The sequence below is a fragment of the Ischnura elegans genome, chromosome 4, assembly GCF_921293095.1.
Source record: "Ischnura elegans chromosome 4, ioIscEleg1.1, whole genome shotgun sequence".
In the NCBI taxonomy this organism is placed as follows: Eukaryota; Metazoa; Arthropoda; class Insecta; order Odonata; family Coenagrionidae; genus Ischnura; species Ischnura elegans.
Window position 1 is genome coordinate 132530009 of NC_060249.1, and position 72089 is coordinate 132602097.

Sequence of the window (72089 nt, forward strand, 5' to 3'; positions counted from 1 at the left end):
GAAATAGTGCCATTGGTATATTTCACGTAAAATCAGTCTATGATATCAGGAGGAAGGATTCCGAGCGCCAGAGCCGTGCATGGCGACAATGGATGATATTTCAATCCTGTCACGTTAACTGCAGTCAATGAAGGCTCTCAACTCGGTGCGGCTTCACGGATGTCCTTTTTCCCTCACGTTGGATTGAATGCAAGGGCTTAACAAATTTGGTGCCATGGGCCTCGGTGCAATTGCCATCGGACATCAAAGAACCGCGTATAGCGTGGTAGGTTGAGCAGTGGTCCGGGAAGGTCCATAGTTCGATTCCTGGCTGGGGGGCATATTTCTCATGGCAGTTCATGTTTATTTCACTGCCGTTCACGCAACAGGATTGAAATTTTACGAGAATATCAGATTGAAACTTTCTTGAGCCCAATGATTCCCATCGAGGTAGCATTTATTTCCTTATCAGGTTGAATGTAAAACGCTGCGCCCAGGTGATATTTTACCACCTCATCCCTGGAGAAAACAATCAATTTAAGGACGATAATCACACCTTTGGTCGCGTTCATAGGAAATGAAAATCACGGTAGGAACTCAGCGGGAGTTGTGCACCATAATTAACGAAATAATACTAAAGATGAGGACGAAAGTTTGTAGGTTTATCACATGGTTTCCATTGAAGGAAATGGTCACAATAAAGCGTAAAGAAAAACAAATCACACAAGATCTTTTCAACCGCTCAGCATAATCTTGCAACGTCGTCAAATTATCATGTAATGGGTCAAGGCTGCTGACTTTCCGCCGAATAGCCCGAAATAGTAATTAATGGACCAAGAAAAGAAAAGTACGGATGTCTTCATGTTTTTATGCTCCATCATAATCGACAACAAATGAAAAATGATAAAAATTGATTAATTATTGCAGAGATAGGGGCTCCAATTTGCAGCCAAAGAAAACTTCCAGTGGAAGAGTATTTGATCCCATACTCATAACAGATGTCGTGACCTCATAGCTTTAATACAATTATTATTCATCGATGATCCGCATAATATATTCTCCACGCTTTACTGGCAAATTTCCTTCATGATTAATTGGCAAGTTTTGCCTTTGGATGGATTTGGAGGTATAATTTGTTAGCATGCGTAATATTTTTATGTCCATGTGGTGTAAACCCCCTTGCATGTTGCATGCTGGTGATTATACTCGCAGTATCTACATGCAGATATGAATACATATATCTACACCTAAATAATACTCGCAGTGTATTAATTAGATGTAGATATAATCATAAGCGTTTTGACCTATATTTAAAAGCTTTCACTTCACTTAGTGATTCAATCCAAAGGTTGTTTAGGACAACTTGGGGTAGAGATCTATTTTGTCTATTTTTTACCTTTTATTTTAATATTACGCGAGTTGAAGTTTTAGAAAATAAACAGCTTCGTTCTGATACCATTAGAGTGTCAAATTGAATTGCATACATCAGCTGTTCATCTTATGGTAGACCTTGTGATCGATATGCTCGAGTTTCTAAACTTTGGCGACCCATTATCATGCAATGGATGCCTTCAAACCGGAAAAGCAAAATGGTAGGAAATGGAAGGGTGTAAAGGGAGAGGGAAATGAGGGGGAAGAGAGAGGAAGGGGAAGGTGGTGTCTTGGTGAAATGAAATGGCTGCGCTCACCTGCAACCCCTTCCGCGTGAACCATTCCCAATGTTTACCGCCGAGGGCGCCTTGACAGCCACGAACGAGAGGAAGGGTGGTGGTTTGGGTGGAGGTGACGTCATGTGTGAAAAAGCAAAGCACAGCGGAGAGGGGGATGGACTCCCTTTTTCCCAAATGCACCCTTTCTCCATCCCCTCCTCGTTTCCATTTCCGCGGATCAACATATTCCGCGGCGCCACAGTCGCAACACGGAACGAGTGTGTGAGTCCTCCTTACGTACGCAACTCCTTACGGAGGAGTACCGGGAGAGAGGTATGCGAGTGAAATTGATGCTGTCTGAGTTGCACATAGAGTAAAATCCCTCACTCCGCTTCGATCCAGATTAGGTTTTGCCATTAGGTCGATCCAGGTTAGGTTTTAGATTAGGTCAATGTAGAAAGACAGAGACGATAATACTTGATATTCACTACATCCATGCATATCTTCACTTGCTCAATATTTAAAGGTACGATTCAGAAGAAAAGGCTTCGATTACGAAGGCTATTTTTTCTAACAGCCAGCATCAATGCTAGCATAGATAGTAAATAAAATAAATAAAATTTAATAAAATGATCCAAGTATCGTCAATAGGTTGTTAAAGTCTGGGGTAATACTGCAAATGTTCATAAAAACCCTCTTATTAATTCCCAAAATAGAATAGTCAAAACAATCTACAGATGTAAACATAATTTAGAAAACTATACAGAGGTACCTGATATTAAACTGGTGTATAGGGACATAGGTGTTCTACCCTTAAATCAACTTTATGAGTACATACTAATTACAGCAAATTACTTTAGTAATAAATATAAAATTAAGAAAGTAAACAAATTTGAAATGATTCTGAGAGGTAAAGAGCTGTATGAAATTCCTAAATCCTACACCAACTATGGAATGAGAATGTTAAAAGTAAAAGTACCAACACTGATCAATTATGTAAACCACAAAATACAAAATATAACAACTTATTCCCAATTAAAACGAAATTGTAAGAAAATGTTACTTGAAAAATAATACAAAAAACTATTGTAAAATCATTATTTTTTACTTAAAAATTTTGAAAATATGAATAATTAGTGTAAAATAATGTCTTAGTTATTTTTATAGATATAAGTTTAATGATCAATCGTCATGATGAGTTTAATTTGCCCTCTATATGTTTGTTTACATAAGCACCTCCTGACGAGCCAGTGGCTCAGGAGGACTTAAAATGTAATTATTCATTTGATATATGAATATGTATACAAGATTGTATTTTTGTTCGGATTATTTTTCCACTTATGTATTTATGATTTAATTGTAAAAAACAAAAGATAGGATCATGTAATGATTTTCATACAAGACATTGTATCATATTTTCTTTTTGCTGTATATTGCAAATAAAGTTTCTTTTTGCTGTATATTGCAAATAAAGTATTTACGTACAACATAATTTTCTACTGAAAATGCATTGAATTAAATAACAATTATGTTTTTTCTAAAGGATTCTCATCCTTAAAGCGAATTACGTTCGGACCAAGTTGCCTATATTCAATGCAATATGGCTCGGGGTGATGATTGGCAAACGCCAGCTGGAGTTTTTTCGGATAACAAATCAACATTCTAGCCGAGTTAACGTCCAATAGTTAATTCAATATTTTTATAAACGACTTTGATATGCGCCCTTTTTTTATTTTGCCATTTTACAGGTGGCAGGTTGCAATAATGATGTGATTAATGAAGAGCAGGATCCAAATGACATATTTGTCACTCGTTACAAAATCGCTAACTGCTTTCAGCTTTATGAAGGAGAATATGTAATGAGGTGATATGATTTATGTACGTTAAAAAATATTTCTGTGTCATTTGTGATTGTTGAAAATTGTGAATCGGAGACCCCTTTGAGGCAGGCTCTGCGGATTGGAAAACTCGACTTAGGGGGCGGGGATGGGTGTGCAATGGGATGCTGCAATTAGATGCTGCAGTTTGGAAGGCATCACCGCACCTGTTCCACCCTCGCCTGCCTCTTCTCCCTCGCCGAACAAAGCCTTCGATTCTTCGCCGCTTCACTCCCTTACACGCTTACCCTCGTCATACTCGCGCATTTTCCCTGCGTGTCGCTATTTTCAGTGTCATCCGTCTAGGGCCATCTTTGGAGCTAGTTGCTTGTGTAATGCCCTTCACTGGCTGCCGTTACATATTTTTATATTATCCCAGCTCAATTTTTGGATAAATATTTGAAAACTTATAAATACTATGTACTTCAAAGAACATACATTTTTATTAATCTGATATTCAATTTTTTTCTCAATCAATTCACACTAAACCAAAAATTCCGAAAAATAAGAGTATCCAAGGTAATACAAGGGCTGCTTGTTTCAACCCCCGATCGTTCAGCAAAGTGTCCATGCAAGCGATAGGCGTCCTCCGTACTGCACGCTCACTCGAAGGCGAGCATCAGTCAGGGGTGAGTAGTGGTGTCATTATCGAGGTCCCATCAATTGATTCTCCCTTGAAGTGTGAACTGCGAGGCGACCACCTTAAAACTCAATGACCTTCAGTAACAATCAATGACCTTTACGCCGCATTACCATATACCATGCGCGTGATATTCCTTTCATAACATAAGAGACGCAAAAGGACGTAGTGACCAACTCAAGGGGTATAGTCTTCGGAAGAGGCCAGGAACATATTAAATGATAAGAATAATGTTGTATTCTTCCAACAAAACAATTGAACTAGTACAATATTTACAAGCATATTTGGAAGTTAGGTGCCATCCTGAGCAAAAGGCCTGTTTTGAGGGTACCAATTGGGTTTAAACATGAATAGCTCGAATGGTGCATGGACTTTTAATTACACGTAAGAATATTAAATCTATTAAATGTAAGATGGTTTTAACAAACATATTTTCTCAAGCATAAAAATTCTCTATGGAAACAAATGAAAAGAAATGAAAATATTTAGGAAGCACATGTTTAATGGTTATGCTAGAGATAAACCATTTCTAATCTAAGAAAAGTTACACAAAATATCTCCTCTCTAATTTTTTGTAGTTTATCATATAATTTATGTCCTATGACGAAAAATGATCTTTTTAAAAGCGTGAGGCTCACTTTAGGCATACGGACCGCGTAGCTTCCACTACGATTGCCCACGAAATTTCCGTCTATAGCTATGGCCATTTGTATGTATGCGAAGTATTTTCACATGGAATTACAGATATACTGAAGTTCAGAGAAGGAATCATTACCGCTCAGTCACTATTGTTTCGCGACCAATCACGCGTATAAAGCTTACGCTTTCATTTTAAAATGTCACTATATGCAGAAAAAACCCTTCTCAACGTATGCTCTTATCTTAATTTTGAATTTGGTTTAGTACTTAATTATTTTTTCAGGTGTAAACCTTTGACCCGTAAGATGTAAAGTAAATCTCGATAAGTCTATTTTAAATAGGTATTCTGAAAATTCCAGGGTGATGAACTTAGTTTCCGAAGATCAAATCAATGCAAAAAAAGGCAGAATACGGCCATAAGAGAGCAATTGGCGGGAAAATTCCTTAGGAAACGTAACGGATGAGGGAAATTCAGTCGTCAGTGGGCGAATTATGGAAAATAGTGTCATCGAAAACAATAAATGATACCAGTTCCAGAAGAATATTTTTAAATACATCGTTCACTCAACCGAAGAGTGCAAATATGAGCATTAAGGAATGAAGACACCAATATCCTGATCAGTCTAATGTCCACTAACAACTTTAAATAAAATGAAACATATCAATGAAATGCTGGAGTTAGGTAACAAGAAAATGAAAAGTTTGAGACATTACAATAAAGGCACTTTCTGGAATTGTCGACTCAGTCAACCACATAGCTTCCCAGCGGCAGTCCAGGCCAAACTTTATTCCCCATCTCCCATTTTGTAACATTGTTCCATTCCCATTTCGAATGCCTGACGATGTCGCACAGCGACGAAACTGGTCGTTTGTAAAATCGCCTGCGAAATTTACAAAGTTTTAACAAAAAAAGAAACAAGGAAGCTGTGAAATATTTGGAAAACAGCCCGCTGATTCTTATTGTGATGACTTCATTAAAAAATCATAAAATTAGCCGTTTAACCTAAAAATTCTCAGGGTTTATAGTGCAATTCTAAAGAAAGTAAAGGGTGTCGTGTAATTAGTCGCACATTAGTACTTAAGCGGAGGATGAAGAAGTAGAGTTTTCAGAAATTTTCTCTCAATCGACGCGTCATAGGATGTTTTTAGAAGCTATCAGCGTGAAAATGTAGGTATTCTCCCCATACGGTTACGTCAGTTACACTCTGACTGAATGAGGACATAAAAAAGGCTTAGCATTGGCTTGGGACTGAGTGTTTGTCAGCAGCACTTCCCGCTCGTCTTGCTTGCGATTCCCTTCCCTCAAATGACCGACCCATTATGGAGCGTGTTCGCGTCTGTCTCCTTACTTGAGACTGCTTATATTACTTTTTTAAACCCTGCTCCAACGGAATACATCCTCCAAGAAATGAAAACACTCATAAGGGAATAATATAATGAAGTTAATTATGAAAATGACGACGACTAGCGCAAAAATCTTCAATATGTGTGTCTAAATAATTTAAGATCAAATTAATGCAAATTCTTGCTGAAAATTTGATGATAAAAGCATGGTGATTGAGCTCACGTTTATAAGTATTGTGGACACTTTTCAAATCCTTTTTATTCAAAGGTCGTCCTTTCGCCGGACTCGGTGGCTTCGGGGTGAAGTCCTCGCCTGCCAAGCCGAAGGTCGTGGGATTGATACCTGCCTAGGTAGGTTGCCCCTATCTAGGAATGGGTGTCTGTGACCGCCCTAAATAGTTTTATCCCACTGTTTTCGGGGCAGCGAAGGTAGATGATAACTGAATATTAAAATTTTCATTATAGGTCATCGCTTAGTTTGTATATTAAAGAACTTTGGGCAATGAAGCCTAAGAAAGTGTATTTATAATTTTTTGTATTTATAAGGTTTTGGACCATGCAACTGCCATTAGTATTTCCATCCCAATTATCATCTGATAGATTAAGATTCTGTAGAGTCTAAGAGATTTCGCAGATGAGAACTTTTTGAAATTAAAGACCTTTTCTTTTTCCTGGGTGCTTTATTTACTCTAAGCATTTTAAAAACGGCCCAATATTTCCTTTTGTGATCGCGTTACCATTAGGCATTCTCTCGGTTTCTATGCAGCTGACGACTCCTCCATGACGACAACACTCTCCCACGGCTGTCCGTGTTCTGCTTGAACCGAATAAATGCATTCTCTTCTTCTGGTGAAAAATGAAATGGTCGGGGAAATTCATCATCGTTTTACCATCTGTGGCGCACTTTATACAGATTTAATTTTATACTATAAAGAATGAAATTTATCGGCTGAAATAACAAATGTGAGGCAGTTGGCCAGTAAATATCTGTATCAGTTTCCCGCTCTGCACTTACGGGTAAAAAGGATTCTCTCCTTCCTGTAGGAAACCAAATACTTAATTGAAAATATTCATCCTTGTTTTTCCTTCTATAGCAAGAAAATAAATATATTCCGCTTGAACTTGAAACACTGATTGCCTTTCGTGGAGATGGATGGTAAGGTTCTGCGTTTGCGTGATGAGTTTCCAGGCAGCGAGCGCCCGCTCTTGAGCCGATGGCTCCTTCCGCCGCCGCCGCGATAACCAATGGCTCTTCCTCCCGCCCGTAGCGAATAAGTGGTTACCTGCCCTCTCTATCTCTCAGAAGATTACCTCCAAGGCTACTTTTCCTTTTACTATCCCGTCCGCGCAAGGCTTTATGGGAATGACCTAGATAGGCGCTGCTATTACGCCCCTTACCTTACCGCCGTTTCGGAGGTCTGAATAGCTCTTCGCTGGCAGAAATTATCGTGCGGTTGCAAAACGGTCCTCTTTAAAGGAGGCTCAGCCTCTTCGCTAACGGCTCCTTCGCTCTTTTGATTCCTGCCCGTGTGCTGCCTTAATGGGCTCTGACGTTCTGCACAACTAGCGAGACGGGACCACCGCGCTATCCACCCCACTCATAAAAGTGGAACTCTTCACTGAACACCGTGCTTGTGGCAAAAACTTATTTCCCTTCCGTATACATGTGAATCTTCTCCATCCATTCCCTCTTACGTTTAGACAGAAATTTCTTCTTAAAGTCCTCTTCTATAGTCAATTTGAGCATACATCAATGTGGAAAACTCATGATTGTGATTGCACTGCTGCACTGTAAGCCTAGGAACTGGATATAACTAATTATTAAGAAGGAGTTAACCGGAGAATTTTGATTCGAAAGATCACTGGAGATGAAGGAAATTACGGAAATATTTACTTTACACTGAAAGATAAAAAGGTGGGAAAACTAGAAAGTAAATTTCATAGACAAATTTTTTTATCGTGGTGAGTGCCGGGTGAAACATCTGGACGAACATAATTCCAATCTTCTCTATAGATGTGGCTAAGTGAAGGAAATAACTTCCCTTTTCAACATTTTGGGGTTTTACAGCGTCTGGCTTAGTTTGGGGTGAGCTCTTCCCTCACTTATCCATAATCACCTTCTTTTTGAATCATTGGCAGAGAATGAAGCTAATTTTCCTGTTGAGTAAATTTAAATCACTCAAATAGACGGAAATGGTAGCGTCTAAATAGTTCATCTAAATAACCTCTGCTTACTAATGGTGTTGACAGCAATTTCAAACTCAACTCTTAAGAAATAATAAATTCCGAAATAGTAGATTTTCAGATACCTAAATGGCACCTTAAAGTACATCAAGATTAAAGTAATTTTTTATCATTTTACTGCTCTGAGTCATTCTTCTCCTAAATTGTTCTCATTTTTGAGTGCGTAAAATATTCACAGGTTTAGTGTAACTTAGAAATTAGGTCCGTATTCCATTAACTAATTTATGAATTTGGTATTCTTTGAAACGAAGAAATATTGGCTAAACAACTTTAAAATTTAAGAGCATAATGGAGTTAGCGTTGCATCGATTGTTTTGAAATCTTAACGCTTGTTTGAAGGTTAAATACAGGATCGCCAATTAAAGGGTTTCCGTCAACATAATTTACCTTTGAAAGTTTGAATTCCAATCCTGAGCATTTCTCTTCTGGTTGACTTCGATTGGTTGTAGAAATTTCGAAGGCAAAATGAAAGTGAAGGCATTTTTAATTGAAAACATAATTTTTTAGCTCGAGATGTGATTGCTTAGTTTGAATTTTTCTTCATTCTTTACATCGATGCCAATAACTTTTAGCCGGCTATAATGTGGTTAACTCAATAATATGTTGAAAAATTCAGCAATTATTTTATTACGGTGAATTATTTCTTTATGTTTGCTTTCCGCAATGATCTGCCGACATTGTCTTAATAAAATATGATTACTTTCTGATTTCAATGTGTTGAAAATTGTGTATTCTGTATAAAGCCGCCTCAGCTATGGGTATACTCAACTCCTGGAGTATTACCTGATGTAAATGAACCCTATAATATAAAAGGGAGGTCGATGCTCGCACATTTACGGGCGCGCGTGCCAATCAGCGCCTCGTTACCTGCCGCGTGGGATTGGCGACCGTGGAGGCTTGATCAAATGCAGATGCGCCACGTAAATCGATATGCATCACAGATTGAGTTGGGGCCCTTGTTTTTGTTTGCTATGCTCTCCCTCGCGCTGGTTGCATTGTAAATGGAATGATATCCTGCGCCGTATGCAGCTGTGATATTCGTACGCTATCGGTGGGTGACCTCATGCCATGAGCAATGAGACCGCCGGTTTCACAGAATCCTGGTGTGGATGGTAGAAATCGTTTTAATGTGTAGTACTGGGTCTTGATGTGTAGACGCTTTCCTATTTACCTCATTTAATACAGTGATGCGATGGACTAAAAGACGCTGCCTTATTTTTCATGGGCCCTCTCCTGCTGAGGATATTGCAGTGATTGGAAAGATGTTATTCAGCAGAAAAGGTGTAAAATAAATTGAAAATGCCTTTCTTACACTGATAATAATAAAAGGATTTTATGGCTTCTATAAAATAGTATTTCAAATTGTTATTAAAAAATTTCCAGCATAATTTAATATTAATTGTAGGTACGTATTTAAAAAGACTGTACTGACTGTCATATTGTAGGACGTACTTGTCTATTCTTCAAGAAAAAAGATTCACATTATAATAGTTGGCTCCTATAATAGAATGTCATTCAATGTACTAGCGCTGAAATTAGATTTCGGAGATAATCTTTCGTTACTTTCATTACATAGGCATTTTAACCCTCCCTTCGACTCTAAAATTCAATCCTATTTCACTTTATCCAATACAAAAGGACAGGATTATATTTTATGGAATTTGTTACGCATCTCAACGTGATATTTTATAAGCATGTAGGTTTTGTGAGGTATCCTGGAAAAAGAAAAAAAAATGCAAGCGAATTAAAGGAATTAACATTTCCAAAAATCGGCATGGAACATGCAGCTTTGTTGGCAGATCTGCATACGGGTTCAACGTTATGAATACGAAGGATGAAATCTGCCATGGAAAATCGTTTGTCATATCCTAAATTCGAACCCGGTTCTCCCGATTGTCGGTCAGCTATGCTGCCAGTTACACAACCAAGCAGACATCTTCCTCCTTGGATGACGAATCCCAGATTGGGTTTACCGAACAAGGTGTAAACGTTTCAAGTCCACAAATTGACTTAGAAGATTGAGGCCGTACTTACCAAGCCACTGTCGAAGAATTAAGCCTACTTCGTCGCCATCCCCATGATTTTATATTATATTTGAGCCTTGCAGTTTTATTTTTTAATGCAATTGTTTTCCGCCGTTTAGTATTATTTATCTTCATCAGGGATTTTCTTGAAAACGAATGCATAACTTCGATACATAAAAGGTACGCGTTACACCAATTCGTGGAGATTTTGTGAGATCCAATCTTGAAGGACTGCTGTAGTAAGACGCCACAATGCGGAAAATCCCATATCGGCGAGACATGCAGGTCCCTGAAGATCCGCCTGCAGGGACACAAGGGGACAGCACGGAATGAGAAATTCAGCCAATCAGCAGTCGCCGCACATGCTTGGAGCGACCCCGGACACGACATACAATTTGATGAAGCAAAAGCCATCGCCAAGGAAAGAAGATATTTTCCCATGATGATAAGGTAGATCAACACGACTCTAAAGAAATTTCAGTAGGATAGACTAATTACAACTCGTAGCTCATCTGAGCGGCAATCGGAATATTCGGGTTCGAATCCCGGCTAGTCTAAATTATTTTTCATGTCGACTACCATCCTAGGTGTAAATAATTTAAAATATATCCCACTAGTATTTTCTCCCTATGAAGTTAATGACAGGAAAAAATTAATCACTTTTATTTTAAGCCCATGTAAAATAAGGCAAATATTTTCTGCCCAAGTTAGCACTAGGTCATCAAGGCTTGCGAAAGGCAACTATAGTGAGTGGGAAGAGATATTGTAGCAAATCCACGGTAAATTTTGAAGACCCTAAGGTATTACGTATAGGTACACATATTTGTTAGACGTTATTAATCGTTATATTGTGTGCACCTACCAAATATCTGTTCGCTTTGGACCTTCGTGAGTGATTCACTCAAAGGCAATCGTGTGTTTTATGTGTATCGACGTAAACATGCAGTCTCCGAAAAGCTTACGTGCTGCCGTAGATGCGCAAATAAGGGAATGAGATTGAGTGGTTATAGAAATGAAAGGAGTGGGCAAGGGGCAGTCGCAATGATGAGCACAGCGCCGCAGCGGAATTCGACTCGTGGATCAGCATGCACGCAGCCATCAGTCACGGAACGCTACTGGCATGACTCAAACGAGCCAATAGATAGGGGTATTCGCATGAATTGAAAGCATCTAAAATAATTTAATGTTTCCCGTGAAAGTCGCACTCATTATCCTGCCTTACTCTTACACCCACTCGCAGCAAATGCGCTCTTCCACTCACAAATAATTTAATGCAGAATTCAAAATTATTTCCCTAGGATCATTTGATTGACACCTCGAAGGACGAAATTGTTGGACTCGAACTAATATAAATGAAAAAATCAATGAAGACCGAATATTCTCGAAAGAGCAAATCGTTAGCCTTGATCTGGACCTGGGAGCAGTTAATCCATCAGAGATATCGAAATCAAAGCAATTTATGTGGGTATTGGGAATCGCTGATGGAGCAAAGTTGTATAACGTATAACCCCTGGACTATACATTTCACTATTTTTGTAATTGTTCATGGGCAATGTCTATTGGGCATGCTTGCCTTTATCGCTTCGAAAATTCATCTAAAATAAAGAAAAATGCAAACTATGAAGTTTACCTCTAAGCTGTTTATTTTCTAAAACTTTTACTCGCGTAGCATTAAAATAAAAGGTAAAAACTTGACAAAATTGAAATACGCCAAATGTACCCTAAAATTTGGTACATTTTTTTTTAAATTTTAATTTGGTTTTCCGGAGACTTCGTTCGAAATCGATGGTTCTGATCACTTAAGCTATGCAATAACTTGCTAAAGTATGCATGTATAGCTCTTCATACAATAAATGTGGTTGTTAATCATAGCCTAAATTAAATAATAATCATTTTCACAAATTAGCCTCAGTACTTCAAATTTTAACCGTAACATAGCATAGAGGAAAGAGTTATAGAGGTTAGTGAGCCCTGTTAAGACCAAGAGTGCTGAACGCTATCCATGTAGCATGATTGCTACAACGTTTTCAATTGTAGCGGTGGGAGGGAGGGAGGCAAGTATTCCCAGATTGAACCAATAATGAAAATCTAAATTGTTGGAGGGGGCGTGGGTAGGAACAGGATGCGATGCAGATGGGGAGGAAGGATTACACGAGGGACGATGGCTATTAACTCGGAGGTTCAGTGAAGTGGTGATTAGACTGATGCATAAGGTGTGGCAAGAGTTGCATTAGTAGCGGTACAGGTGGGGTTGGAGTTAAAGGGATTGGAAAAGTGAAAATTTCGTTAGAAAGTGATTGGATAGTGAGGATCGGATAGGTTTTGCAATGGGATCGTAGGCATGGAGTAGATAAAGTGTTAGTTAGGGTTGTTGACCTTGGTAGTGGTTTGGAATATGGAAGACAGATTTTGTGGCCAACGGAAGGCCAAAAAAGGGCAACCATAGAGCGTTCCACATTTGGTTGACAGTATGGGCTCCTATGGAGAATCGTTTCACATGTTAATCTCCACAAGGCCGGGAGCGCAGTGTTGTCAATAACAGCACGAAAATTAATTTTGCGCAATGCACAGATTAACAATTGTGTTATAATGTAGAAAGAGGTACTGCATTCATTGGTGGCAATAGTTTTTCGATAAAAATTATAACAAAATCTATAAAAATATATCCTTAAATTTCCGTTAGAAACGCGTATTTTTTAAATTTATCTTCTTCTCGCAATTGTTGCCGGACCGTCATCTGTATTGAATTGAATCTTCTGCACGAAATTCTTTCTATTCTTTTCTCTTTGATAGTCTTCACCTATTTTATAATGATTGAGTTAAAATGTTGTTATGCCGACATAAACCCTTTAGGACAAGAAAACTTTGATTTTTGCAAGGTAAAAAGTAGTCGCTTACTAACTTACGTTTTTTACGTCGTAGGTCCCCATATGATGCATATCAAACTAGAAGAAAACTAAACAGTTACTTTTAGTGAAAAAATCATTAACTTACATCAATTCTGAAGGGAGCTACAAGGTTTTGATCTCAAGAAAAAATATTACGGTGCCGTTGGGCCGGGCTTCTTGCTTTTTCTTGATCGCAGAGGGAAAATTCTCGGGCGGAATAAGAGCTTTTTGTCAATGCATACTATGAAATATATATCTATTCGTTTGATATCCTGAACAGAGAATACTCATACGTCGTAACAGCAGTGTTTTTATTTCAATACATTGATACACGAATGCAAGCAAATTTTAACGGCTTGGAAATAAGACGCAAATTTCGCCTTGGGTGTTTCGGCCCCGCCGCAGAAACCAAGAAAGAGATATTTCATAATCTGTGCAAAACATTACCCCTCTAGTGCATGCCTTTTACAAAAGGGTGATTGGGTTTAGCCTCAAGTTTCATTCTTAGGGTACCTTAAACATCGGCACCGGAAGTGACCCTAGCGGAAGGAGGTAAGGGAAGAATTTACGGAGGCGTTCAGTTTGTCATTGCATTTTTTGGAGTGAACAATTGTTGTGTGGTCTGCTGAATTTGAGAGCTGTGACGTGTGTTTTACACTTATATCTGGTGTCACACCCCCAATCACTATATCCGATACAAAGAAGGGAAGAAAAGGTGAGAAGCTCAGAGGACGCGAAAGGCAGTTGGTGCTCAAAGTCTTCTCGTACTTCAGGAAATCTCTCAGCATTTGTGAGGGCTGCCAAAAAACTTCGAAGGCTACTGGGTGCTCGGAGTCCACAGTTTACAGAGTGATAAAGGAAAGCTACCGTGGTGCATTGGTAACTCCTTCAAAAAATAAAGAAATTAGACCGCCTTACAAAAATTCGAGAGCAGTGATTTTCGACGATTTTGTGAGGTCGGGAATTAGAAGGAAGGTACATGAATTCTTCGTGAAAAATATTCCTCTGGCTTTAAAATCCATCTTAAACTCGGTAAATATGGATAGTGATCTCCCAGATTACAAAAGGACTACACTATATCGTCATCTTTTGGACATAGGTTTCGTTTACGAACGAAGGGGAAAAAGAACCATCATTGTTGAAAGTGGTGATATTATTCGTTGGCGGCGTAATTATTTAAGGCAGTTTAATCTATAAAATTTCGTCGCGAACTCACGAACGAGGACGATTGTATTCACAGACGAAACTTGGATTAATGATAGTCAAACATTGAACATGACTTGGCGAGACAAACAAATAGAAACTCCGCGTCAAGCTTTCCTTGCTGGACTAAATACAGGGCTTAAGGCCCCCACATCTCGAGGAGGATGATTTGCAATTACACATGCAGGGACGGAAAAAGGGTTCATAAAAGGAGCATCGCAAGTGTTTCTGTGCAAAAAGAACTCAATGAATGAGCATAACGAAGTGGATGGCGAGTGTTACGAGAGATGGTTTGAGCACTCACTTCTTGCAAACCTACCCGAAAGATCAATTATAGTGGTAGATAATGCCTCTTATCACTCAAGGAAATTAGAATCCTTGCATTGCAAGCTGGAGGAAAGAAAACATTAAGGAATGGTTGGCTGGTAAAGAAATTAGCTTTGATGATGACAGCTTGAGAAGAGATCTTTTATTTACAGTAAACCAAGAACGGGAAAATTTTGAAAAATTTAAGATTGATGAATTAGCAAAGGAATACGGCTGTACAGTTCTAAGATTGCCACCATATCATTGCGAATTAAATCCAATTGAGATGGTTTGGGCTCAAGTGAAACATTAAGTCGGTATGAAGAATTCAACGTTCAAGAAGACTGAAGTGGAAAAACTGATAGCAGAAAGCTTTGATACTATTACTTCGGAGAACTATAGAAACTATGTTGAGCATGTCAAGAAAGTGGGAGAAGACATGTGGCATGCAGACAATTTTCAGGATGATATAGAGGAGTTGATTGTTCGTCTGACATTGTCTTCATCATCTCAGTCGACATCGTCTTCAACGGAGGAGCCAGGGTCACAGCCGAGCACATTCCGCTACATGGAGGGAGTGGAAAATCTGTCGGACTCCTAAGCGAGAAGACATGGAGGGACTATTACCATTTATTACAATTTTATTTTTCTGCTGATTGCGACGCTCATGTACTATTAATCCACGGGCAAGTAATATTTATTGAGATTTGAAAGATTATTGCTATTCATAATTTATCTGCGTCACAAATTGTATCATAACGATGGCAAAACGATTGCCAATAAATTGAAGAAGAGAACAAAGCTTAAAAAACATGAGCACTAACCTTAAAAGGTGCGAGTGTATCTCTCGTATCAAATGTTGTCAGTAATGTTCTTTACTTACCTCGTCCTAAAATTTTGCTGGGTGAAAATAATTCTGGTGGTAGTGAATTATTTTACTAACATAATTACGCATACATTTATTATCGTTTCGTTTTCATCGAGGCTATTGCGATTTATCTCCTTGCATAAGTCGATAATGTTTGGATCTGCACTGATATGAGAGAAAATTTCAAATACATTATGGATGATTTTTCAAGTTGGACGTTCCATGGTAAACCATTGGAGTAAAGGAGAAGAGTAGTAATAAGAATCGGCTACTACTTATTCCTGACGGTCTATTCGATTTATCCTAGAGTTTGCATTGACGCTCTCCGAAAATGAATGCATGAATGAATGCTTAGAAGCAAGGAATCAATAAGGCCATCTTTCTTAAGACACACATCTTACAGACTACGTCAGTAGAAATAGACGTTTTGCTTGCAGTAAATTTTCATAATAACATGGAAAGCTAATTATCCGTCTGATATAACCATCTTTTGAATTATACAAAATCGCCTTTTATGTGATACTAGCCAGAGCCAAAAGTATTGCATAATATGGAAGGAATAGAAATTTTGTCGCATCCAGAATTGGCGATAAATTTTATTATCCTTTACTTTATTGTTATTTTTTGCATTACAGATTATTCATTATTCAGCATGTGCATTGAATAAGTACAACGTACATAAAATAACAAAAGACTTTTCCTTTTATATTGCAGCAAAGGTATTTTAGTTATGCTTAAAAATTTCTTAATTTACGCCGTTTTTCGTGCGATCCCAAACTCCTTTTGCGTGCGACTGCCAAACTACACCATTTTGGCGCTCTATTATGTGCGGTATTTAAAAAATATATTTTCAGTGCTAAAATAGAGGACAAAAATTGTTATGCATACAAATTCTCGATTTTTGTGTCCAAAGGGATTGTGGAGGATTTTCTTATGCAGAATTCCGTCAGGATATCCTCGGCAAAGAAGGTATTATTTGAGAAAAATGTCCAGGGAGTCAGGGTAGTTGTCAATCCTATGGCTTAGAATTGAGAGAGAGGGTTTGCTATGCCTGTGACGGGTGTCAGTGCAAGTGCTGCTGTTTATTGGCGGGTTAAATATGGACTGAAATATTTATGACCATCTCCCTATCCTTCCAATGTTTAATCTCCTCAGACTGCAGTCATCCTATCAGTGCCCACTTGTATCTCTCCAGAAGAAGCGCCAAGTGCTATAGTAAGTATGAATTCACATCCTCAGATAAACCTCTGCAATTAGATCCAGGATAAATTTGGCAAAGAAGTCACATGAAAACGAAATACATCAGATACATCAATATAAGGGCATACGGAGGAAGAAATTATGAAACATACTTGTAAACATTTGTGCGGAACACAATTTTGAGAATTTGGGAGCTGGTCACTAGGGAAATTGCGTCCACGCATTGTCAAACCTTATCATATCTCATTTCTTTCTCTTTCCACATCCCTTTCACTTCCTATCACTTTCACTTTATTTTTGTCAATTTCTAAACACTCACTGCTATTCAACTTCCACTTTCTCTCTCACTGAACTCTCAAAATATGAGACACAGTAACGTTTGTATTTAAAATGTGCAATATTTATGCATTTTCCATAAAATAATTTTAGTCTCTTGATACCAAGCACTAATAAATTAATTAAAGTTACTAAAACTACTGCTTCTCTGCTGACACCTAGGTCAGTTTCCAAATTAAATTGAGGATTTTAACGAAGTTATTTTTCTTCGTGATTATGTAAAGATTTCATAAAGTGGAGACCAAAACCATTACTTTTAATCCTATTTCCTCACTTCTCCATGCCTCTTAACGGGGGAGAAAATGAAAGTGTGTGAGAGAGAGAGAAAGAAATCCCATTCGCGTGTGAGAAGCACGAGCACGCCATTTCCCTCCTTTCTTCTTTCCTTTTCTTTCTTTCCGCCTTATCGCCGTGCCATTCGCATTCCCTCCCCTCCCTCACTCTCATTCATTCACTTATAGGTGGCTCACTCATGGATGGCTCGATGCGCGCATCTCACACCTTCCCCCACAGAAATCTTTCAAACCGAGGCCATCACATACTATTGGATGAATCGCAATAAAAAAATAGTAGACCAAGTAATTTATTTTAACTGGGATAACTATGAATTTATGATGTTTAACCTGCACACATGAACCTCTTGAATGAAAATCATGATAGCTTTGGAAAAGAAGTAAATTAAAAATTGAGTAATTGTTCCAATAAAGTAAAAAATATTTGACATGTCTCACAGCCATCTCTTGAACCAGAGGCTTACTTAAATGAAAAAGAGTGCAAAAATAGGACCTGAAGATGTTTTTAACATATAAATGAATATACTTACTTAGACATGCATCAGAAATATGATTCAGGAAAATTTGGCAAAGGTGTCATATTGAAAAAAAATACATGAGCAAGGGAAGGGCCACACGGCGGAAGAAATAGGCAAATATTATAATAATTAATATTAAACCGATAATTTACTATATTGATGCAATGAATATTTATGAATATTTGCATACACGAAATATATACGACGTTTGCATGGAGCATTATGCTCTGCGCATGCGGAAGCTGGATGCTGGTGAAATAACGGTTGGAAGATACGGATATCCATTGAGGATTGCCCACCCTTTTCCTGCCTCCCTCCCCTCTATCCTCACTTTCTCCCACATTCTCCTTATTCCCGACAATTTCGCTTAGACACTAATTCTTTAGACTATCACAATGAGACCTTGCTCACTAAATGTATAGCACAAATGAGATATTTTTTAATTTTTGATGAAATGTTGTGAGTCCCTGGGAAAGAAATACAAATTATAGGGCATTAATTACGCGTAAAAGTTTCTACTCAAATTGAAAATTCCTCAAAGACAAATTAAATCTACTTCTCTTCGGGTAGTGTTAGATAGATTTGAAAAAATAATGTTATTAGACCCATAAGGATTCCAATAATTTATGGCTATTTACAATCACATTTGATTACACGAGTTGATAACTATTACATTGTGCTTTCTTTCTCAAAGATCAAACCATATTGATATTCATGATTCCATATAGGTATTTGGACTGAATACAATTCAATTACCCGCACTTGAATGTTATTGTTATTAACTAAACTTTTGCCACCGTCCATTAGAGCAAGTAAAATAAACCTACAAATGTTTTTTCAGAATGATTTGATGCATGTAATTTGAAATTCTCCTCGAATACTAAAATTGAAGTAAAAACACATTGGTGCCTTTTTATGATTCCTATTCAACCACTTATTCCCAGCCCTAGCCTCAGGGTTTTTAGTTCCGTTTAAGTAGCTACCATCAATGTCTCTGAGTCTCTATTCTTAGCTGAGACATAGATCAATGTTCAATAGTCCTCTCTAGTTATCTCTATCATATGGACGATTTTCTTCCTTGCATCGTCCGTCACGTAAGGTAGCAATTAAAAAAGAATAATTTCTAATAAATAATAAAGCTTTATTGGCCACATTATTATGTGTGTTTTGTAAGCCAAACGTTTACCGAATTTTCGTGACATTGTCTTCCTATTTTCTCAGAGATACAAACCAAAACTCTTTATTTCCTCTTTGCACGTCGAGTTACTACAAAGTTTCCCTTGAGACTTGATAGTTTCAAGTTTACATATATATGACCGAGAAATATACGAAAAAAACTGGTTTTCTAAATAACTTTCTTTTTTAAATGACCATCATACAATTTCAAAGAATGTAAAGTAAAAGTAATTATATTTTTAAATAAAGTGCTACAGTAAACAAAATAACAGTGTTAATACAGGATTACACCATTAAGAACTATAACAAAATTGAGAAATTGAATGATACTGACAAATTTCTTAAGAATTTCATATTTTATTTTTCCTGGAGATATTCCTGATTTTTTCATTAAAAAATTAATATAAATATTTGAAAAACATTAATTTTTCCGATAATTTAACTCCCGATATGGTTCAAGATCCCGATTCACTTGCCAAATCACAAATCTAATATTCCCTTCTCCATTCAAACCTGTTACAAGGAATTTACACAGGTCTATGTTTACTGAGAATTTGAGAATGTCATATCATATGTCTCTCTTTGCCTGCATTCAATTTTGAAGGTATCAATAAAGCAACGACACTTCCAGAGAAATTATTCATACCGTTCTCCTATTACCAATGCAAAATTAATGGACTATGGCAACAGTTTACTCGTGACTATAGTCTAACATTGGCTATCACAGTCGCAAAACCCTAGGTCATCGTATCAAAAGTCAAACTCTCCTCCCATTTTCCCTGCTCCCTCCGCCGGCAACAATCGATCCACCAACATCTCCAACCTTCTCGCAATCTTTTCCCGCCTCAAAAACATATATGTAGAAAATAATGGGGGGAGGTGTTTCGTAAGCCAACCACGTCTCGCCTTCGCCTCCGAAGCCATTCCCACCTTCCTCATCCTTCCCATCCAAACCTCTTCTCATTCATCGCTCGCCCACGCCTCCTCTCATTCGTCAACGGAAATCCTCGCCTCATGCCGAAAGAGGGCAAACCCGCAGCCACAGACCATAGCGCAAGGTCGTGCAGCTCAGAAATGTTAGCAATATTTAGTCAAATCTCTATTTAACCGTCATAACGTATTCTCATTCGGTTAATCAGAGCTCCGATTTTATGTGGTACTGTATATTCTGCGTAATACCAATAATTTATCAGAATTAGAAGCTTTAAAAACTTCAAACTGATATTGTAGCACTTTCGGCATCGCTTGTGTAAATGACTTGAACCCATGTTTACGCCTGGTTACTATAGTTAATTTTTATTGTTTAAACGGAAAAGATTTAATTAATTCGGATACGAAAAATTATAAAAATACAATTATCGGAAGAGAATGAAGCGTATGGTTAAAGTTAGGCAAAATAATTACATACAGTATTTTCGTGTCATCGAAATGCTATAATTGCGCTCAATAGGTACTCAAGATTGAAAGCAACTCAATAAAGCAGAAAAAAGGCCAGCATGAAATTGAAATATTTTACTGATGGGAGGCAAAAGTTAAAGTAAATGGGCATAAACTGGCCCGATTATTGTATATTCTGCAATCCTTTCCTAATATGACTATAAATAGCTCAAGGAATATATTTTCCTCGAAAATTCCATGCAAAATATGCTGAGTAGATTGGCTGTGAGTTAATAGGGCAGTGAGAGCATGAATCAGTCTGAATGGAAGGACACGCAAGCTTTATGTGAGAAACGACCAATAGTCTTGTGTACTTAAGTCGTAAGGCATGCACATAAAGATGGAGAGGCTATAGTTCCGAGTGTAATTCGGCTGGAAGTAATGTGCCTTACACACGTAAAAATTTGGAGTAATTTCAATAGGGCGTCCAATTTGATTAGAATTATAAGCAGTTTTTTTTTCGTTTTATAAAGGTGTAGCCAAGCTTAGTGATTCTTCATCCACGGGGAGTAACCTCATCAAAACAACGGACTAGACCACTCCCTGATTGATTTACGTGAAAGTACTCGACACAAGGAAATTAGCAGGCGCTACTTTAAAAAGTCTTGAATTTAAGAGTTTGTTTAAATTCATCTAGTCTACCATATAGAAGAGTAATTTTTTGTTTTCCTGTATCTTTAAATAAAAACATCGTAAGGCTTATACGTAAAACTGTATTGAGAGAAGATTTTTGGCTTCGCTAAATGCGTTGCACATACGAAATTAAGGACACTCAGAAATGGGACGATCATTAAAATACTGAAAACAATTTAAAAATCTATGTTTACTGCTTGCATATGTTTGCCGGCCTCGGTGGCGCCGGGGTAAAGTCCTCGACTGCCAACCTAGAAGTCGCGGGTTCGAATCCCGCCTGGGTGGCTTAACTACCATCCAGGGCATGTATGTTTGTGAATGTCTAACAAGTTAATTTTAAGAGAGGACAACTTTGTCCTAAATTCGCTTGTATAATAAAGACAAATTATTATTATCATAAGCTAGAGAACTTGAAGGTGGAGATGCGAAGAATGAACCTCGACGTATTAGGCATCAGCGAAATGAAGTGGCCCAGGAAGGAGACTTTTGGAGTGGAAGCTACAGAATGATACACACGGGATCGCTAAATGGAAATGCTGGAGTAGGCATAATGCTTAGAAAGAGCGCCGGGATGCGTATTAAAAGCTACCTGCAGTTTAATGAAAGGATAGTAATGGTGAAGATAGATACTAAACCTGTAGCTACTGTAGTGGTACAGGTTTACATGCCTACGTCAGATTATGAAGACGAAGAAGTAGAAGATGTCTACCAAGATATAGCGGAAGTTATCAAGCAGGTAAGAGGGGAAGAAAATCTTATTATTTTAGGGGACTGGAACGCTGTCGTCGGCGAAGGTCAAGACGGAATAATAACTGGGAAATATGGGTTGGGTAACCGAAATGAAAGAGGAGAAAGGCTACTTGAATTCTGCACGGAGCACAGGCTAGTGGTTGCCAACACTTTATTCAAAAATCCCCTGCGAAGAAGATACACGTGGAAGATGCCAGGAGACCGTAGGAGATTCCAAATCGACTACATTCTAGTGAAACAAAGATTCAGGAACCAGGTGAAGGACTGCAAAAGCTATCCAGGAGCAGATATCGATAGTGACCATAATTTAGTTATGATGAAATGCCACCTTAAATTTAAAAAGTTGAAGAAAGCCGTGAAAAACATATGGCAGGTTAAAAAATTGAAGGAGGTTCAGCATCAACTGGCTTTTAAAGAGGCTGTAGAAAATAAAATAGGGGAGGATCCGACCAACAAACCAATGGAAGACAGTTGGAAAACCATTAGAAGTGGTCTGCAGGCGGCAGCTGAGGAAGTTCTTGGTAAAAGAAGAGTTGTTATGAAAAAACCATGGATCATGCAGGAAGTATTAGATCTCATTGAAGAAAGAAGAAAATACAAGGCTGCGAAAACGGAGGAAGGACAGAATCGTTACAAGAGGATAACGAACGAAATATGTCGTAAAGCGCGGAAGGCTAGAGAAACGTGGATGAAAAGCATTTGCGAAGACGTGCAAAACAATCTTAAACATGGAAAAGTAGAGGCCGCTTATAGGATAGTGAGGAACCACTTTAAGGAAAGGGGCGTAAGATGTAATACCCTTAGGGACAAAAACGGAGAACTATTGATTGAAAACGAAGAAAAAGGGAAGAGATGGAAGGAATATCTGGAAGGTTTGTACAAAGGAAGTCGCCTCAGAACGAATGCTATCGAAAACGAGAGGGAAGTGGATGCCGCTGACATGGGAGCCCCAATTTTAAGATCGGAATTTGATGCGGCTGTAAGAGACCTCAGGATAAATAAAGCGTCTGGCATTGATGACATTCCTGCAGAACTAATCAAAAATTCAGGAGAGAAGACGTTGAGCCAGCTATACAAAATCATTAGTGAAATGTATACGACAGGTGAGATACCAAAGGATTTCGAGAGGAACATTATAATCCCTATTCCTAAGAAGAAACGAGCGGAGAAGTGCGAAGATTTTAGGACCATAAGCCTTACTACACATGCATCAAAGATACTGACAAGGATCATCTATAGAAGAATAGAACGAAAAGCAGAAGAGTACTTGGATGAGGACCAATTTGGATTCAGGAAACACAAAGGCACAAGGGAAGCAATATTGGCCCTAAGACTGCTCATAGAAAAGAGAATGGAAAAGAACAAGCCAACATTCGTTGAGTTTGTGGACTTAGAGAAAGCATTTGATAACGTTGATTGGAGCACAATGCTTCGAATCCTAAAGGAAATTGGGGTTCTTTATAATGACAGAAGAATCATCCACAGCTTATACAAAAACCAAATAGCCGTGATAAAATCAGGGCCCAGCTGTGAAGAAGCAAGAATTAAGAAAGGAGTGCGACAAGGCTGTACATTGTCACCCGTAATTTTCAACGTTTACATCGAAAAAGCCATTAAGGAAATCAAAGAAAGGCATTGGGAGTGAATATCCATGGAGAAAAAATAAGCATGCTAGGATTTGCCGATGACATAGCCGTTATAGCAGAAACAGAGAAGGATTTGAAAAATATTCTGTTTAACATGGGTAGGGTAATGAGTAGATATCAACTGAAAATAAGCACGAAGAAAACCAAGATCTTAGTACGCAGCAGAAGAGAAGAAGTCAAGACCAACATTAAAATAGGGAGGCAAAAACTGATAGAAGTGGACGAATTCTGTTATTTGGGAAGCAAGATAACTAGTGACGGGAGAATCAAGAAATAAATTATCAGCAGAATAGCCCAGGCGAAGAGAGCATTCCACCAAAAGAGAGACCTGCTAACAGCGGGAAACTTAAATATGTATGTAAAGAAACAATTTATAAGAACCTACATCTGGAGTATGCTCCTATACGGAAGTGAGGCATGGACAATGACCGCAGCGGAGAAAGCAAGGATAGAGGCCTTTGAAATGTGGTGCTACAGAAGAATGATGAAAATCAAATGGATCGACCGAGTTAGTAACGAGGAAGTCCTAAGAAGGGTAGGAGAGAAGAGAAGCCTCATGAAAACCTAAATAAGAAGACGGAACAACCTTATAGGTCACATCTTGAGACATGATGGCCTGTTGAAGACAATCGTCGAAGGACAAGTGGAAGGCAAGAATGGAAAAGGAATACCTCGAACAAAATATATGGAACAAGTGAAGAGAGATGTGAAAGAGAAGAAATACGTAGGTGTGAAAAGATTAACTGATAGGAGAACTGAGTGGAGAGCTGCGTCAAACCAATCCAATGATTGTTGACCAGTGATGATGATTATTATTATTATTATTACGACCCAACTTACCGAATACTTCTCAATCAGATTATGCTGCTGTGAAAAAAATCTCATACCTTTAGTTATAGTAAGAATGTTACATATTTGCGAGGTATTGGAAAGGAAACATTGGATTTCAAAATCCTTTGATGAATTGCCATTCAAAGAAAAGCAGTATTTTCCCCTGTATTTTTTTAATGAAGAACTGAATGAAATATGAATTGAATTAAAGAACGACAACATGAAACTTTAGATAAAATTATTGATCGATAGACTTTTTATCCCGGAAAAATAGATATCACGTGTCAATCGATAAAAAAATTATGGTTCAGGAGACAGAAAAAAAACTATTCATAAAGAAAACAATGTAAAGATAGTTTAAGGAACTTGAGACCAGGATAATCACCGCAGCCAAAAAAGATATGGTAATTCTGATCGAAATATATCAGAGGGGATGATTAAAGCACACTGACCACGCATATGATCGTTAGCCATATCGTGAAATCGTTATAGTAAATGGCTGCTGTGAATTTAACTTATTTTGCAACAGAAAGACGTCGTTAATCTAGTTCACTCTAACCAAAATTTCCTTTCGAGTGCATATTTTGTGGATTATCTTCGTAGGGTCGACGGAAAAACATATTAAGAAAAAATAGAAAACTGTTAGCAAATACGAATAACGACGTGGTTTTTCATCGTCCAAATTTCAGTGATTTAGAATTATAAAAAGAAGGTCAGTCTCCAAATATAATATGCGCCAGATGGCCTCTGCTAATAATGAACCAAACACTGAATTTCCAATCAACTGGTGCGTTTATCAATAAATGTGGCCCGATTTTCTTCATTTGACCGGTGATAAAAAAGCGGACTTTGTCAATTAATAAAAACGCCATAAAAACAAATGACCGACACCATGCGTGATGAATATACTACAAGGTCCACTCTAATGAGGCCTGAGCTCAAGGGTATTAATTATGTGGTTATTGATTTAACGAAAGCAGGAGAAAGCATTAATTTGGAGCATTTTCCAATATGTTTGATTGGTTTTTTGGAGGAAATTTAATTAAAATGAAAAATTCCAACAGCACGGTCATTTTGCCTGGGAAAAAATAGATAAAGGAGTAATGTTTGAGATTGGATCCTGAACAGATATATGACCGTTGATAATGCTTAACTTAAATCACGTTTCACATACATAAACATCCGTTAACCAATCGGTTAGATTTAACAGATCACCTATATTTGGCTAAGGGCGCCTGATAACTTATCAACTATACCTAATTTCCTCAAATTCTCTCTAAGAATTTAATGCAATTAAATTCCATCGCAATATCGTATAGAAGAGGGCAAGAGCATCAAAAAACTACATGCCGAAGGCTTTCGGGAGGAAGTATCAATTTAGGGTTACCAACTGAGACGGGATTTATAGTGATGTGAGGAAGACATGTCTGACGCGAGCCCTCATGAGATGGCAAAAATGTTACTTTGATCCAGTTAACTTAAGATTTCAAGCGACTAGGGAAGGCTTGGTAATAAAACATAGGGACACATTGTAAGTTGGAAAACTCGAAATGGCGAGGTACAACCCGAATCTTTCTATTTGACTAATATCCTTTAAGAGGGAATTCCTCCATAATATTTCACATAACATTTATAGCCCGGTCAAATTAGCCCAAAAAATAGGGGTACCCTTGCATAAATTGCCAACAAGCTGAAAATTTGCATGAACCTTAAGGATACCACTTTCATGAAATCCTGAAAAGTCCACATTGATCCCGTGTGTGCAAAAAATTTTATTCAAGGTCAAAGGTCACATTAATGAGTTTTTTGCTTTTTTTGGCCAAACAATTAGTTTTATGATAAAATTGCTCAGACCAAAATTGTAGATCAAAAAATTATCCACATAATTGTTACTTCTTTTTTTTCTCTAAGATATACCGTTTCTGAGAAAAAGCCATTCGAATGTAGGCTGGAGCTGTATTCTTTGTAGTATGCAAGACTATATTGATGCACTCTCCGAACATTATTGGACGCGTAACTCGCGTATTAGCAACTACCTCTCACCTGTCCATCCGCCAACAATCGGGACAGAGGGTTTAGTTCTAAACATTCCCTCTTAGCGAAAATATGTGGTCATTGCCGGAATTGTAGCATAAAATTTGTGCTAAATTTAGTAATTAGCAACTTTCGGGCATGGCTTCATCTGTAAAATAACCTTTGCCTGCAAGTGAAATTGCTACTGTTGATCGTGGCTCAAAGACATTGATTGATGCAAATGCTGAAAGAAGTAATAAATTCATTAACTAACAAAAAAAGCCAAACATCAGTGGCAAAACATTTGCAATGTTGTAAAAACTACACTTGGAGTAGTACTATTGCTTCAGTGGAAAGACATCATGAAGCGGATGAAGCCAGTATATCGAAAGTAAGTCCTCCTCGTACAACAGTACACGTAAATGACTCAGCTTTTTGTTTTAAAAATCATTCCTTCTTTTGCGGCGATGAACGGAATGAAGAATAGAAAGGAAACGAGGTGTAAGGTAATGGCTTAGAATTTTTAAAGTTACTACACTTTCATTCAAAGAATCTGTTCTGTATATAGCTCACAATAATTCGCTCTGATAATAATTAAAAATATATTATCGCTCGCATAAGGTTTAAACATAATTTAGTGGCTGCTGAAGCTAGTTATCATCATGGTTGCAGCATTTCTTTTATAAACCACCCATCGGAAGTAAAACTGGTCGTCCCCGAGATGAAGCATTGAATCTGGCCATGGAAGAAATATTTGCCTACATCGAGAGTAATGACGAGTAGTGAGTAGTCCCTCCGTGGATATATTGCAATGTGTCATTTTCGTAATATTGGGTATTGCAGTTTTTTTCATCGGCAGTTTACCTCAAAACAACTCATACAAATTTTATGTACTCCAATCGCTTACAGAAATCGCTTTCTTCTTTCAGTCTATGGATCTCCAACAAAAATCATGTGCACTTATCCTTTGCTAAACAATCACGTGTGCAATTTGCTTGCCTTCCATTAACCTCAGCTTCTGCTCAGCGATATTTCTATCGATTATATCAATAGGCTCAAGTGTGACTTGGCAATAAACTCGATCCACAAGCATGGGCGTAACCAGCAAGGGGCAGGAGGGAGCAGCTGCCCGCCCTAGAATCAAAAATCGAACATTTCTTTGAGGAAAATAACATTTTTTCAAGCAAATAATTTTTAAAGATAATAAAGAGATGTTACAGTTTCCATAAAATGTTGATTTCATTCATCCTTTCCTTGCTTAAATCTTACCTACAACATGAACCTCGCGGCTGAGCTTTAAGCCACCGAGTGCGTCCACCGGGTTGCGGATGGTGGGTCAACCTCTAGATATAGAGGTTAGCTGCGATATAAGCAAGTTTACTTGTCGAATAAGCAGTCGTGGACAAAAAGCGGCGGTTATCCGAGGTGGTATGGGCCTATCCCTGGGTGAGATAGGCGATCTAAATGATACACTAAACCTGTGAAGATACCGTGACTTGGCGATGAGAGGCCGCCAACAATTATGCCTCACATCACCCGGAGGAGAGGGCAGCAGCTCTTCTTCATATGAGTGAAGGTGGAGATCACGATGGTCAGTACAGCGACACTCATTGCATTTCAGGCGTGGTAACATTTACTTTAACGGCTGTAGTACTGCGATGTGGAAGGCAAGGGGAAACCACCACATTATTATCCCGAGGAGGCGCAGCTACTCCAACTTTAAATTGTCTGACATGATGGAATTCTCTCAGGTAAAAAATTCCGGAGGTAAACTAGTTCGGATCTCCGGGCGGGGACTACCAGAGAGGGTACATCGGTCAATTGTGATAAAGTTATGAGGATAGGTACATGGAACGTGAGATCACTCAGGACTTGCGGTAAGCTAGAAAACCTTAAAGTGGAAATGGAAAGATTGAATATCGACGTGCTAGGAATCAGCGAAATGAAACGGCCTGAGGAGGGAGAATTTTGGAGTGGAAGCTATAATGTTATACACACAGGATCCCTGAACGGTAATTCTGGGGTTGGGATAATGCTCAGAAAGAGCGCCGGAATGCGTGTGAAAAGCTTCCTCTAGTACAATGAAAGGATAGTTATGGTGAAGATAGAGACTAAGCCGGTAGATACCGTAGTGGTACAAGTCTACATGCCCACGACAGACTACGAGGATGAAGAAGTTGAAGACGTCTACGATGATATAAAGGAAGTAATCAAAAAGTTAAGGGGTGGAGAAAACCTAATTGTTTTATGTGATTGGAACGCTGTCGTCGGCGAAGGCCAGGATGGAAGAATAACCGGAAAATATGGATTAGGAAATAGAAATGAAAGAGGAGAAAGGCTGTTAGAGTTCTGCACAGAACACAAATTAGTGGTTGCCAACACTCTATTTAAGAATCACATGCGAAGAAGATACAGATGGAAAATGCCAGGAGACAAAAGAAGATTTCAACTAGACTATATTTTAGTGAAGCTGAGGTTTAGAAACCAGATAAAGGACTGTAAAAGCTACCCGGGGGCAGATATCGACAGTGATCATAATCTAGTGATAATGAAATGCCATCTGAAATTCAAGAAATTGGAGAAATCAGCAAAGAACACCTGGCAATTAGAGAAACTTAAGGAGCCAAAAAATCAACAGGCCTTTCAAGAAATAGTGGAGCGCAAGATAGGACTAGATCAGTCGGAAAACTCAGTTGAGAATAATTGGACTACCTTAAGAAGTGGATTTCAGGAGGCCGCTAGAGAAGTTCTAGGGATAAGATAATGTGTTAAGAAAAAGCCATGGATCACGGATGAAATCCTAGACCTCATTGAAGAAAGGAGAAAGTATAAGAATACGAATACTGAGGAAGGACAGGCTTGCTACAAGAGAATAAGGAACGAGATTTGCCGCCAAGCGAGGAAATCCAGAGAAGCGTGGATGAGGAACATATGTGAGGACGTACAAAATAACCTCGTAAAAGGGAAAGTGGAAGCGGCCTATAGAATAGTGAGAAACCATTTCAAGGAACGAAACACAAAATGCAATAGCATAAGGGACAGGAATGGAAACATTCTAATTGAAAACGAAGACAAAGCCGAGAGATGGAAGGGATACCTGGAGAAATTATACAACGGGAGCAAACTTAGCTCAAAAGTTCTCGAAGAGGAAAGTGAAGTTGAAAAGGATGACATTGGAGCAAGCATCTTAATATCGGAATTTGACGCTGCAGTAAGAGACCTGCGAAAGAATAAGGCCCCAGGAATAGATGACATTCCAGCAGAGTTAATAAAAAATGCAGGAGAAAAGGTCTTAACTCAACTGCATAAAACTATCTGCAATATGTACTCAACAGGAGATTTACCTAGTGACTTCGAGAAGAACATCATCATTCCCATACCCAAAAAGAAGAGAGCTGAGAAGTGCGAAGAATTTAGGACCATAAGCCTGACGACACATGCGTCGAAGATTCTGACAAGAATCATTTACAGGAGAATTGAACTAAGAGCAGAAGAATTCCTGGATGAGGACCAATTCGGATTTAGGAAAAGCAGGGGCACAAGAGAAGCAATTTTGGCACTTAGGATGCTCATAGAGAAGAGATTGGAGAAAAACAAACCGACTTTCATAGCATTCGTCGATTTAGAGAAGGCATTTGATAACGTGGAATGGAATTCAATGCTTAGATTTCTGAAAGAAATCGGCGTACTCTACAATGACCGTAGAATTATTCATAGTTTGTATAAAAACCAAGTAGCTGTGATCAAATGTGGACCAAACGGTGCAGAAGCGAGAATAAGAAAAGGGGTGAGACAAGGTTGTGTGCTTTCCCCCTTAATTTTTAATGTTTACATAGAGAAAGCCATCAATGAAATCAAGGAGAAAGCTTCGGGTGTCAATATCCACGGAGAAAAAATTAGCATGCTGCGATTTGCTGACAAATTAGCAGTCATAGCCGAGACAGAGAAGGATTTAAAGAGGACGTTGACAAAGATGGAAAGGACAATGGCCAGATATCAGCTGAAAATCAACAAAAAGAAGACTAAGATATTAGTTTGCAGCAAAAGAGAGAAGACTAAAACAAACATCAACCTAGGAAAGCATAAACTTGAAGAGGTGAACGAGTTTTCTTACCTGGGAAGCCGAATTACCAGCGATGGACGGAGCAAGAAAGAAATACACAGTAGAATAGCGCAGGCGAAGAGGGCTTTCTACAAAAAGAAAAATCTTCTTTCAGCTGAAAATACCAGCATAGAAGTAAGGAAACAATTCATCAGATGCTACATATGGAGTATGTTTCTCTATAGAAGCGAGGCTTGGACGTTGACAGCAGCAGAGAAGTCAAGAGTGGAAGCATTCGAAATGTGGTGCTACCGAAGAATGATGAAGATAAAATGGATTGACCGTGTGAGTAACCATGAAGTGCTACGGAGAGTAGGAGAAAAGAGAAGCCTCCTAAAAACATTAAGCAGAAGAAGGGACAACTTAGTTGGCCACATTTTGAGGCACGATGGTCTGATGAAGACAATCGTTGAAGGACAAGTGGAAGGGAAAAAGGGCAAGGGACGGCCCCGAATGAGTTATATCGGACAGGTTATAAAGGATGTAAAAAGAATAAATATGTAGCTATGAAGAGATTAGCGGATAGGAGAGAGAAATGGAGAGCTGCGTCAAACCAATCTTAGGATTTTTGACTAATGATAATGATGACAACTTGAACAACCATGGCTTGCCCCCCACCCCTAGTTTTGATCCTGGGTACACTCTTGTCCAGAAGAATGGGGTTGGAAGTTAATGCACAATGCACATTGCCAATCAATACTCTACGCCCGTCTCCTTAACGCCCTTATTAATTTTTTTGCAACTGCAAGGAAGGGTGCAGTTCAAAATTTAGTAGCAAAAATGGGCTTATTTTTTTTTAACGGCAAGTATCAGTCGTCAATCCCAGTCGTTTCAAACGTTGAACTTCCAACAGAAGAAGTACCGACATCCACGACGAAACAGATAATGTATCGCTGTTACAACAAGTTACATTGACTCACGGGAATGTAGAGGAAGAAGAAGATAAGGGTGGAAGAAGAAATAAATGAGGAGAAGGTCAATAAGACCTTATTTACGAGTAAAACAGATCGTGAAGTAGACCAACTGGGGAAACTTTGCTTAAAAAAGGCGCCTCGTGCACTACCACATAGGCGGCGAGGAAACGTGTGCATATTATGGAGAATACAAAACCCTCTGTCCCGATTTTTGGCGGATGGACAGGTGAGAGCTAGAAGCCAATGTGTAAGTTACGCGTCCAATATTGTTCGGAGAGCGCAAAAATATAGTCATGCATACTACGAAGAATACAGCTCCAGCCTGTAATGAAAATAAAAATAAGATGAAAGAACTAGCTTTCTCAAATTGCCGAGTGACGGAATGACAGACGCATAGGGGGAGGGGGAGAGTCCACCCCCAACAACCAGCCCTCCCCTCCCCCGACATATTCTCCAGCCATTGTATGAACCACATTCAGAAACGAACCATTCTATGCTACGTGAGTTTCAAAGTGAACATTCAGAGCTTATTAGATGGGAAAATTTAGCATTCATTGCTTTGGGAAACGAGAATAGAAGGTTGCATTTGATAGATTAGGTGAAGGAAGAAGGATAATCACTCACTCACGCACTCATCGCGTTCTTTACGAAGGTGCATGTAATGTGAAGTGCCAAAAAGTCACATTCGATAGCAAAAGAGGGCAAGGTCATTCGATGAAATTAAGGTAATTAATTGTCATTCGATTTTACCCATGATTTATGGGTAAAATTGTAAGACATACGTCTCAATTAGATGGTTAAATCTTTCCATATTAAAATGCGAACCTAACTTTGTGTTTCCTACTGCCATATTACAAAATTCTCCTCCCCGTTTCAGTTGCCACATCACCATACATATTACGTACCTGATGACGGTGTAGCAACCAGAAGTGGTAGAAGACATTTGCAATAAAGCAACGGAAAACACAAAGTTTTGCTTACATTTTAATGTAATTTATAGGGCTAGATAGGAGGAAAAAGGTTTGGATTATACGTCAGCTAAATAATTACTCGGCAACGACAAATATCAAATCTATGTTATTGAAATAAAATGGCAAAAATAGAAACAAAGGCAATTTATGATATGCAAATAAAATTCGTAGGTGTATTATTTAACAAGCTCGAAAAATTCACACACAAGTCAAATCTTTAGACTAAGGCGTCCATCAGTCTAAAGATTTGAAATGGGTGTTGAACGCTCAATATACTACTAAGAAAGCCTTCAAGAAACTGCATTGGGTGATGAGAAATCTAAAGGGAAGCAAGTTTCGCACGAAGGAAATGGCGTATAAAACACTGGTCAGGCCTATTCTAGAGTATGCCTTTATGGAGTGGGATACTTATGAGGTGGGACATATAAAGAAATTGGAGAGAGTTCAAAGAAAAGCGGCTCGATACGTTTTGGATAGGCATCGGAGGACAGAGAGCGTATCGGAAATGTTAAAAATACTGGGTTGGGAATCTTTGGAAAGTAGGAGAAAAAGAATCCGACTCTGCGGTATGTATAAAATATACAAAGGGGATGAAGCATGGAGGAAACTAAGCAATAAAGTGGGAAAATCTAATTTCATTGGTAGGAACGATCATCAGTTCAAAATTTAATGCTGGGTGCAGAGTGCTAATGTTAAAAAAATTTCCTACCTCTATAAAACAATTGTAGATTGGAACAGATTGCCTGCAGAGTTATTTGAGCCCTTTCCTGGTAATGTAAAAATATTTACGAAAAAGCTGAAAAGGCGACTTATATTTTTTTTAGAAGTTTTAATTGAATTTTTAAAATTTGTACACTGTCTAGTTTATATGTGACTTTGTGGATATTTTGTGTTTTCTTTTTTGGATCTACATGTCACCACCTGGCCAGTTGCCAAATTGTAACTGATTACGATAATAATAATAAATCATATTTCCCCGTAAAAAAGTAAGGACTAACTGTACCAGCTATTCCCTGGCAAGGCTAATGGTACTCAATTACTTGATCGTAACAGTGGCAATTCGTAGGCGCAGCTTCCAGGTTGTCCTCCTCGTCGATTCACTTTCGTTGCGACAGTTTCGCCGACGATGCAGCAGGCAGCTTTAGGTTTGAAGTTGCTACACCACCATGTACTATAGTACCTATCGATGGTAGCAATCAGAAGTGGTAATAAACTTTTCTTCTATTACTAGTGCTATTTTTCTGATGACGCCTCTGCAATGACATGGTAGTCCATACTTTCTTTTTAATATTAGAAAGTAGACTATACGTAGCAACAGGCGACTTCAAACCTCATGACACCTGCTGTAACGCCGGCGAACCTGTCGTCACGAGTATTAATCGACGCGGAGGACAACCCGAAGGTTAGCTGCACCACTCCGTGGAAGCCTCCATTAACAGTGACAATTCGTATTCGACGGGATATTGCATCTCCAAGGTCCACTGGAGAAATACTTATAAGACAGTTTGACTACAGTTTATAAAACTAACAACAGTTTTGAAAACAGCCAATCGTATTGAGCCAAGAAAAACTGAAAAATTGTACCCAAAGGAACTGCTGTTGGATTCTTTTAGAGGAATGTACCTGTGCCTTGATTTTTAGCCCAGATAAAAGAATGGTAAACTTATTTTTCTGATGACGTCTCTGCAATGATATAAGAAGCAGTCCATTGTTTCTCTTTAACATTAGAAAGAAGGCTAGCCACAGCGCTTTTCATGAATTCATCAATAATGCTTTTGTTACATGATATTTAAAATGTTTTTCCATCATATAATATATAAATTGGGGTAAAAAATTTGGATAAAATTATGGCGGATAACTAAATGCTTACATTTTTTAATGTTAATCTTTACCAGCTAACAGCAGCCCACCCTCTGGAGAGATAATACCCAGAGAAGGGGGGAACTTGGATTTTTATAGTCAGATGGCAGGACCTATTGGTAAAGGAGAAAAGCAGGTATGATGATGGCATGCATACATGTGTAAGAGCAAACAATGTAAAAGACAAACTCTGTCCACCGTGCACGGAATTCCACAACATTGATCATTTAGTGTGTGTCCGTGCGGGCGTAGACCAAAAACGTCGTGTGAACGCATATCCCAAAAAAGTGTTTGCACGGAGAGGAATTATGGTTAATCCTTTGAGTTATGTTTTCTCATTGATCGTGTCAAAAGGTGTGTCTACTTGACCACATCTACTCAACGGGATGTCCAACCTCAGAAGTTGTATGTAATGAACGGCAATAAAAAAAACGCAAAGGATAAGTCAAAAATAACCAGAAGTATCTCTAAGGGCTGTGGAAGCCATAGATACAAATACGTACCAACTTTGGCCTCAATCTGTGCAGCAGAATGGGAATGCATTGTGGACAGGCAAACAGACCTCCTCTTTTATATATGCAGATCCTTATATCCTTATCGTCCAGAGCCTTTCCCTTTCGCTTCAACCTTGCTGCGGTGGAAAGAATTGCGTTTTTCTATTAGCCCAACCACACTCCAGCGTCATTTATGTTTAATTTTAGTTATATTTTTATGGAATTGGGAGCAATATATCAGCCTTTTTTCAAAATATGTATTTGATAAATATTCTCCATACGCTTACTTATTTATCGCCAAATGAACCTCTGTTATAATTACATTATCATAAATTATAGGTGAGAAAGACAATTTTTAATGTAGTTCATCGATTAAGTGCAAATAGATTAGATTTTATTCTAAAAAGTTTTGTGAAAGGTACATCGTTTCTTAATCCCATGTCCTCGCCAAATGCCTACACTGGCGATACAGATGAGGAAATAGAAGAAAGCGAAGAGGAACTTCCACCAATTTCTTGGGATAAAATCACCAATTATACACTCCAGCTTCCTGGGTATACGCCGCGATGGATGCGCTGGTTTGGCTGAATATTGGATCTCCTCCTGCCACAAGCCCATCTTCCTCTTCCATTCATTCACTCCTCTTCCGATGGGACTATCCTTACCTATGCCCTCCTCTAAAGAAAGTTAACTCAGAGGACGTCGGAAAACAAAAAAGCACGCGCACCGGGCACGCCCTTTGCGCATCCTGAGTGTCGCATTTCCTCCGCCAACGAGAGCTTAGAGACGACAAAGGGAGGGATGGGCGCCGTCCAATATTCAATTTTCGGGGGTAGAGGTAGGTTAGGAAAAACTCCGGGTTATTCCACACTATTTATTTAGCAACCAAATATTTTTCCTTGCCGGAATATTTCAAAAAGATGGATTTACTTGTCGGAATTTCCAAATCATAATTTCCATTCTGCAGCCAATAGCCTGATGCGTGCAGAAAAGATATCCATGAGCAGGAAAATATTTTAACTTGAGGTTCGTACTTATTTAGGTGAGGAACTTTCAAAAAATCATCACTACGAATCGTAAGCCGTTGGTCATTAGATTGGGATTATTAGAACATTACTCCTCCAGCCCTGGGCATAAAATAATGTTTAACGCTACCCGGGTATTGGCGAAGACGGAAGCATATCATCCGCGTCTTATACGTGAATCCGTCGAGATGGCGTAAAGGCCAAACAACTTTAATGGGGAGGATGGATATAACCTCAGCCGCATATGGAGAGGGTTCCTGGCCCAATCTAATGACCAACGGATATCGCCTTCCGTGGAAATTCAAAATCGGGTCAACAATGGGTTAACGAAACCTATATAAGCTCGGGACGAGAACGTTTTCCCTCCCATTCTCTTGAAAAGGCTCCCGGTAGGAGGAGTGAAACGTCCAGTAAGAAAATGTTACTTACACAGCATTTCCCGAAAGAACCACCAGCATTGACAACAGAAGCTGTTAAAATCTTCGTACAAAAAAAACTAGCAAATTAAAAACACATCGCCAGTTTATTTTCAAAAACCTTGACCCTCGCACCTTTTTTGCCGAATAAAATCATATATTTATTTTATTATTATTTACCTTCAGCTTTTGTTTCACTTCCTTCAAGCTCACCCTGGCCGCTGATAAATAAACTCTAAGTGAAGTGGAGAAAAATATCCTTTTCTCTTCTTCCATACACAGATTACGAATGAGAAAATAGAATAAATCTACAATATCTTGAGAATTATCGCCTTGCTCAGACTACTCAGAGAGTCATTAAGTTTGCCCAGTTCCCTCTACCAAACGCTTGATCAAAACCCACAAAGCAAGCATGCACGTCCAGATCATATTCTAGGTTCCTCTCCACCTTCGACTTAATTACCACTACAGCATCTCGAGTTGACTTTCATTTTCTGAAACTAAACTGATATTCGCCCAAATACCCGTTTGCCCCAGCCTCCATTCCTCTGTATTACATTCTCAGCACCACTTCCGCCGCGTGCGATATTAGGCTAATAATCCTATGATCTCTGCATTCTACAGCTTCCGCTTTTTTTGGTAGTAGAATTATAACCGTTTTCACGAGATCCTCCAGCCAACATCCCCACGCATAGATCCTGAGTACTAGTTCAGAAAACCTTCTTTTACCATCCCTCCCTAGATTCTTAAAGCACTCACACGGGATATCATGCATATTCTTGCATGAACCCATGGCGATACCCTATCTCCTCAACTCAGCACCTTAACTTAACTGGAGTATACAGGAATTTAATGTAATTCCATTACTCTAATTCAATTTAATAAGTTTTGTTACACAAAAAAATCACCTTTTGATGTTATTCATGTGTCTTCATAGTGATGAATTTTGTGGATGCACATAATTTTGTGGATGCACATAATTTTCAATTGCACTAAATTAAGCTGTGGACACTTTTCATTGCATAAAATCCGAGGAAATTCACGAGGAACAGGCGTTAGCTACGTGATGACAGTCACATGCTGGGATAATAGGGAGGGACGGAACTGAATGGCATGTTTTCGGGGATAAAAGCGACAGGGCGGAAATCCATGGAGACAGAGAGGGGTTTCTCCCACGGAGTGCGGCCCAGCGTACTTACAGCCCTGTCGTAACCAAGCGAATATAAAAACGGTGGCGGTGTAGTTGCAGTGGGCGCTGCGATCGAAGCAGCCAGGGACGTCTCCTGGTCAGCCGGGATGACCCCTCGACCTTAAGTGGGCCAATACGATCCGTCGGGAAGAGAGAACCCCCAGCTGCGACAATCCCTCAAGGCCGGGCCCACATTCGGCCTCTCTCATTAGGCCACTCCACCCATTCCATCCGAACAATCTTCCGACCCGAATTTCCTCGCTTCGGATCAGTAGAAGTCTATGCTAAAAATACTTCAATCAATATTTAACCAAAGAAAGATATATTAAATAGCCATAAGTGCATGAGGAGTACCTTTAATATTTATTTCTCTCGCTAGTCTATGATTCTGCATTAAAAAAACAAATTTATGTATATCTTCGAAAGTAATGAGTCAAAATTTATTCTTCAAGCGTCCAATCAGTTTGTACTACGGAAATATGTAGCTCTTCCGAGCTTCATATACAATCATAATAAATCACGGAAGCCCTCATAAGGATTTTGCAATTCATGGATTTGCTTTTGGTTAAAAATAAAAAGTATTGCATATCTTCAATTAACTTAATCCCATTGAGCATTAGTTGGTGCAAATTAACAAGGCACTGATTTCATTCCTGATCAATTATAATGGTTTTCCGTTGTTAAGTTCATTCATAATGACATCATTATTGGATATATTTCTCTTTACATTGGTGTCAGAGGTACACCTGCTATGAAAATAATTGCGTTCCAAAAACTAGCAAAGATAGAATTTAAGAAAGGATATTATAATTTAAATATTATCGGTGATGAATAATTTGTAAAATAGGAAATTGAGATTGATGTATATAAATTAAAATAAAAAATTATATTAAAAACATCTAGAAGCATCGTATATTAAGCAAAATACCTTCAAACAATTGAACACGATATTCAAAGAATGAAGAAAATGTAATATATTTTTCAGCCCTAACTTTTTTTTAATTTAAATGGAACTAGTTTCAATGCAATGGCGTCATTATCAACCTTCTAACTAAGGTCTGTGGTGCTATTGAAATTTAATCGTAATGGGTGATGAAAAAATGAAATTGTCTAGGAACGGTTGCTACTGGCTATTTTCTCAATTCAAAGTGAAATTAGACTTCATACGCTACCATTCATCACTATCTACTAAATTCCAGGAAATTAGTAACGGCACAGTTAACTCACTCTTCTCCAAACGAAAAATTCACTCTGAGGTAATTTACGCCCAACTCGTCCTTAAAAAAGCTTAATCAACATCTACTTACTTCCATCCAAGTCGCCTCCATAGACTTGTGACAGGGCGTGTTAGGATATCAGCCGTTAACAGATGAAGGTAATACAAGCAGATGTGCTTTGGAGATTTGTAAATACTGATCTCACTTCAGGAAAACGAGAAGCCACAATCTATCCGTTCGGCAATACCTCTCATCTTCCATCATTTCTGTCAGACCTAAAAGCATGGTGAGGTAAAGGAACATAACGAGGCAAATACTTTCTTCAATCAAAGTCAAATTCCACGATAATACAGGTAGAATGGCTTTATACGCTTCTAATCATCACTATTTGCTAACAAGCATAAAGTTAATAATGGAATAGACGAGTCAACCTTCTTCCAAAGACGAATGCATTACAAGGTTAGTTACGGATGGCCATATTGAAAATCGCCCTTGAAAAGAGCACATCTACAGCCCATTATCAATCCCTCCTCAGGAGACAAACCCCTTCTCATGGGTTGTGTGCGGTGGGCTATCCTGTCGATGCGTGACATTGAGGCGTCTCGGCTAAATCGACCTGGCTGGCGTGTGCTCGCGAGGATGGCGTGGATTGGCTGCCTCCCTTGATCGCGGAAAAGGTGCGAGGGCCGACGGGAAACAAGAGAAGAACGAAATGAAAGCGCCCACTTCGGATCCCAAAGAAGGCGAACTTTCAACGCACGCACTCACTCTGAGAGAGGTGGTGGGACTCGATTCGTGGCATTGAAGTACTCAGGTACCGCAGGGGCATTGGGATGAATACTCGAGTACGCAGATGGGTAGAATAAAAAATATTTGTGACGAGTTCCTAAGAAGCTGGGATTTGTCAGATGTGGACACGCACTCTCAGCTGCGATTATAAGGCAGTACTATTTTAGCATTCGCCGGCCTGAGCGGATTGAAGTCCTCGCTGGCCAAACCGAAGGACGCGGGTTCGAGTCCGGTCTGGGTAGGTTTCCCCAAATCAGAGCATATATATTTGTGTTTGTCCATTTCTATTTTATGCAAAGGCCTAGTAGTGCTGTTTTCGGGATGATGAATTTAAATTAAGAAATAAATTTAAATCTTCTTGCTTGTGGCCTGGTAATAACATATTGCATTATGAAATCAAGAATCGTCAAAAAGTATTTAGTACATAAGTTATAAGATATCTGAACCTATAATCACTGTATTTATCTACGGGTGGGACAGTCTCGAAATAATTTCTTTCGCTACCGGGATTTGAACCGTGCAAATGGAAACGAGACCTAACGCCTTTGCAACCACACCAACTTGATCCCCTTATGTCTTCCGCGCATGTCAGTTGTAATGGTAGGTATCTACATGAGTGAAAGGTAATGCCAAGGAAATGATTGAGTAGCAGTGAAATGAATGTGGCATGACAACTAGTATCGCGAATTCGCAATTTATTCATGATAATTCAATCCTCGTTCGATGGAGGAGACAAACAAGTAAATAGTAGATAAACATCTTCTTTCTATGTCTTTCTACTTATATTTTTAATGATTTCATTTTTTGGATATGTTCATTGTGTTTGGAATAAAAAATATAAAAGAGGAAAAAATAGCCATAAATTTTATGAAGCCTTTGCGTAAAATTAGCAACAGAGCCTCAGGGTGCTTGGTGAAAAAAATAGCGCGGACTTGGAGCCATCTACCAGTCTCCTGAATAACTACGCGAAAAAAGCCGCACACACTGTCTTGGCAATGTGTTGAGCCGTTGATTAGCAGCATTGCTATTTTCGCGGAGTTTACTCATTCATTCCATATCATTTGCTTGTTATTTTTCATCGCAGGGTGCCTTGCCTCACATGAAACACAAATGACGACAAGACTCCGTGGCCCTAAAACTTAACGCTAATTTTCTCGCGAATTCAAAATCAACTAAACCCTTACACTCTAACTTTCGTGCCGATTTATTGAGGTCATATCCGCGCAATATTTTACAATTGGTGCATGAGTAATTCTGAAAATCACAGGCCAAGTGCTCACCGAAGATATTGTTTCTATAAAAAAGCCTTTAAGGGGTTCGATATTTCGTCACTAACAGCGCTGGAAGCGGGCGATGGATATAAAAATGGAATCTTACGGTAATCCTTAATTTTCAAACTCAAGCGTGGCAAGTTGGTAAGTACACCAAATGCTCTTTCCCCATTCGGCACGCCTTGTAACGCATGCTGCAAAACATTCACCGACGCACGCACGTGCCCCGGGACTGGGAGGATTGAATTTGAGTTTATCTGAAACTAGCGATACATCCTTTTTAATTCCTTTTAAACACCGCTATACTACGTTCAAATTCGCAAATCTTGTATTTTATCAGCAGAGTTATCATTTTATTACTAATTAGATCGGTAAGACTCAAATTGTTGAAAATTTACAGATCAAAGAGACAAGTATGATAGAAATTCCATAGCAAAACTCGTCAACGTAGCAATTTCGATACATTAGACCACTTCTCACCAGTGCATTGGTTAGCCCTGATTCGTCCCACACCCATTTTGTTTACAGAGCCTCTAGTTACGAAAATGGAGCCTTAAAAATGCAATTGGATTCCCCAGGTCAAAATCACCTTTCAACAATATACATATATTTTTTAATATATCATTGAGCACTAAAACCGTCCAGAGAGGTGTTACCGATTTTCAACAGCGTGTCAGCATCTGCTGCTGGAGCAATCGATATAAGCGGAGGGTTCGGCTGGCTTTAAGGAAATTCTCCGGGCACGCCCGCGCGTCCACGATCCAATCACTATCTCTTTCACTCACGCCCTCGTCTCGGACATCGGTGGCCCTCCAACACCCGCCCACCCCCGACAATCGCCACCATTCGAAGGTGTCGCCACCGTCATCGCGAATGCGCTTGCAGAGCGACCATTCCACCAATTGAATTCATCGCGTTACGACCACCCTTAAACATTTGCGCGACAGTTTTATCCCAAGCAAGTTTTTTTAATGAAATGAAATCAATTCAATTTGCCGGCATTCAATGCTCTTATGAAATAATGTTGGTTTGAAAATATATAATGCTGCCACGAATCACTGGTCAATCTAGAATTGCCTCCGCGAAACACTTTCAGAGTGACGATTTAATGCTTAGTTTGCCAGTACGATGAGAAAAATGCTTATTCTAATTGACAATAAGAATCAAGATCATTACTGAGAGGTTTGATATTAAGTGAAGAATTGAAGCTGACGAAAGAGAAGTTTGAGAAGCACACTTGCAAATGACTCCAAAACATTTTGTCGCGACTATTCGCAGAAAAAGAAAAGATGTCGCCAAAACGATCAATCTTGTTCTGTTCCAGATGTTAATGAAAGGATATCCTGGTGTACTTATAACTATTTCCATGACACTAAATGAGGAATCTTTTTCAATGTTAAATGATTTCTGTGGTAAAAGTAATGACTTGGTCATAGTGAATCAGAATATTCGAAACTGAGAGAAAACTTCAGTTCCCTTGCAGTTTTTTAGGTTCCCTTAACAAATTAACTCAAGTAATAGTACTAACAGAAATCTGGGTGAAAGATTGTGCAATTTTTTATAATATTAAAGGGTATAACCAATTTGTTAGGTGCAATGAGGACTACAGAGCAGGCTGTGTAGTGGTTTACGTATCCCATATTTACAATGCTAGTAAAAGTACAGTAGGTATGCGAACTGCTGATGCTATCAAGGTAACCATCGATCTTGGGGGTATGTCCCTTTCTGTTGTTGCTATCTACCGCCTGCACTCAAACAGTGTACATCACTTTTTAAAAGAACTGAATCTTGTCCTTTCTGCTTGTCCAGAAAAAAAAGTTTGACGGTCACTGATCACATGAATTTATGTTCTTTAAGACAAACACCTAACGTAGACAAGTATAATACGATTGCGTCAAGTTACGGATTAGTACAATTAATAAGCAGTCCAACTAGAACTTTTGGAAATAGTCAAACATGTATTGACCACATATACCTAAGATGCAAGAGCAAGCTAAATTTAAATAGAGTGTTATTTCCTCAGGTCGAAGTGACCATGATCTAACCACATACTTACTATTACTCTTACTATTTTTCACTATTGCACTTACTATTTTTCACTCCGAGAAAGTGCAAAAGAATTATCCACGAAAAAATTAAGAAATTAAGAGAATTGAATTGATCACCCCAAATAGAAACTTAGCTGTGTAGACTGGTCTACTGTATATGACCAACAAGACATTACTATAGCTTTCAACATCTTTTTAAAGAAATTAATACAAAATATAGAAAATTGTTCTTCTGTGACAACCCGTAGGGTTAAGTATACACCAATCCAACCTTGGATGACCTCTGATCTAAGTAAACGGCTGTCATAGAGAAATATATTATATAAGAAACTTAAAAAATAAGCCAGATGACAAAAAACTGCATAGATATTTCAGCGCTGTATCTACTAATCTTAGACATGAGATGATTTCCAGAAAAGAAAGTTACGACTTGAATCTGTTTAAAAAAAAATAATTTTAAAAAGCAATGGCAAGTGATCAACAGTATCCTCGGTGTGAGTGGTACTAAGGCTATAACTGAAAAAATATGTGTACCTGATAGGCCAGGTATGTTTTTCACAAACCCCGTAGATATTTCAAACGAATTTAATAGCTTCTTTGTTGGCGTCGTAAAGAAATTGAGAAATACAAGAGAGGGTATAGACAGTAACTCATAATATAATCATTCATTTCCAATTAAGCACGTTCAGGACTCCTTTTTCATGTACCCAACCACTGCTTATGAGGTAAATAATGTCATCAAAAAACTTAAAACAAATAAGGCGCCCTGAGTTGATGGATTTTCAGCCTTCACTCTAAAATATGTTAGTAAAATATTAGCTCCTGTAATATCCTTTATAATAAATATTAGTTTCAGTTCGGGTGAGTTTCCCGAGGGTATGAAAATTGCTGTTGCAATACCAATTCCCAAAAAGGGCAGTCGAACTGACATAAATAATAACAGACCGATTTCTTTGCTGTCGGTGTTTCAAAAATCATAGAAAAAGTCTTTTAAGTATACCGGGACTAGCCACGGTGATAACTTTTACGGGAGTCAACCGCAATGCACAATTGTGCGAAAAATCCACAGAGAAAAAATCATTCGCCTTGACCGGAATTCGAACCCGGATCCCTCGATTTCCGGCCGAGTGCTTTAGCCAGTTAAGCTACCGAGGCGTCATTCATCCCTGTGGAAATTTGTGGACTATACCGGACAAGGTGGTATGGACTGCTGAGCATATTATGCGACGAGCAGTCCAAATCGTGCGCACGGCGCCACAGCCGGAGAGTAAAGTCCGAACTTTGAACACATATAGGTGTTCTCTCTTTGACGAATTTAAGTCCGGTATAGTCCACAAATTTCCACAGGGATGAATGACGCCTCGGTAGCTTAACTGGCTAAAGCACTCGGCCGGAAATCGAGGGATCCGGGTTCGAATCCCGGTCAAGGCGAATGATTTTTTCTCTGTGGATTTTTCGCACATAGAAAAAGTTGTAAAAAACGTTTATTAAGTTTCTTTTCCAGAATTAACTATGTATCAAATAACCAATTCTGTTTTGAGGAAGAAAAATCTACTGAAGACTCTCTGCTTAAATTTTGCTTTTAATTATTTAATGGGCTAAATAAAGGAGCATGCATTTCAGGCATAATATTTGTTGCCATAAAAAAGGCCTTCGAGTCACTGGGTCATGATATTTTGTTATGTAGGTTAAAGGAAGCAAGATTAAGAGGCGTAGCTCTAAATTGGTTTTGTAGCTACTTGAGTGGAAGGACGAAGTTGGTAAAATTTAAAGATTGCTTTAGTTTACATGAAACTATTCTTTATGGTGTGCCAGGTTCAGTACTTGGACCTATTCTATTCTTAGTATACGTCAACAATTTATGTACTGGAATATTCAATGGGGAACTTAACTGTTTTGCTGATGACACAGCCTTGTCTTATTCAACAAAAGCTCTGCCAACTGTTAAAGAACATATGCAAAGCGACTTAGGCAAGCTAAAGTATTGGTTTTCTGTTAATAAACTTACGCTGAGTGAAAAAACTAAATTTATTCGATTCAGCTTAAGAGATAGCAAGGATTCTATTGGTTGCTTGTATTATAAGTGTGCCAGTTGCCTTTTGTTTAAAGATTATCTGTGCAGAAACTGCTTACAAATTAATCAAGTTAGTAATGTAAAGTACTTGAGTCTTGATATTGATGAGAATTTAAATTGGAAAAATCAATTACAAAACTAAAAAAAAATGCACTTAGGAAATTCTATTGCATAAGACAGATATGTAATTTACATGTACTATAAAAGGTACACTGTTCACTAGTTAATTCAAAACTGCAGTATGGTCTTTACTGTTGGGGTGGAACATATATATCTCGAATCTAAATCCAGTTTTACTGTCACAAAAGAAAATAATAAGAATGATAATGGGCGCAAAAACAGATGACACTTCTTATCCATTATTTAAATTACTGGGTATTTTACCCCTTAGATATTTATATGTTTATAAAGTCCTACGCCTGTTTCATATCAGAGGCGGAAATGTCACTGGCTATGTAAATATTTCCTATCATGGCTAGAGCCTACGGAATAGAGTGCCTATTCCAAAACCGAATAACTAAGCTTTTAGAAGGTCTTATTTATATTGTTCTACTGAGATGTTTAACCTTCTACCATTTCATATCACCTCTATAAAGTACTTCACGATGTTTTTACGTGAATTAAAAATATGGCTGTCCTCCACAGACAATATTGAAGAGTACTTGTAAATATTATCTTTGTATATTATTTTAACATCGTATGTTGTTAGTCTGATTTCTGTGCAGTGTATGGAATATTTCTATGTATAATGGTAATTAATGTATTTGTTTTCATTTTTTTTACGTTTCAATCTTTCAAAATATTCTCAAAGGAACACACGTTAAAGAAAAGCGTACTTTGACTCATTAGTTATGGCATATTCTTTTGTTTTGGCCGCACCAGCCAGCTGTCAGCTTGTTAATTTAAGAGGTGGCAACCCCAACACTTATCCTTACCACAGGAGTGCCTTTATTCCACCTTGTAAAAACTCATGCTTGAGTAAGCTGTTATAATTTCATGTACCATAATGTGGAATAAATATATTATTATATAAAAAATACCTCGATCGTGCATTACCTGTTTTCTTCTCCACTGAGTTTTAGCATTAGCCTCTCATTACCGCTTTTTTGTGGAAACTAAGCTCTTTCCTGTGACTCCAATTGATTTTATGAAACTTTTTATCGAAATTTCACCCTGATTCACTGAAATTATCATTACCACCCGCCAATCCCTCCTTATCCTCACTCGCCCACTCCGAGCGTCGAAGTCCAACCAATCGCGAGTGTTGATGCTTCCACTCTAATTATTCTGATTTATTCCTCGCCAGCCAATCACTTATCATCCTTTAATGCCATCGGTGGCACCTACACACGTGCCACCGATAGCAATGCAAGCCGACACAATAGGCGAGTGGCAGAGGGTGTTAGGACACAATCCGTTTAAAAATAAATAAGAAGTGTGCGAATCTATCACTTATTGAAGTCCTATATTGTTTAAACAAATTATTCTACCTATCCTTTCGGCAAAAGATCCCTCTTACATTATCACTTCAGTAGGACCTGAAAAAATAGTGGGGCTCTGAGATCTTTTTCTCCGTGTCGCTCTGACATCTATCCTGAATTGCTCGAGCAATCTAAGCTTAGTGAATCGCCACCGCCAACTCCCAGAATAATTTCTTTAACACCTCTGTAACATTAGGCCGGCGCTTATATTTTTCATGATCTAAGAGCTCGCGGTCTCAAAAAGTACGAAATGGTGAGAAAAAATTATAGATAGAGCGCTTTGCTGCCTACGGTTCTCAGGGTTAAAATTAGAGGTTAAGCCCGTTTAGCATTCCAGGCAACAATTTTCGCCGAACAATTTTTCCCAGAGATAGAGCTAACTCCCTATATTGAATATTACTATTCTTAATTTCACGGTTGGCAGTGTATTGGCACATGCTGCTAGTAAAATCATCAAATCAAAATGTAGTCACGCACGCCTTTACCGTACCAGTTCCCCCAGTGCAGCAGAAAACCGCTCGAAAACTACCCTACTAGCCTTAAATCTCCCCTTTGCCACTATTGGGAGAGCATAAAAATTGTCACGTTGATCGCTTGTTCCCCAGGCAATGCACCCGCCAACGCCTTGCTCACCCAAAACCATCTCCATCACCCTCCATCATCCCTCAGCGCTGTCACGTGGCATTTCATCGAAGGGTAAACTAATTTTGGCATTCCGTTTACTTTTTCGATGAGTAAAACGGTCGATTTTTCAGATGCGAGGAAAAATTTAAATTAATATCTTGGCCATAGGTGCGTACCAAATCCTATGATTCATCAGCGCATGGCATAACCTACTTATGATCCAATCTTGAAATTAAGAATCGTAATATTCAAAGTAGGGAGTTAGCTCTATCCCTGGGCCACATTTTACGGCGAGAAGTTTAATCTGGAATGATAAACAGGCTTAAGCTCTGATTTCATCCCTGAGAATAGGTAGCAAAGCGCTCTATCCGCAGTGGGCCAGAAATCAAGTATTGTGAAATTCATTTGGTAAAATTTTATGTATCGTTTACATGTTAAGTTATCGCTGAGAGATCGTTATGACCCGATGGAAATAGCATTGGCCTAGTTATCAGAAGGTTCCTAGTTCATATCCCGGGTGTGGCCGCTCACACATTTTGCCTCCCTCAGCAATCAGGTGAACCAGGAAGAGTAACATGATCCAATACTCTGACTTAGTGACTGCACACGCCTGTAGCTTGGTAATTGGCGATCTCTACCCTCGCTCATCCAAACCAATCTTCAAAGTGAGCAACTGAAGGACTGAGTGAATGGGTGACTGAAAAACGACTAAAATTAAATAATGTCATTTAATGAGAAAAATCATTTAATTCTATAACTAGTTGATCTAAATTTCCTTGCGATTGCCGATCTTGCTAATCGTGATAGTAACGCTAAACCACATCGTAGGGATTGGGAAGTTTTTCAGATAAATGCAGAGCCCTTCACCTCATTCACGATATTTCTGAGGTCTGTATTAACTCAAAAGCAGCTTTTCTCGTTTTCTCAGGTGTTGGTGGTCAGGTGGAAAGGACAAGGAAGTATGGGATTATTTTCGCATTTTTTTCCGTAGCACATAAGCAGACGCGTCTGTGTTTCATCGTTTAATTGACTCTATCACCAAGAGATAAAGGAAAGGATTTCCAACGGACTCGATAGCCACGGAGAGACACGTTTATTCCAGGAGGAGCCGTCGATGGTGCTTCACGCCATTGTAAATCCTGTAGGACCAGATTCCACTTTTGAAGCTTCAGCGAACAACGCAATGAGCCGCAAAAATAGGAGACCTAAATATGAACGCCGTGAAAAAAACTGATTGCGGTAATTGGGCTAGTTTTCATAAACGACAGACCTTCCATCAGAGATGATTTCAAAATATAATGAATAGAAGCTGAAATAATACTGGTGGCGTGACGAACCTACACTACCATGAGTTGTGTTTATCGAATGATACCTGATTCATTAACGGATGGTGTAAAATATTACCTTACATCTATTAAAATAAAATTGTTACACTAATAAGTGGTGAAAATTGTGTAAAATGAAATGAATTACTTCGGCAAATGAATATGATCGCCATCGGTGTATTTCTATGGAATAGTAATCAATAAAACTGATATTATATGCTCATTGGGTATGTCAATAAAATTAAGTATTGGAAGGGATCTACTCTTACAGTAGAAAGTAGCGTACTATATGATGCTTCCACGATGTCACAGCTAATAGAGGTTCATGCATACACATTGACATAAGTATAATACATTCACTAGCAAGTAGCAAGCAAGAAATGAAAAAACTTATCAGATGCTTGATTTGGAGCATATTTCTAGACGGGAGCGAGACTTGAAAAACGTGAGAGGCAGAGAGGTCAAGAGTGTAAACACTCAAAATAAGGTGCTACAATGATCTCCTCTAAGAAAATACGATGAAAATAGCGGAGTAAAGAACGAGCAAGTGTCTAGGAGAGTGGGAGAAAAGAGAATCCCTTAGAAAAAGACAACTTAGTTGGTCTCATGTTGACGCATGATGGCTCTCCCGGGCTCGGTTTTAAGCTTTCGCTTTTCACCTCTGCACCAAGGAAGGGGGGGGATATGGAAGGAGAAAGGAGGGAGGCACCGACACGATAGGAGCTCGACGATGCCTCCTGGGATACGATAGTAGTGGAAGGGTAGGGATAACGAATCCCGCACCGTCACAAAGGCGGGCGAGTCCTACTACCTGCGAAACCTACTACCTACTGGCTAATACAACCTACTAGCGAAACCATGATTTAAAATTTCTACAGAAAGGAAAAAATTTCCTATGAGGAAGGAAATTTCTACGATTTTCCGTAGATAATCGTAGAAGAGGAGGAGGAAGGGAAGACGGGCAAGGGACGGGTAAGGGCCCCGAATGAGTTACATAGGACAGGTTATAAAGAATGTCAAAGAGAATGAATTCGTCGCTATGAAAAAGATGGCGGATAGGAGAGAGGAATGGAGAGCTGCGTCAAACCAATCTCAGGACAGCTGACGTTTGATAATGATAATAAATACTGAAATGATATGAGAAATGGAAATGTACATATTATTTTAGAACATATATTCTGCATGCATATCAATCAGAATTACATGATACCGAGGAAGTGTCACACTACATTACTCTATACTCCTAAGAGTTGCTTCACCCTCGACGAATTATATTCATAACTTATTATTACTGTTCTAATGAATGACAAAGGAAGAGTCGGCGCGAAGGCGGTGCAATTGTAATGGAGGCTGCATTTCTCGGGTTTCACCGTGTCCTCGTTGTCACGGAGACAACAGTTTACCCTGCATTCCAATAGGCGTCTTCAGGTCGAAGGAAGAGTGTGCAGTTGAAAATTGTAACATTAAACTCGGATAAATTTTTTGATAGTCATGTATTAATAATTTGTGCTACGATTCAATTAATTCCAAAAAGTTGCAAAGTGTCATTCTAAATATGCTACGATATGGTAAACCCCCCTTGCGATTACGCATGCTTAACTTAATAACTTTAAAAAAGCAGGAGTATTCAAACGACTAATCAAGCATATGTTTATATAAGTTATCACTGCAATTTAAAAAAAATATTAAGTCAATTTTTCTAAAAATTTTCAGAAAATAGATGATTAATTATTCAGAGATATGGTTTGACTATAGAAAGAAGCACACTATAATAAAGAAAATGGTTTTCATCGGACAAATACAGTGCTGTGCTCATGAATATGATTGGAAAAAAAACTTACACTCCAAAATAGAGAAAAATGTCAAGACTTTTATGCGTTTTAATTGTTCAAACTTGAAAAAATTGAAGGGTTTATTTTTATCATAAAAATGAATTATTAAGTATAAAGAGATGTAGAGCCTATATGAGAGATTTGAAGGTAAAATTAAATGCATGGCATTGACTAAGACTGATCATTACTCATAAATACTTCTGCAATGAAACACATGAAATAATGTTTGCGGAAAAATTGAAAGTTTTTTAACACAACGTTCTACATTTGTATTTCAGGAATAGCCTTTCACATTGATCAATTACAATTTCCTATAATTGATCAGAAATATACAATCCTCTTTCTTATTGACAGCTTATTTTTGGCTTAGATCTGACATTTTTCATTCCATCTACACATTTTAGAGCCTAATAAGCTGTTCTCCGATAAGTTTTTCTTTTTTGATAGCCACGAAGATTTTGTTTTAGAGTCTCAAAAGCCTTTCCCCGATTAAGAAGTTACTTCGCTGTACAGCATAATTTAAAATGAATCTCATCGACTCATTTCATTGTAAAATACATTACATAATAAATAATATTTGGTCATTACATAAATCTATTTGCTCTGATAATTTTCTAAAAATGTGGAGTTGAAAATTTCATTTTTGCAGATAACTGCTATTATGTAAATTCCCATAATTCAACTGTTTTTATAATGCCACAAAACTCTGTGCATGGTATTTTTTAATCGAGAAGGAAAAAATGCAAAGCAATTTTCACCGGAAGCTGAGAGACCAAGGGTCAATCCCAGTTCTATTTTGCGTGGAATGATCGTTACATTGTCATGCATTAAAGATTGCTGAAGCAGGCGAGATGGAATGGAAGGACGCCCTGATTTGACGAAAAACTACTCTTTTCAACCTTCCTCCCTTGCCACTCATCTAAATAGAGTCAATATCTAGACTATCCAGAAATTGATGGTATTGCAGAGTACTTTAGAAAACCTAACGCTCAGTGCGGTCCGAAATAAACTTTTGGAAAAGTGCCATATCATTTTCAGAAACTTGCCATACATTAACGATTATGGTCTTCCTATCCATAAGCAATTATTTTCAGCAGCAAAATAATCACCTGAGAATCGGTTACGTCTTCAACATCTCACTCCCTCCGAACTCCTTTATAATCCGAGGCGACCTTGTTCCTCAGGCACAGCGAGTGAGTGATCTCACCAACTTCCTCTCCCCCGACTTCCACTTTGCAATCGCAGCCACTTCTTTGATCACCGCAGCAGAGGCACACAATGCCACTAGCTATTTATAGTGAGGGGCAGGTTGAGCGCGAGCGCCGTTCCCCTAGCGACCGGACTTGGGGGCTGCAGGCGGGATGATGACCGTGTTCCTGGGGGCGTGCAAGTGGAAGGGATGTTGCAGCGGGTGCGGGGGGTTCCGAGCGAGCGGCGTGTTCTCCAGTGACCCGGATAGTGGTGTGCGCTCACTGTGTCCGACTCCACGACCAGCACACGAGGAAGCCACTCTGATCCGTCTTATTCGCTCGTTTAATGGAAAAGGGTCGGCGCCGACTCCGCGTCTGCCAAGGATGGACCATCAACCGGGCCGGCGGCCTCTCAAGAAATCGAACAGCCGAAAATTGGGGATGATTCTAGCCAAACGGGAAGCGGTAAGCACTGTGAGAATAATACGTCAATTCTGAGTCCAGGTCAAGTAATACTTTATCAAGAAAACATACCTACGCCTATGCTAAAGATGTCGCAATTTTCCAAAATTTGTTTAAATAAACTATATCACTTTCATTTGGCAGCATTAGTGTTATGAAACGTAATTAGCTTAATTCAGTAGGCATTATAGTTTGAAAATAATACTTGAATTATTTTTTCCAGAAGTAACGCTGCCATTTCGATTTTCAGGAGCTAAAAAATATGCGTCTATTAAATCTTCCTCTCAGGAACACAAACGCTCCTACGGATTGTAATAGCCACCACTGTAGGCTGTCCCAAAAAAACATTTTTTTGGAAATTCCAAAATCGTCACTCGGATTTCGATGACCCTCGGGTATACAAGGATAGGCAAAAAAAGATTTTCGAAAAAGTTTAAATAATTAGTTAGCGAGGGGCGCCTAAATACCAACACCCTTTATTTATCATACGATTTCCAAAACAATGTCAAATTAAGGGTAATTAGGGTATGTCATGGCCCTACGGGCTAAAATTTCGTCGGTTTTTGCGTATCTTTCACCGTTTAGGCTTTGCGGCCCGCGCAGCCTGGCGCCAAGAGTGGCGCTAAGCGATGCGGCTCGCGCGACGCGGCGCAACTGACGGCTTAGGCCGTCCCCCTCCCCTCCCTCTCCCCTCCTCCTCACCTGCCGTCGCCCGCCATGTTCACATGCTTCAGTGACTCTCTCTCTCTCTCAAATTCAGATTTTGAACTCCTTTCGTAGACCAAATCATGTCATATCATGTCATATCTACCAGAGGTCCGGGTTGTTACATTGAATTCGCAAAAGGTGAGGAAATGCGCCGTGAGGACCAAAAGCATAATCTGTTGCAGTTTGTATCTCAGTCTCGAAAAATGGCAGTATCTCTAACGACGAAGAACAAAAGCAATATTTGTTGCAGATTGCTTCCCAACTTCGGAAAATGATACATGGGGGTAGGAGAAAAGAGTTTGTTCAACTGAAACCTGGCTTTGTTGAATAATTTTCTCAGTAGGCTAACAAATTTATAACGATTTTCCAAAATAAGGTTAAGATTGATTATTACCATACGTGCCGACATGATTTGGTCTACGAAAGGAGTTCAAAATCTGAATTTGAGAGAGAGAGAGAGTCACTGAAGCATGTGAACATGGCGGGCGACGGCAGGTGAGGAGGAGGGGAGAGGGAGGGGAGGGGGACGGCCTAAGCCGTCAGTTGCGCCGCGTCGCGCGAGCCGCATCGCTTAGCGCCACTCTTGGCGCCAGGCTGCGCGGGCCGCAAAGCCTAAACGGTGAAAGATACGCAAAAACCGACGAAATTTTAGCCCGTAGGGCCATGACATACCCTAATTACCCTTAATTTGACATTGTTTTGGAAATCGTATGATAAATAAAGGGTGTTGGTATTTAGGCGCCCCTCGCTAACTAATTATTTAAACTTTTTCGAAAATCTATTTTTGCCTATCCTTGTATACCCGAGGGTCATCGAAATCCGAGTGACCATTTTGGAATTTCCAAAGAAATGTTTTTTTGGGACAGCCTAAGCCACCAGGCCACGGGGGCGGATTTTTGTGAGACGAAATGTTTGTAAAATGGTCTGTAAATGGTGTTATGGAGGGCTAGAGCATAGAGAAAACAGGAAAAACTGGCCAAAATCGCGCATTCTTCTTTCTTCGCGATGTTCCACCACCTAAAAAATATTTCCGGTACACTAGTCGAAAGGTATTACAAACGCCCCCGGAAAACGTTTTTCTTCGTGGCCCTCTCAAAAATATTTTATGAAAATATGCGTCAGAAATTTTCAAATCGTCGCCATTTCTCCTTTTCCCGCAGAAAATTCTTGAAAAAATTATATATTTTCTCCATTAAATAAGCTTTCAAATGCCGCAAATGGCATAAAAAATATGCTTTCTTGGCTGAGATATCTTAAAAAAAAAGAGTGAAAATCGTATTTTTGAGCCAGCCGGCCGGTCGGGCCTCTACCGGGCTGGAAGTGTGGGCAGATAAGTCCTATTTGATCCTGAATCGCATGTCCTAATCTCGGATAATATCCCGGAAGGGGGACTTTTCACCCTCTTATTCAGCTATGCCCTTTAAAGTTAAAGCATATCACGAAAGTTACCAAAGTTAACGTTAAAACCAACATCATCTTTCTAATCACATTCACAGAAGTGAGCCATCAGCCATTTGTGGAGAAAATGCAGCCGCTGCTTCGCATGCATGTGAAAAGAGTAGGAACTATCTTTTTATTCATTTATTCCCGAATTCCCCGTCAACAGCACATAGATCCATTTTACAACGGAGGCATTAACAAACGACGACACAAACATCCATGCCCTGGACAGGAACCGCCTACCCAGGCGGGATTCGCACCCGCGACCTACAATTTGGCAGGCAAGGACTTTATCCCACCGCCAACGAGGCCGGCAAATGAACTATGAAGCTTAAATCAAAAGTGTGAAGTGTGAACCGTTCCACTCTCCCATTCCGCCCTTGTTTCCCCTAGATGGTTTCCTTTCATGTTGAAATACAGTAAGTACTTTGAACTCATTCGTACAATTTACGCCTAGTTTTCATAAGGGAATAAATTTAACTTTTTTAAAATGCGTTTTTTCTTAAACTATCGGTTATAATATCGATATTAATATTAAATGAGGGGGGAGAGAATTCAAGGGGTACAAATGATTTTTTTAGACAGAGTTACGTACAGAAATTAGGCGAATAAAACATACGAAATCAACTAGATACTTAGAAGTAGGTATATTTGATTTTCCACTCGATGTCATCACAAAACAGAAACTCACTCGTATCCCTTGGCAACCAAGGTTCTGTATATTTCTTCCATCACTTTTTGTACGTACCTCTGTTTATAAAACAACTAGCTGACCCGGCGAACTTCGTACCGCCTAACATTCAATGAACTTATAGTTTAGTTGCACCATTTATAAATTAAGAGCGGCTGTATCGTTTTAATCATATTTGATCTATTATAAATTAAATGAGAAAATATTGATGAAATAAAAATTTTACGCATTCAGTTGTTGGCTATTTGTGTTATTAACCGTAAAAAAATGTTTTTAGGTCTAAGTCCGTAGCGTAAACTTGGCTCGTTCACGGGACAGGTTAACGCAACGCTAGACCGACGCTAGACTGATGCTCAAAAAGGTGTAAGGAAAGCCCCTATGGAGCAGCATTCGTATCAAATGACTTTAGGCGCGCCAGTTACAGTATCTCTGTTTGGAAAAAATGCACTGCGTAAACGTGCTGCATGCGTAAACGCACCACGGTGTGCCCTACACATTCGGGTTTAATGTCTTACGTCAAGCGCCTTCTGATAAACAACAGTTTTTGTTTTGTTATCAGGCGCAAGATAAAGCGAATGAAGCTAAATAAAAATAGCGAAGCGAAGCAGGGACGCAGCGAGGGGGGTTTTTGGGGGTTAAAACCCCCCAAAAGCTCCGAGAATCTTTTTATAAAACATTTTGTCATTAATATTAGGGGGACGGATGAGTCACAAAACTGTTCACACAGCCGCAAAACCTACCATTTTGAAGCTTTTATCCTAAAAAATGTCTGGGGAGGGCCCCCACACCTCCCGCTTACCTTGGCGAGTTTTCTATACCCTACAGACCCGCCAGTATTAGCTGCGCCTATCCTTAATTCCTAGCTGCGCCCTTGAAGCGAAGGAAGAAATACAGCGGATGGTTTACCGACTCGTAAACATACCACATATTATTTACTATGAGAAAATCATGGGTTTTCACTGACACATGAGAACAAACATCAGAAAAATTGAAAGACTGACCATGCGAATTGTTAATCGTTATCACGAATGCAACACGAATTGGAAATTGAATACGTTTAAGCTCAAAAGGGCATAAAAGTTGGGATCATGGAATCTTCGGATTGAGAACTTCCTCATCTTTGAATTTTCCTTTGAGTAAAGTGGTGTGAATCACTTTCATTATCAGTTTTTTAATAACCAAACACGTTCCGTTGGATAGTTTTGCTTGGTTTAGGTTTCGAAAGATCATGAACACAGAGCCTACCTTTAGCTGTAAATCGTGCCGTGGTAAGCCAGGTGCGTCCAAGGTCTTTAAATGTTCAGATAGATAGTTGGTGACTTTGTCTCCGTTTATTACAAAGTATAAGATTTGAATTCATGCAGAGTACACGGACATTACTGATAATCAACAATTGCTTGGAGATTTGTTTACACACACGGTAGTTATGTGTTTGTTGATAACTCAATTCGAGCTGAGCTTACCTCTAATTTAATTATTTTAATACTAATTTAATATTACTTTAATATTTTTAACATGTTTGAATATTTAAATTTTTTTAAATATTGTTAAAAAGATCGGTCAATACATTAGTAAAAAACGAAAAAATATCTATTTTTTTTGACCGTCTTAACAATCAACTCCTAAAAACATATCTCTAAGATAAAGTTGAATTTTTTTGTGAACCTTTCCTAATTTTTAATGTCCTATATGTTATCCGGGGCTGAAACGAATCCAAAGAGCCTAATGGCACTAAAATCGATGCAGCCGTTCTCGAGTTTTAAGTGTTCTAACTAACACGATTTTCGATTTCTTTTATATATAGATTGACTTGCACCCCTTGGCTTCTCACCCCATTCGGTAAGCATAATTGAATATAAAATGAGCTTAATTTTTAGTATTAAACGATTAAATTCGCCACGTATCCTATCTGTAGCGGGCTAATACCTTTATATAAATGTATCCTAATGATTGTGGTGCCACTATTTATGGCGATCGGTGGGAATCAATGGAATTGCAAGAGTGAATAATCCTGTACACAACATTTATGGGATAAGGTATGTAAAACGTGAATGCAACCTCGTCCATGAAAGATGGGAACTTACCCAAGGAAAAATGGATAAGCTAAAGTAAGTGATTGGTGAGAGACCAAAATACATGAAATTCGAATGTAAAAGTAAGAGAATCGGCTTGTTAGTAAAGAGTGTAATATTCAGCAACTAATGTGTCTTGATTCGTGGCATCAAATTTTAGCTAAGTAATATGCCACTGGAACCGTCATTGTGCACCCATCATCTTATACCCAACGGAAACATTTTGTGGTTTGCAACTCCATTGAATAAATTTCCATGATATGCAGTTTCTAACAGTAAATCCGCAAAATTCCTCCCTTGGAATTCGAGCTCATCCATTTTCCTCCGTCAACGGAAAGAGATAGCAAATTCTGGTGAACCAAAGAAACTAGCTAGATATCTACGCAGGGTATAAGGCGAAAATAAATTCCTGTGGGTGTATTTTAAAATTCGGATTTTCAAAACTAAGTGAAAATAGTTTATGAGAGTAGCCGCAGTTTTCACTTTAAAATACTGTGCATGTCTAGGGAGGCAAAGTTCATTCTCAAATAGGCGCTACCACGGAAACGGAGCAGCCACCGGCGAAGTAATTTTCGGAAGTAATTTCCATCTCACACGAGGCAGTGGAAACAAGAAGAGCAACCCAAAAGAAGGCTTCCACAAAGTCCTCTCCCCATAACCATGCAGATTATATGAACATAACATACCATTCGGTAATAGGGAAAACTTTAAACATAAACCACACATACTGCAAATACATCTACATTGTCAATAGAAAATTTACATGAATATAATTTACTTATTTTAAATAAATATATAAAGAGAATGGTTACGGAATATTCTGGTCTCCATTTTATTGCGTATTAATAGATGCAGGTAATATAAATATTTAACATTTTGAAAGTATTGAATACCTTCTTCCGAAAAACTTCCACTTTTCCAGTGTCGTTAAAATCATTCCTCATCGATTACGTCATTGGACTGTGCTTATCTCTTGTGTGGAATTTTAAACGATTCTTTTCGAAACTGTTACCTACCCCTCATAAGACGAAGAGAGAAAGATATGACGTCACACTCAATGTTTATCAGGGAACATCGACTTTAGGAAGTATCTCTTTCCTCGAAATTGAAATATTTAGGAAGTCTCTTGTATTTGCGATAGTTCTTGGAATTCAAGCGAACTTTCTTCGAACTCGGAAAGTATTAAGAAATAATAATATATTGGGAGAATACTGGAGCTTAAAATAAGGAGTCGCTTTGAGAGATTGGAGATTGATGGAGGAACTGCATAGGATGCAGAAAGCGATCATTCAAAAGTCAATGCAAACTAAGATACTGGATTAATCAAGAATGGAAATGATAGCCGCGGGCAGGGATATTGCCTCTCGCCAAAATTACTTTAAATCTACGTTGAGTTGAAACCACCCGAATCCATCGGGGAAAAAAATGATAAATATTACATTCAAAGATGTGATGAGTATATAAAATTAGCTAGAAATATGAAAATCTGACAATTGTAAGCCGATAACATCCTGTCACTTCAAAAAAGGAAAATTCGTTTTGAGAAATGATTTAATGAGTATGGAATGAAGATAAATTCTTAACTTAGACTATTAGAGTGAGTTATGAAGGCAATATTGTGACAATTGAGTGAAGAATATAGCAGGTGTAATGGGAAAATAGAGTAGCATAACGAAGGATCGCCATTTTTGTCTTCTCTCGTCACGTGGGAGCTCAACAATAAGAATAAGGTGCCGCCATGTTGTGCCTCTCCATTGGCAAATTCAAGAGCGGATAGGTCGAACGATCAAAAGTTATCAAAGACAATCGGGTTGCCATGGCAAAAAAACGACATCCGAGAGATGAGAACATGGCGAAAGGTTGGGTAATTCTGGGAGAGACGCCGTATATAGGATAGACAGCGCATTCCCCTTAGTTTCGGCGTTTCCAGACAGACTGCGGGCAGATGCCCAATGCAGTGACGGAGCAGATGCTAGGGAATGAGTGAGGATACCCCCTTTGTTTTACATTGGTTGTAAAGATTTTAAAGCGCAAATGCTGAGAATAGTCGGGTATTTTACCTTCAAATTTTCTTGAATCACTCACATAAAAAGTCGCGGAGTCAGCGGTTATTAAGAACTCTCAGAAATGTCTATAAAAGAAGGATTATAAAAGGTGGATGCTGTGGAACACAGAAGGACGAATCCATTGCAATTGCAGGAAAAGAAGTCGAAGTGACGCACAACACGAAGCGGCCTATTGACTTGATTCGTCTGTTTCATCGATAGAATCTTGCGATTGATTTCGACTCCATTGTCGGATCGGCCTGAATATTTTGCACATTTGCTTGCTTTTGATTAGGTTTAAACGAGAAGATAATTTTAGCTTGGAAATAACACCTGTAAAAAAAACAATAGAGAAACTCTAAAGGTGAAACGGGCACGGGCTCCTTAGCACCAAACTTATGATTACGGCAACTGAAGTGAGCAGAAGGTGATCAAATGAAAAAAGTCCAAAATCTGAGTAGGAAAAAGGTTTTGACTGAAATAATTATGTTTATTTATTTGTATGCTGCACTGCCTTAAATTGCTCATCCATACTGCAGGACACTTACGCTGAATTTATACTGAATTACCGGATGACATTTTAAAAGTGAACGATGACATAAACAGAAAGTTCCACACCATAGTCTACCTCAGTAAGCAGCTAATGTACACGCAAACTGAAGTCAAAAAAAGTTTTTTCCTTATTTAAATAAATCGTTATTTACCTTTAAGAAATGTGGTATTTAATTCGATGACGTGGTAGTGGTCAAACCACCTTAACAAGACCTTATTTTCCCCGAACGCCACGAGAGGACGAGGAGACTGAAACAGAAAACGAAGACTCGCAAAGGTCATTTGCAAAATATATGCACTCGACTGTCGACCGTGGACGGCCACAACTTCGACCAGCGCGCCTTTCAGTCCACTTCCTGATCACTTCAATGGTTGGGTGGGCACTTCAATGGACCTCAATCATGGACAGGATTTGGTGGAAGAGAAAAAAGGATGATGAAGGAAGGGGAAGATAGCGGGAAAAGCATAATGGGTTAGAAATAGCAAAGCAGGGTAATCCACATCTGTGAGAAATGTTCACGTGAAGTAGGTCAGCATAGCTCAGTGAAGAAAGAGCGTCTCCTTCAGGACCCGCACTCTTCACCTCACATCCTCCACGCCCACTCCTAATCCCCTAAAGCACCTCGTAATCATCTCCTCCTCCAGTGACCTACAGCATCAAAACCTACTTCCCTCACTCAACGGCTCAACCCAAAGGTTGGTGTGCACGTATAACGGTATTGCTGATATATATTCTGGTACTTATGGTATGCGCACTAATTCATGAGTGCAGGGCAAAGGTGGGGGGTGAGCTCAGCCCAGACTACGCCACTTCAAACTGAGCTCCACACATTGAGAGTAGCGGGCGCAGTCCCTTTTCTTGGATCGATTTGCACTCTGAGAATGTTTGTGAGGAGGTGTGAAAAGGCCCGGAATTTAAACCTGGGACCCATCGACCAGTATTACTGCGTTCTACCCTTAACATCTCCATGCTCCCATTTACACATGACATCAGTTGCTATAGAATAATGTATGCATGTGATTAGTTTATCTTACCCCTTCTCAGCAACAGATAGTGGCACACGGAGTGTGGTTGTGGCTATGCTATATGCGGGCTACAAATAGTGCTTGCATCTATCGCGAATGAAACGTAAGATGATACGACTTAACAGCAGCCGCGTTGAAACAAGAGCGGAGACGCCTCGCAACCAATGTTTAAACACCTCATGGCCGAGAAATATTTTCTAATCGCTAATTTCATAATCATTTCTGCTCATGCTGGGGAATTCAGTGTATGCTCTCTGCAGATCGGGATTGGCGATTTCCATGATTCCATCAAAGTACATAGTACACTCCTGTTTCCATTCACGGCAATCCGCGCAAGCAGTTTTTCTTTCAACTTCAACTCTCAACGAAGATTGTCTCTCTCCTCATTCCACACTGCCTTCGCAAATAAAACTGTGAAATTGCTTTGATTTTAGGAATAGCTAGCTTAATGCCTAAACAACATAAAATATTAAGTACCGTCCCATTTAGCTTACCTTGACTTAAATGTTTTTTTTCAATCTCGAGAATTGGAAAGAGCATATATTGAAAAGTATGCATTCCATGCAATAGTATGACCTGATACGTCAAAGCATTTGAAACTAAGAGAAAATTGATGAGACAGCAATGGTATTATAGATTCAGTGGCCTCCTAATTTCTTCCATTAACCGGCGGAACTGCTTGCCATAATTTCAACGGCGCTGACTCGACAAGACCTCACTATTGATTATTTTTTTATGAAATAGAGAAAAATTTGAGTTCAAGCTGCGTATTTCCCAAATAGATGACCTAGGGGGGCAGTAACTGGCTGCTTCCACTACGGATATTTTACCTTCTAAGTCACTGAATTCTTAGGAGTACAACTCTAAACGCATGGGATCATATCTTTCTCTAAATCGGACTACTGTGTGATGGATAATAATGTAACATTAATGAAAACCACTTCACCGCGCATCCTGTCTTTATTAATAGAAAGCAAGTCGTTTGAGATGACTGAAACTGATTTTATAGGCTCTATTATCAATATTATTATGCAGTTATTAAACAAAGTTGTTTTTTACTTTAGAGAGAAGGTTGAATTTTCGAGTTAATATCATGTGAATTGCTTTCCACAGCTTCTATTTATGTCAGTTTAATAATCCGACTCTGTGAAATAATTTCAAACAATTTAAATGTTAATAAAAATTAATAATTAACTCGGCACCTCGGAAAATTTAGACGTGGATTTAGAAAACTCTCAGACCGCAGAAACACACATAATTAATCACAAAAATGTAATTAATTAGTAAAAATTATCAGGCGAGATGGAGTGAAAACGTGCGGAGCGTCTGGGTACCATAAAAATCATGTGGTAATGATATTTTTGTTAACAGCTGGCTAGTAAAAATGGATGGCTATTTCTTAAAAACCTTATTTCTCACTGAGACTTTTTTCGGTTAATTTGTATATCATGTGAGCCCAAAAGCACCAACCCTCGCGATCGCAGAGTCAAATAGGGCAAGGAAAATAAATCAGATGGCAGACCACGGTGGTCAATTCATGGGTTTGTTTCATAAGCACCTTTTCAATTTATTATCTCCTACAGCCTTCTTAATTGTATTCCCTTGGGTCAAACAAACTGGCCCCGACATTCTATCGGCAGGTAGGATGAGAATACATTTAATTTCATTAATAGGATGGCCACGTAAGGCATAAATAAGATAAAAGACTGTCATTTTGAGGTTTTTGGGGTCTTTGATGCTATGAAGATAGTATTAATTCTCCTTTTCTACGCTGATAATTCAATATTCAAAAATTTTACAACTAACGCGTCTGTCTGAAAATGCCTTCAACTTTTGATTCATAAACAACTTAAAAGAATTTCATTTAGGCTTTTTTTAAATACGCAGTAGAAGGATTAGGAAACATTAACTGCCAAATATAAATGCTTTAGGCGAAACATTAGGCTAATTTTTTACTTAGGGGCAAAAACGTGCAACTAATTTTCCAATGACTGGCTGTTATAAATAAGACAAAATTCTGCATTTTTTATGTAAAATTATTTGCAATTAATTAAAATATAGCTGATAGGTACCACAATTATCTGAATCTGTGTCCTTAGGAAAACATAATATTTCAGAAATACGCCTCATCCATAGCTCTGCTGATCGTGAGTTATTGACCAAAGTATTACTGTGCCTCTCTAGAGCTATGCTGTACTAGTCGATTTCTTAAAATCATTTTACGCACTACATATAAGGCAGCAGGAAAAAATTCGTAAATTCCTCAAGTGTTATAATCATTTTTTAAGGTTTCTGCAGCCGGGAAATAACAACCGGGAAAATGCCTCACCTCCGTGATCTTTCTTGTGAGGTTTCCGCAGGTTTCTTCACTTTCCTCCAAAACCCTCTTCAAGTTTGTAGTTAAGCAATTCAAAGGAGGCTCCTACATCCCAAGAAGAGCCCTTTTCAATAAATTTCATTTTTTAACATTTCAAAAGTTATTTCTTAGCAATTTAATGCAGCTTATAAAATAAATGATTTCACTAAAAATTAATTTTGTGATATACCTCTAACAGGTACCATGGTGACTGAGAGAGACAGAGACGAATGTAAGGAAGACAGTGAACAACTTTTCCAGATTTATCGAACCTGCTTTGACGTCATATTAGCATTTTGCATGGGTAAGAAAATCACCAACGGAGTAGAAAAAGGTTTTTCACCTGATTATTTTGAATTACATAACAAACATAATTTTGTTTTTGTTTACAAATTTAAGATTTGTTTTTGAGTGCAGATATTCACATGTGCACCGGAGGACACTCCTTACCTAGCCTAACTAGGTTCTTATTCCTCCCACCCTTAGCCCCTTAACTCATACAAAAACGAACGTCAATGCCAAACCCCATCCAACTACCAATACAATATGCGTGCTGTGTATAATCTTTGTGGGGAAGTCCTGAACCAGATAGGATAAGCGAGTCGTGGGAAGATTTTCGGATGAGAAAGTAAAAGAAAGATCCGACCACACCTTTAATAAGCATCGATCATGTGGGATTCGGCGCAGAAAGACGTAATCCAGAGCATAATATAATACTAAGGTAAGCAGCTTGAAAAATTATTACGGGTGCGTTGCAAGCGTTACACAGATGTTAAAAGAATTTTCCCGGGAGCCGCTGGAGACTTGAAGGGCTTCGCGCTAGGCTTAGAGTGCATGACAGAATGAAAATGAATATCGTTCACACCGACACGGAGATCACATATTACATAAATTTTATCGAACGGATAAATATGGGAATTTTCTCTTCCCCCGAAAAATTAAGGACTTGAATAAGTGCTAGGCGGAACTTGTTTAGAGCATTTCTCTTCTTTTTATTCATAAACGGTTGGTGTCCTTATTAGGCGGCTTGCGGGGTAGTATGTAGATGTGGACAACTGGATTTTAAATCTACATGCACATTTGGAAATTGACAACTTTCCCGCGGACCTACCATTAGGCATAATTATGATAATTTACGGATTTTGTTAAGCTCACCAAAACCCCACCATTTTCCTCATTTTCCATCCTGTAGCAATTCGCTCTTTTCCCATTGCCTCCGTCGTGAGCGCCAATCCCATCCCCCAATGTGAAATGATTATATTCACATGGCATACGCTTTAGTCGAAACCTAATTTGCTGGTGATAAATTTTTAATGGCTCACTGCCATCAATTGCCCTTTCAGATCCTTCATTAATCTACGCTTCAATATTGGAAAAAAAAACTTTAAAAACCAATTTTATTGAGTACATGTTAGTTTTCAAAAAATTTCAATTGTGTAAATTAGTATTAGATCGATCCTTGCAATTTTATTTAGAACAAAAGAGCAGAGAAAATGATCAGAAAAGAAGCAAAGTTCACAGAAAAAATCCAAAACGATACATATTATCAGGAAGATGGTTTTTAAAACTGAATAACCTCTAGGTTCGAAGTAAGGAAAGAGCAACTCAGCGGATTCAGCAATGTTTCTCAGGAATCATATCATGACTCACCTGAAAAAATACTGTTAGACAAATAATTCAAATATTGTTAAGTTACGAAGTATTTTTAATCGCTACATAGAACATTAAAACAAGATCTCATTTTAAAAAATCAATTGACAGAAAATTATCCTGAACTGGCGACAAAGTAATTATTTTCCGAGCACATAAAAGCAGGGCAGTTTTTAAAACTAAACCAGTCCCCTCAAATGCTTAAGTAAATACAATAAATTTCTATTCACTGGAACATTTAACTTTGACCTCTATAGAATGCCAAATAAACTAATATGATTCCGCTCAACCGGCTGATTAGTTTCTGCATGCAAGCAAGAACTCACATCGCTGGAGGCAAGCGCATAACGCAGCATTGAGAGCAAACAGGGTGAGGTTCATTTTGAACAACACCTGCATTTTCTCACCGAATTACTTCGACCGTAAAATCGCACCGCTTAAATTTATGCCGAAAGTGTTGAGAGATAGAAGCTTACGCTGGTTAAGTCCGCGGCGCATGTAAGCCCCACGCAATTAACAGCATTACAAATTAATGGGATAACTTTCTGGAACTAATTATTTTACTTTTTCCATCATCAATAGGGCAACGCTCATGCAATACAAATATTTAACTAGTTTAGCTCAAGTACTTGGGCCAATAATTTCACGAAATGATCCTGGGCACTAAATAATAATTATTTCGCAACACTATGTTGACCACCAATTTCACCGGTAAGCAATACAGGAAGCCCAAAGTATCGTAAATATTAAGAAGAATCAACCTTTTAAAAATAAATGTCTCAAAATTCCTCATCAAGTAACCCAAGCAAACCTAAGTATTTAGATGTTAACTTAATTTTTTCGCATATTTCTAAAAAAGTGAGGCTGCACAGATTTGACTAATTCTTCCTCTATCTACATAGCCTCATTTTCTTCATTGTGTCACACTATTATATAAAATACATTTTTGGGCTTTAAAAGAAATATCATTCTCTGGCTTAGGGTGAGATCAGCAAACGTATATTATAACACCTCCGTATATAGACTTTAATAAACACTTCCGCTTGGTGTGAAATCTTTCTAATATTCTTAATGAACATCCCATCAATATATAATTCACGTCATTACATGGACCCCTAAACTTTATCTCCACTCGAGTAATACCGTAGATAACATATGCATTGCCAACACTGAGCCAATTCTTACACGGAAAAAAGTTTAGTTAGAACTACCGAATTCTGATGAAATTTATCAAACTTTTCGACTCATATGGTACTGGTTTGGGAAAACCAGTTTGATAGAATGAAAGTGTTTATGAAAATTCTATCAAACTGGTTTGATGATGTCTCCATGTTTCTGGGTTTCACCGCGTGGGTTTTCTTTGTGACGACAGTTTCTCCGGTATTCCAACCGGCGTCTTCAGGTCGATGGTAACTGGTTTGGTAATTGTAAAAATTTAGGTTTTCCCGACGTATAGATCCTGGTTTACTAATTTTTACCGAACTGGGCACAGCAGCTCGATAAAAACTATCAAAAAGAAAAGGATAATAAAACTGACGTGGCGTGCACATATGAAAGATTTTCCATCCAGAAAAACATATTATTAAAAATCATAAAATGGAGATGATACGTAAGTTTCTGGAAAAGAAATACAAAAATATGTAGAAAAAATTCGCCTGCACGAAACATTGAAGTGGGCCTCTTGTGTGATAGACACAGACTCTAACAATTAGGCTAAATCGGTTCACAAGCTTACTTATATACTGTTATTGTAACTAATCGAATTTGTTTTGAAATGTTAATAATGCGTGACTACAGTTTTCCTTTGTAAGCATAAGAGAAATACTTGATGCACACCATTGCATTGCATTATCAATATCTAGTGCAGATGCGCAAGAAGACTTTAATTGCAGGCTTTTTACATCGATGTAGAGATGACTTTAACGTACTGGGTGATATCCTTAGCATGGATTGGGTCTAGTATGTCGACTTTTATCACATGTTATTAAACATGATCGCGAATGATTATACCTCAGGAATATCTCTAATTAAAGTTTTAATGTGTCGAAATACACAAACATCTTCTTACAGCTTTAATATCCATGATAATACGATATTCGATCATTGTCTTTGATGCACCAGCTTTCGGATAACATTGCAATTTAAAGCAGGATAATACAGAAAAATGAACGTAAACAAAATTAAAGCGTTATCGCCATTACAAATAATGAAAACAAAATCACTACCAACCTATCTTTTATGTTAGGCCTGTTTTTGACTCTTTCAACTGCAAATGTGGATTGTGTGCATTGGTATAAACAAAAGAGGTACGACAGACCGTTCGATAGATTACGAAACGCTTATTAAATTCTATCAAACCAAATTTCCATAGCAATGTAGAGTTTGATAATTTTTACCAAACAAGCAATCACCTTCGTAAAATTAACCATAACTTCGAACAAAGTTACGAAACTCAGAACCATATTAAATTAATTCAGTTATTTTTACCAAACTCTTTCATGCAATTGACCAAATTATGCAATACCAAAATGTTTGATGAAATATATCAAAGGCTCACGATAGCGTTTGGCAAAATAAATCAAGTGCTTAATAATTTGCATCAAATTTTAAGTATATTTAACAAAAATACTCCCTATCACACCAGTTCGATAGTTTTAAACAAATCTTTTTTTTCCGTGCATGTTCTGGCAAGTTTACGTCTCATTATTTTGTTTAACTGAAGTGAGGAATATCATGTTATTTTTTATGATCGGTAATTCTTTAGGACTCCTTTTTCCAGCGCTTTCTTTCTTTTCTTAGATAAGGATATGCATTGGTGCAATTTCTCTCTTAATCCAAAAGAATGATCATAAAGCATAATGCATCAATCAATTCATCGTTTAGCCGTAAAGAGATCGCATATAGGTATCAAGAAATATATCAACCTTAAGAAAGTCATTCCTTGCTCCCGTTTGCCTCCTCGACTTCCGCCTAGCTTGATTAGCCTCCGTCTCCTCACGTCTCGAGGCGCCACCGTCGCTGCCTCCCAAGAGCAGCGGTCAGCGGCGGCTGCGGTCACTTGCATCCGTCCACCAGCAGCGGAAACCGCACAAGAGAAGGGGTCGTCCCGCAACTCACCCTCCCCGTCATCTTTCACAAGGCAGTTTACACTCAATGCTTCTGAAGTCAGCAGAGAAGACGACCACGTATTTGTGAATGTACATGCATGGAACAGAACTCTGTCGACGGAAGTAAAAACTCAAATGCATTAAATGAAAAGGCTAAAAAGTAGTGAATTTTGCACGGACAACTATCATATCCTAACCCTCCTGATTTCCTAAAATAGTTTTACCGCTTAGAAAATATAAAAGTTGCAACCGAATGCTTTTTTTTATTTAGGGAATGGATTTTCAGATAGTGGGTAAATTCTTCTCAGGTTTCCCACCTGGTTAAATAATCCCTATTATCAATCGTTTCGAGCTCCGACTCGGGACTCATCCTCATGCTCGATCAAAGACTCACATGAACAATTATCCGTGCATAGCCAACACGTTGCACTACATCTGGGAGGGTGGTCGCATAAGCCCCCCGCCGAAAACACTGGAGATAAGAGTATAGCTTCCCTGTAGATCCCTTATAGCTCAGTGCTACGAGGACAACGGTTTTTGAAACTTAAACTCCTTAGAACCCATTCACAATTAAAAAGTGAATTGATTATGTTTAAAAAATGGAGGATGTTGAAGTCTGATCACCATCTCGTTTAAATTACCGCATGTATATATTTAAACAAAAGCGCCAACAGATCACATCAGGGAGATTTCAATCGTACACAAATCGCCCTGAATGAACTAATAAGCCTAGTACCAGGAAGCAATCATCAAACATGCTATGCTGCGGCAATAAAAGTACTCATCACGTTTTCGAGGTCTTATCTCATAGGAAGGATGTGGATTTATCATTCCGGTCTGGCGCCGTGAAAATCCGATATCTTCATTGGCCTCTTCTGCGCTCACTCACCTGCAAACTGTTTCCTCTCTCGGATGGTTCGCATCAATAGGCTTCATGAACCGCATTTAAGTGGGTTGATGAGTTTCGCCGGGCGTGAGGCGCGGATTCATATTCTGAGCGGAGACTCTGCCGCGCCGCACCACTCCCGAGGTGCGGAGAGGGGAGCGGGACCACGCTTGATCCAAGCAGATGCGGCTCATAGAAATAAGTTGCAGCACAGCAAAATGACGGTCACAAGTGCGTGAAAATCAATTAGGTCCAATTGACTGCGATTTCACCTGGGCTGCCTAGTTTCACCCAAAGCACTGCACATAAGTTGCAATTAACCTTGGCATCGTGTTTTAAATATTCACGAAGGGAGTAAAAATCTTTCGGCTAATTTTAGTTGAGGGCAAATTAAAGTGAAGCACTGCAGGGTATGTTGAGCAACACGGAATTTAGTTCACTATCGGTGAACTTCTTAGTATTGAGCTGAAGGAAAGCCGCATGAATCATGAATCTGGGTCCATCTTTAGCAGACCATTCCACCAATTGAATAAATTGATAACGGAAAAGAGAAGGCAACAAGGCCCCAGGAAGAGAAGGAGAGCCGAATCATTCTGGAACCATTGTTGCAGGCATGATAAGAGAGCACTTAAAAAGGTTTGCAAATGTTATTGTTCCCACGACGCTGGGAAATTATCTCGCTGAAAAGTCAATTCCCAATATTCTTACATTGCTAAAATCCAGAGAATAACATGTAAAAATTTTTGATGACTCAATACTTAGAATTCATCATGGACAACAGAGGAACTGCAGATGTACATACCTATCAGGTATTTTTTCTGGATTGCTCATATTTCCAACAGAAAGTTATCCAACAATAAAACAAGAAAAATCATAAAAGAAATAAGATACAAAAAGCACCAACATTCGGTTGCCTTTTTCTATATTTCTCATCACTTAACCCGTTAATCGACAAGACTTTGGGTGTGCAGCTAAAGCCATTATTCATCTATGTTGTTCATAATGCTTATCGTCATTCATTCAACAGCGAAAACTGAATCTATCTAGTAGATATAAGAGTGTAACAATAAAAAAATTTCCTACATGCTCACTAAAAATTGCCCTCACAACAAAGATTTTGTGGCGTAAAGGTTTCGAACCGAAGGCAACTAACTTTCGCCCTTTCGAAAACACGAACTCTTTCCACATATCGGTGACAGAAATGAGAGAAAAATCCACAAAAGAGAAAACACCAAATATAAGAATCAAATCGGCAATACATATCTTAAAATCTCCACTATGAATGGTACAAACCCAAATACGAAAATAACGACACTAACATTGGACAAAATAGTAAACTCGGCCGGTGTGCGGCGATTGTGGTCCAGATCAGAGCAGCAAGCCGTTTTCAAAGGAACTTAGCCGAGTGGGAGTGATGTCGAGGAGAGGTTTGCTACGAAAAAGAAGGGAAATTAGGAGAGGTGGTGCTTGCATGAGGATTCACGGCAGTGTGTGCAGAGGGAGCGGCGATGGATAATTGGCACAGTGCCGTCTGCGGATTTCTGAACGATTCGTCCCGGCACTGTCCGGGTGGACTGGAACTCCAGAAAAAACCGGTAATACACCATCACAGAAATCTACTGAAACACCGCAATGTCAAATGGGCAAGTTAAAATTTTAAAAACCCTTGGATGAAATAAAATAGGAATATCAAGAAAAAGGATTGATGATAGTAGATAATATATTAAAACTTTTTTTATATCTTTTTCATGAATTACGTTAGATCTTTTGCTTTAAAAATCATAATAAAGTCTCTCCTAATTGTCCTCAGTTTCAATAAAGTACAAAGTTTACATGAGATCCCATTTTTATTAAAGCAAGGGGCCAACGGTCACTTTTCTCAATCGAAATTTCAAAAATACGAATATGACATATTTAAAGATTTTCTCTTTACAATTTGAATGATAGTGTTGCATTTAAAATCAGTATGTGGCCTTTTATACAAGTTATTTGCCTTATATCGCATTCTACCATCCTCTCCATCTTTTAGGGAGACAGAGGTGTCGCTTTTACTCTCGTCTTCACTGTGAATCAGAATGGTGTGTAAACTAACATATTAAAAGTTGTTATGTGTATTAATATCTATCCAGAATTTATATGGATTCACATCGATAAGGTGTGTAGGGAAAGGCATATTATTGATAAAACTATTTTAATTTCCAGGATCAAAATAAATATACTCGTCACCCTTTTACAGTTTCAGAAGATAGTTTTACTCAATGAAATATTCAGTAAACGTTGAGTTCAATGCCATATTGATAGATTAATACATAAAATAATAATAGTCACAAATACCTTCAATCTACTCTAATGCTATCCATGCTTAGTCCTCCGCTTTACATTACCGCTCTCCATAGCATTGAACTCAACGGTGTAATATCAATCGAATATTTACAAACACACTTCAAAGATGAGAAAGAAGCCTCCGAAGATAGGAAACGACAAAAGTGACAGAAATGAGGCCTGGCTTTTCAATTAATAATGGAGTATTGAAAAGAGTCTTCTGATTATACGATACTAGCTGACCCGGCGAACTTCGTACCGCCTAACAATCAATGAACTTACAGTTTACTTACACCATTTATAAATCAAGAGCGGCTGTTTCGTTTTTAATCATGCTTAATTTATTATGATAAAATAAGGATACGAATTCAATAAAACTATGTAAATGAGTACCAAAATTGCTTGTCAGAAAGACATTTTCTTTATTGAATCTACATAGGGTGAATCGGAGCACGTTTACGCGGATTTTTTTCAACAAATTTTCTTACGTTTTAGCTTAAGAAATTTTGGGCATTGTGGTTTAATAAAGCAGTTCATGAAATAAAAATTATACGCATTCAGTTGTTGGCTATTTGCGTTATTAGCTGTAAAAAAATGTTTTTAGGTCCAAGTCTGTTTCATACACTTGGCCCATTCAGGGGGCAGGTTGACACGACCCCAGACCGACGCTTGACTGATGCTCAAAATCGTGCAAGAAAAGCCCCTATGAAGCAGCATTCGCATTAAATGACTTAAGGCGCGCCAGTTTTAGTATCTCTGTTTGGAAAAAATGCACTGCGTAAACGTATTGCATGCGTAAACGCACCACAGTGAGCCCTACACATTCGGGTTTAATGTCTTGCGTCAAGCACCTTCTGAGAAACAACAGTTTTTGTTTTGTTATCAGGCGTAAGATGAAGCGGATGAAGCTAAATAAATATAGCGAAGCAAAGCAGTGACGCAGCGAGGGGAGTTTTTGGGGGATAAACCCCCCCCCAAGAGCTTAGAGAATTTTTTATGAAAGATTTTGTTATTAATATTAGGGGGACGGATGACTAACAAACAAAACATATTTAACTATTCACACAGCCACAAAACCCACTATTTTGAACCATTTATCTTAAAAAATGTCTGGGGGAAGTGCCCCCACACTTCCCGCTTACCTTAGCGAGTTATCTATACCCTACAGACCCGTGGTATTAGCTGCGCCCAAAACCCCCTATCCTAGCTACGCACTTGAAGCGAAGGAAGAAATACAGAGGATGGTTTATCGACTCGTGAACATAGCACGCTAAATTGACCATGAGAAAATCATGGGTTTTCATTAGCACATGAGCACAAACAACACAAAAACTGAAAGAATGACCATGCGATTTTGTAATCGTTATCACGAATGCAACACGAATTGTAAATTGAATAAGTTTAAGCTCAAAAGGGCATATGAGTTGAGATCATGGAATCTACGGAATGAGGACTT